The sequence below is a fragment of the Gymnoscopelus braueri genome (genome assembly GCF_963280865.1).
Source record: "Gymnoscopelus braueri genome assembly, chromosome: 13".
Lineage (NCBI taxonomy): Eukaryota > Metazoa > Chordata > Actinopteri > Myctophiformes > Myctophidae > Gymnoscopelus > Gymnoscopelus braueri.
In genome coordinates, this window is record NC_137615.1 from 51,563,563 (window position 1) to 51,635,651 (window position 72,089).

Below are 72,089 nucleotides of genomic sequence, written 5' to 3' on the forward strand. Positions count from 1 at the left end.
GTGTAAGAAAGTGACCATACGCACTGTTGATACTGATGTGGCAGTACTGGCTGTGGCTTCATTCATCAAGATAGGTCCTGATGAGCTGTGGGTTGCCTTTGGTGTTGGATCAAGCTTTCGGTACATAGCTGTTCATGAAATGGTTACTCTCCCAGTCTTTCACGCTTTCACCGGGTGTGACACTGTATCTGCGTTTGCTGGCAGAGGAAAGAAGACTGCCTGGGAAACTTGGAAGTCATTCCCAGAGGTGAATGAGGCTTTCAGTGAACTCCTACAGTTGCCAAGTGAGGTCAGTTTGAGAGCAATTTGTGGTGCTCATGTATGACCGAACTAGTGAGTGCATGGAAGTGAATGATGCCAGGAAACAGCTCTTCACAAAGAAGTCAAGAACACTAGAGAGCATTCCTCCAACCCAGGCAGCACTCAAGCAACACATCAAGCGCACTTGCTACCAGGCAAACTGTTGGAATCAGGCATTGGTACTGGAACCAGAGATGCCAGAGCCATCTGAATGGGGCTGGACAAAGGAAACAACTGGGTGGCAACCATTTTGGACCACTCTCTGTGAAGCATCCAAATCGTGCCATGAATTAATCCGCTGTCGCTGCACGAAAGGGTGTACTGGACGATGCAAGTGTGCCAAAGCTGCTCTCAAATGTATACTGCACTGTGCCTCTGTTGTGGAGACTGTTAAATTTTGATTATTACCATTATCATTATTTTTGGTCTTGTTTTTCTCTTTCCTGTACGTAAGATAATAAACAAGACAATAAAGAAGCCTTGAACCTTGATTATTGTCATTTACTATGAATTTAGTATTAAGATAGATAACCACCATAGGTTTAATCTGTTCATTTGTTTTGTATTATTCCCATTGTCACAAAACAGTTTCACTATATTGCAGTACCCAGTGTCAAAGCTTAAATATACTTATTACTATGTAATCTGACCTTGACCTTGATTTAATGTATGTTCTTGGGTTCTGGCAATCTCCAACATATCATCAAATTAATGGGCAACCCCAACTTAGTTGGAAATGCCTTAAATGTATTTTTTAAAAGTATTTAGACATTTAGACCCAGTAGACTGGTGGCCATCTTGGATTTGACCTCTGCCAAACAGCTCTACTATATTGTCTCCGCCATGAGAGTATGTTTTGCACCCTGTCCGTCTGTCCGTGTGTGTGTGTGTGTGTGTGTGTGTGTGTGTGTGTGTGTGTGTGCGTGCGTGTGCGCGTGCGTGCGTGTGTGTGTGTGACGGCCCTGCCCCCTCTGCCTTCACTGATTGCTAGCCGGCAGCCTGAGTGAGTAGGGCGGAGTGGAGCAGGCCGTTAGACCAACTGGGTGCAGCTGGGTGAGGTGGTTTGGGAGAGTATAGGGAGCTCTCCCACAACCTCTCTCCTCCCTGAAAGCAGGATCACTGCAACCTGGCCTGTGGGGCCTAACCCATTTTGTTTCAGTTCCTTCTTACACACTTTATACAACACTCGCACAGCACATTCCACACATCCATACACTGCATTACATTACTTATTACACTGACTTACTCACATCTCATACTTGTTTTGCTTTTGATTATCTACATTCTTTAATTAATTCAGAACAACAAATATAATTTAAACGTTGACCTTGTGTGGACTCCCTCTTTTTGCCATGTATTACCCTAGTGCATGACAGTGAGTGTGTGTGTGTGTGTGTGTGTGTGTGTGTGTGTGTGTGTGTGTGTGTGTGTGTGTGTGTGTGTGTGTGTGTGTGTGTGTGTGTGTGTGTGTGTGTGTGTGTGTGTGTGTGTGTGTGTGTGTGTGTGTGTGTGTGTGTGTGTGTGTGTGTGTGTGTGTCATTTTGTCTGTGGACAGCTAATCTCCAGCACCGCTGGCTTGATCGCAGCGAAACTGAGCACACACACTCCCTGGATACCAATTCAGAACCTCTGCCCCACATTTTTCACGTGGGTCTTTTAGCGCCACCAGGAGGCTGCTTTTTTTTTGCCAAACACATTTTTTGACAGTACTCCTACTTACAGATTTTGTCCAAACATCACACAAATCGGTACACAGTATATCTATAGTCATCAAACAAAACAGGTCTTTCCGATTTTTCATATTACATCCTGATTGGCAAAAAATGGCTTCCAAAGTTTGCAGGACTGCTCCGTTTTGAACAAAATGCCTCAAATCATGAACACAGCATGCAATTTCCGTGACATTTTGCACGCATATTCCCACTATGGCGAGGAAGAAATGCCACTTGATTTTTTAAAACAGGCCAATTCGGTTTTACCCATAACTGCACCGATCTGTGTAAAACTTTGTATGCGCACTACCTAGAGGTCATGGAAAAACCTTTGCCCTGCATTTTTCACATCTTCCTTTTATAGACTTATGTAAAACATTTTTGTCTCCGCCAGGCCGAAAGGCATGGCGAGAGAGTATGTTTTGCCCCCTGTCCGTCCGTCCGTGTGTCCGTCCGTCCTTCTGTCTGCGAGCAGCTATCTCCGCCACCGTTGGCCCGGTCGCTGTGAAACTGTGCACACACACTCCCTGGATGCCACAGCAGAACCTCTGCCCCACATTTTTCAGATCAGCCTGTCATAGAGGCCGACTTTTGCAAAACACATTTTTGGATATTACTTCTACAGATTTGGTCCAAGCAACACGCGAATCGGTACACAGTATCTCTAATGCCTAACATTGGCTTACAAAGTTTGCAGGATAGGTCGGTTTTGAACAAAATTCCTCAAATCATGAACGCAGTGTGCGATTTCCGTGAAATTTTGTATATACATTCCCACTAGGCCGAGGAAGAAATGTCCCCCTTTTCACATTGGCCTGTTATAGCGCCACAAGCAGGTCTAATTTAGCAAAACACATTCTTGGAACAAAATCATGAATGCAGTGTCCGATTGCTGTGAAAAGCCTAAGAATAAATGGAACCCTTTTCACATTGGCCTATTATAGCACCACCAGGAGGCCATAATAACCTACCTGACCTGGCAGAGACTTGTGCTCCGAGGAGCACTTTTTCTAGTTTTTATATTATTCCTTCTGATTTTATCCAAATTTCACGCAAATTGGTACACATGATCTCTATAGTCATGTGATTAAGACGGATCTGTTTGATTTGTCATATTACATCCTGATTGGCTAAGAATCACATGTAAGTTTGCAGTAGTAGATTGTTTTCAACAAAATGCTGCAAATCATGAACTCAGCGTCCGATTGTGGTCAAACTTTGCACGCACATTCACACTATGTTGAGGAACAAATGCCACCCTTTTAACATTGGCCTGTTATAGCGCCACCAGCAGGTCTAATTTAGCAAAACACATTTTTGGAACAAAATGCCTCAAATCATGAATGCAGTGTCCGATTGCTGTGCAAGGCCTAAGAAGAAATGGCGCCCTTTTCACATTGGCCTATTATACCGCCACCAGGAGGCCACAATAACCTACCTGACCTGGCGGAGACCTGTGCTCCGAGGAGCACTTTTTCTAGTTTCTATAATGTTTTCAGATACATACGTTTTGGTGTCCTGATTACGTTTAAAATGAGTAATACACCGTCTGGACGGGTGTATTTGGAGGAATGTGAGCTATGGGAATCAAACAGTTGAATGTAATCAAGATTAATTTATATTCGTAAGAGTCTATCTATGTCATCACGCAGTACGTTTACAGGAGGTAATTAAGATTGGCCTTTTAGTGACGTTTTATATACAAATACGTTTTTTGGCATCTGTTGTATACAAATATGCTCTAAAAGTGGGAAAAACGAATGTTTCACTTCACCACGTTTTTAAATTGTAATCTGATCACCTTCGTTCAACGCCCCTTCGTCTCCGAGCAGAGAGAGGAACTTGGACACCCTGTGTTCCTGGTCCATCTGCAGTGATCTCTCAATGAGCATGATCAGTTTCTTAATGCCAATCCAGACTATCTTTCCTTTTATATGGTGAGCGATGCGGGCCCTCTCCTTCTCTGTGAAGCTCCCCAGCAGCTCCAGGGCGTCGACCAGCTGCTCTCCAGTGTTGATGTTGGGGATGTGGATGGTGGTGCTGAAGACGTCCAACATCTTCATCTCCTGTAGAACGTCTTTCCTGCTGGTGGTACCGATGATCAGCAGCTTACGTCCCTTGGGCGGGGCTTTCTTTAGCAGCACCAGCAGAGCCTGGAGGACCAGGTTGGAGAAGCGAGGACCAATGGGGACATAGTCCAGGAGACGTTCAATATCGTCCACCACCACGCAGCTCAGCTGGGACTTGTAAGCATCGTCAAACACCTTCTTAATTGCCTGGCACTTGGAGATCTCGGAGTATCCAATCATCTTGTCTGGCGTGCAGAATTTTATAAAGGGGAACATAGAGTCCTCTGCTATCTTTGCTGCCAGGGCTGTCTTCCCACAGTGGGGAGGACCCTCCAGTAGTACAGCAACCAGAGGTGTGCGGTCACTGTTCTTGGTCTGTTGTACCAGCAGCTCTCCATCATCCAGGACATGGAACACTCGGTCGGCCCAGTGAATGATCCCATTCATGATGTAGCTGGCATAGTCCTCCTGGTTGGTACCAAAGGCTGGTTTGATGTCATTGTTGAGAGATGCCATGATGTCATCGCGGCTGACCTGCAACTTCTCCGCCCTCTCCATGTCTACTTCTACTGTAGATGTAGCTTTGATGTGGCGGTTCATGGCGGAGGACTGGGCAGCTCTGACCAGACCCTCCAGCTCGGCACCACTGTAGTTCTTGGTCTCGGCGGCCAGCTCCTTGATGTCGACGTCCGCAGCCAGCAGGCCGTAGCCCCTCATCTTGGATGTGTGTATGTTCAGGATCTGAACTCGACCCTTCTCATCAGGAAGACCGATCTCCATCTTGACCTCCAACCTGCCAGGCCTCATCAGGGCATCGTCGATGAGGTCAGGTCTGTTGGTCATACCGATGACCAGAATGTTGTTGAGCTGCTCCACTCCATCGATCTTGGACAGCAGCTGGTTGACCACGGCGTCGTGCACGCCCGTGCCGCTGGCATCTGTGCCTCGCTTCTTGCATATGGCGTCCAACTCGTCAAAGATGATGATGTGGAGTCCACTGTTAGCTCCCAGCCTCTCCTGCTCATCCTCGGCCTCTGCGAACAATTTCCTAATGTTGGCTTCAGACTCTCCCACGTACTTGTTGAGGATCTCTGGGCCGTTGACAATCTTTGGCTCGCGGGCATTGAGCATCTTTCCAATCTGTCGGGCCATCAGGGTCTTACCACAGCCTGGAGGTCCAAACAGCAATATACCCTTAACGTGTTTGCAACCCATCTGCTCCACAATGTCTGGAGGGAAGACCCGGGAGGCGAAGGCTCGGCGGAAGATATCAGAGAACTCTTTGTCCAGACCACCGATTCCCATCTTCTCAAAGTTCCAGTCTGGGTTGATGATTGTCTGCCGCTCCTCCTTGGTCTTTGCTTTGCCAAATAGTGTGAGGGAGGAGCTCTCTGCCTTCTCGAATATCACCTGGCTGTTCTCCACCATCAACCCGATGTCAATCTTCTGTTTCTTACCAGAAGCTGGTTCACCCCTCAGGATGCTGGCGTCCATGGCTTCAATGCCCTTTATCACCAGACCAAACTGCTTGTCACAGAAACTAAATACCAACTGCTGGGTGACGGAGAAGGCCTGATTGATGAACTGCTGGATGAACTTGGCGGCCATCTTGTCTGAGTCGTAGGGGGAGGTGCCGGTGATCCTTTTCTGCAGGAAATCGATCTTAATAGTCATGGCACCGATGCACTGCTTGGACTTGTCAAAGTTGTAGTTGGCCACTTCAACGTCCTGACCAATGGAGAGACCTGCCCATTTCCTCTGAGGCAGGCTGAAGGCGATGGTCCCAGGGACCACAGTGTTGTGGCTCCTCACTGTAAACACAAACTTAGTGTGGTCGGGGGTGGCCTTCACAGTTACATGCTGTCCAGCCTGCAGATACTTCTCGCTCACCACAGCGCAGTTAGTCAGTGCCAGCTCATCTGTCGCGCAGCGAACCGCTTTCATGGTAAATCTCCTGAAAAATACTATTAGGGGAAGGGCATTGGTTGATTAGTGTCAGGACCTGCCGCAGTGGTGATGGGGGAGATGCTGAACTATGATGGGTGTTGTCGGGCGGGGATGCTCTTGTCATGCCAGTGATGTCACGACGGGTTAGCCATATATGGACTTACAATTCAGCCATGCTAGGCCGATGCCCGTCGGGACACAAAGCGGCATGTCATGCATTTTCTTCATAAGGACCGAAAATAACAATGGTTCATTTGGTTCACAGATGTCACATTTTAGGTGGGTTTAGGCAAGTAAGACTTTTTTTTGTCACTTTAAATGAAATGTAAGACCAACTTATCAATGACGAAACAAGTACTCAACTCAATGACACCAATTACTCAGATTTCGGGTCAATTTTCACCATAAGGGTTGAAAACAATACAAATAGCCTGTGGCACACATTTTAAATTTGTGACATGCAAATACACACAATAATAATACAATACAACATTATCACAGTGTGGATAGGGATAGCTATTTTTTATCCATTTTGATTCTCTTATCAATCCTTCCTTATCGATCCCACTATTGATCCTTTTCTATTATTGGTAGTTGTTGTTTGGCAAATGTTAAACATATGATGATGGCCTATCATTAAACAGAAGCTCTTGCAGATAAAGCAATGTAGGCCTACTGTCACTTTAAAGGCCTAATTTATACTTTGTCGCATGATGGTGTTGCACTCCAGAAATAGCCTGGATCTACAAGCTCACAGCGTGTCGCGCCGCACCTCGTTGTGAGCTTGTAGATCTGCCATTGTCGTCGAATCGTCGGTGAGGGCAAGTCCTTCATTTACGCCACACACTACTGGTGAGTTGGTTCAGACACCACAGTAGCCTACCTCCGCTGAGATTGTCATCATGGATAAGACGATGATCGCTGCTTTTATGATGCTAATTAATGTTCCCCGACACCTACAACAAGTGACAACATTCCTGCCTGGCTCAGAAAAAAAAACGTGACGATGATGACGCACGTTTGTCGCCCGATCACTTCAATAGGGGATAACAGGCTGTCACACTCGGCTGCCGCGGCTTGCCCCACCCCAGATAGCCATCTTGCTTGGACCAAGGACCCAGCATTGGCCTTTGAAATTGAGTCTATATAGGTAGGAAGTGACAGTTCATATGAATGGCCTGTAGTTTCGCTGTTTTACCCCTGCTGGTGTCAGAAATATTTTTTCTCAATGCAAGTGGGTGGGTTGCATTAGCTATGACGCGATATGACGCAATATAGAAAGATGGCAGATTTGAAATTCTTCAACAATCGGCTTCATTTACGGTCTGTAGAAACCAATGGCGTGGCTTTGTCCATCCATTTTTACAGTCTATGCTTGGGACGAGGCGAGGGCTCATAACATCTCCCTTCACTCGGAAGTTCGCTAGTAGCCTACTAGTTGGAGCGTAGCTCACAGTGTTAGTGTTGTTTTCAAAACTGTTCCGCGGCTTCTCACCATCGACGAGGTGAGAATAAAGGGGCTAAAATAGATAACGGAATAACTTTTCACCGCATTCAGGTTAGCCTTTTCCAGGTTAACCAGCTAGCTGGCGCTATAAAAGGCAGATGTGAAAAATGCAGGGCAAAGGTTTTTCCTTGGCATCCAAGTAGTGTGCATATGTTTTACACAGATGGGTGCAGTTATAGGTAAAAACACGAATCGGCCTGTTATAGCGACACCATGAGGCTGATGAAAAAGTGGCATTTCTTCCTCGGCCTATTGGGAATGTACGTGCAAAATTCCACGGAAATTGCACGCAGTGTTCATAATTTGAGGAATTTTGTTCAAAACGGAGCACTCCTGCAAGGCAATCAGGATGGAATATTAAAAAATCTGAAAGACCAGTTTCGTTTAATGACTATATAGAGATACTGTGTACTGATGTGCGTGATGTTTGGACAAAATCTGTAGGAGTCCAAAAATGGGTTTAGCAAAAAGTGGCCTCCTGGTGGCGCTATAACAGGCCCATGTGAAAAATGTCGGGCAGAGGTTCTGCTCTGGCATCCAGGGAGTGTGTGTGCACAGTTTCGCTGCCATCAAGCCAATGGCGCCGTAGATTAGCTGTACACAGACAGAAGGCGTGACAGACACACACACGGAAACACAGACGGATAGGGTGCAAAACATAGCCTCGGCCAAGCCTTACGGCCTGGCTGAGACAACAAACAGCAAACAAATGTATTCGTTTAAACGGAAGCCTGCGGGGGCCTCTGGCAACTCCCGGGGCCCTATAAGCGGCCGTGTTGTTCGCGTATAAGGCGGGCCGGCATTGATTGTATTTAACACATTGGGTGCCAAAACCGGGAATCTCCGGTTTTTAATTTTTAGTGCTTATAGTCCATGAGCCAGAGCCCCAAAATTGAGCAATGATTATCGAAAGAGTGGGCAAAACCAAACCTATATTAAATTGTTCATAGGGTCAATACGAGTAAATGAATATATGATAACCTTTCCACAGGAGCAGCTTTTTCATAGTTATCACACATTTTGTTATTTTCCCCATACGTACATGACAGGTGAAAAAATTTCACAATTTAAAAAAGAGTTATCATACTGAAACTTCCCCAGTTGAAGACAATGATTTATCGTATTACAAGTTTTCTGAAATTGTATATTTAGATATGCAAATTAGGCATTTAGTCCATGAGCCAGAGCCCCAAAATTGAGCCAGATATTGAATATTCCCTTGTTAAAAACCTTTGACTCCAACATCTTAACAAAATGAAATAAGAATGTTGACTCTGGCTTTGTCCAATGTTCCAAAGTTGATTCTGGAAAGTTATGCAAATTCAGGCATATTTTCCTAATGCCCAATTTGCATATTTAAATATACAATTTCTGAAAACTTGTAATACGATAAATCATTGTCTTCATCTAAGTAATCAACTCAGGAAGTTTCATTATGATAACTCTTTTTAAAATTTTGTAATTTTTTCACCTGTCATGTACGTATGGGGAAAATAACAAAATGTGTGATAACCATGAAAAAGCTGCTCCTGTGGAGAGGTTATCATATATTTATTTACTCGTATTGACCCTATGAACAATTTAATATAGGTATGGTTTTGCCCACTCTTTCGATATTGTCTGGCTCATGGACTATTAGGTGCCAAAACCGGGAATAATCGTGAAATCAATGTTTTCGTTTTTTTCGTTTTTTTTCACAAGGGGAGGGCTAGCGCAACTTTGGAACCACCCGCGGTGCCTCTGAGAAGGAAGGGACAGATGGATCACCGTGCCAAAAAACCTGGCTCCCGTCCGCTCCCATTCTATCTCCTTGCAACAAAAAAAAGTGGGGAAAACAAGTTATTTTCTATGCACGATCACTCCGCCATGGCGACTCGCGTGAGAGATGTTATTGTTCCAGGCGTTAGCCAGGACCATCCACCATCGTGCACGCATCTATCGTTTATAATAGGCCACATCACTTGGCCAGGGGACTGTCATTTGGGAGTTGAAGATGCCTTAAGGTATACACTACGAGATAATCGGGCTAAAAAACAACCCTCACGAGTATCGGGGGGCGTGTCTACCCCAGCCTAGATCGGGGGCGAAACTCGGGCATAAACATCGTCTAGTGTGAGGGTTCAAAGATCCAATCTGAACCCTCCCGAGTTGCTCACAAGACGATCGGGGCCACTCCGATCACGTTCAAAATAGTTTGATATTTCGAGTGAAAACCCCTCCCCTCGGGTGAACCCCCCCTCCCCCCTTTTTTGACATCGTCAAAATCATTTTCAAAAATGTTTGATATTTATCTGGATCGCTACTGTATGGAACACCTGGCGCGGTTCGGACCGAGAGAAACCCGCAATGCCACACACACACACACACACACACACACACACACACACACACACACACACACACACACACACACACACATTGTTTATGTAGGATGGACAATCATGTGCAGCTGCGGTGGATCCATGTTTTATATTAAAATACATTATTTTGATAATGATTTTATGATTTTCATTTTAAAATATGGACTGACAATCCTATAGCTATAATGTCCATAGAGAATATATCCCCACCTGAAAGATGCTTATTAAACTTTATAACTTGCCTCTGGTACCATGCATGCTTCATCTTGCCGTCTAAAATGATATTCCTTGGCTTGCAAACAGCCAAAACGTGTGTAGCCGATGAAACACAACGGCTTTGCATTGATGACACCAGGTATAAGAAACTCATGAGCACACTGGCCAATACAAACTAATAGGCGAGTGCGCTCTGGTGCGCAATTTCCGAACGCACTGCTGCTGTCCAATGTGTCCAAATTCATCTTTAAATGCCCTGTTTTCAGCACTGTCACATATCTTTTACACATCTTTTATACTCTTTATACCAGGGGTCTTCAATGTTTTCAGGCCAAGGACCCCCTAGCTGAGAGAGAGACGAAGCATGGACCCCTCATATTGTATAAAATTGTGTTTCAGATTAAACTTTTTTTGTTTACTTGGTCTGCTCTTTTTTCCCCTCTACACCTATATATCTCTTTGCCAAAAATAGCCGATCTACACAACGCCTCGCAGCGCAAGGCGTTGTGAGCTTGTAGATCTGCTATTTTTGGCTAAAGTTCTCCTCAGAAAAGGGATGCCAGGGTTCAAGTGGTTAAGGTAAAAAAAAAAAAAAAGATAACACACAAAGATTTGGCGGACCCCCTGTAGTAACTCTGAGGACCCCCTAGGGGTCCCGGACCCCCTGTTGAAGACCCCTGCTTTATACTTTTGGATAGTGTCATTTCTCTTGTTAGCAGATTAATGTTTAGCGATCTCAAGCAGTCTGTCTCTCTCAAGTAGCAGCTGCAATCCATCCAGTAACGACCAATTTATGCTTCGACGTACAACGGTCAGTGCATGGTGGGAAAAGTACTCAGATATTTTACCTAAGTAAAAGTATCAATACTCGGTTACAAATAAAAGTCCGGAATTCAAAATTGAGTAAAAGCACAAAAGTATTAGTATCAAAATGTACTTAAAGTACCAAAAGTAAAAGTACTAATATTTGAAAATAGCAGATCTACAAGCTCACAATGTGTTGCGATGCGATGCATTGTGAGCTTGTAGATCGGCTATTTTCAAATAGCCTAGTATGTAGGCCTATAAAATAGGGCTAAAGTGGTTTTATAATATAATAATTGATAATAGCAAAAAAATGGCATTCGGCCATAGACGGCATTAAAACACTTCTTTATTGAAAGATATGGATTATTACATTACACTACTACCCCGTAGCGAGAGTTAACATTTGGGGCGTGGGAATAAGCACCTTTATTTTTAATTTGTACATGTTTGGAGTGTCTACGGGGTATAATGCTGAAAGTTTCTGTGTCCATGGGGGGTGAACCCTACAACTCTCGTAGATTGAAAACGTCATAATCATAAATACGTCTACGAGAGTTGTATTCTACAGCTAATGCGATATACAAGACCACAAGTAGCCTACCGTGAATGAGACACGTTGTGAGCTTGTAGATCTGCTCTGATGCGGTGCACTGTGTGTGTGTGTGTGTGTGTGTGTGTGTGTGTGTGTGTGTGTGTGTGCGTGCGTGTGCGTGTGCGTGTGTGTGTGTGTGTGTGTGTGTGTGTGTGCGCGCACGCTGCGCTGCTCAGGAGCGCAGCTGGCTGTCGGAGAAAATCACTGAATTGACATATGAAAATGTACGGATTGTAATGTGTAACTTTATTTAATATCAAAATAATATAGGCTACTGATATAATATCTTATATAACTATAATTATTAATAATTCATAATTTATATATTTTTTTATATATTTTTTCTATTTATTATTGCTGTTCGGGCAAGCCCGAGAATCTGGATAGAATCTTGTAATGTGAGATGCCCCCGATGTTTTTAATCGTGTAGTGTGTGCATGTTAAGATAATCTGATAAGAGAATCTTGAAAGATTATCTTGTAGTGTGTGATGATACCCGATTTAAAAATCGTTAATATAAGAGTATCTCGTAGTGTATGTCCACCTTTAGGCTTCATCCTTGTTTTCCATCACACCTCAACCACTTCAACTAGCTATCCCCGATAACCCCATCTGACACCCTAATCCTCCGCTCCATGCCATGTTTTCTCATGTCTCATGTCCCGCTGGAAGTCTGTTGCATCATGGGCCTCTTAAACCATTTAAACCCTGCATTAGGCCACGCACCCACATTAGATTTTCTATATCTGGGACCGCAATACGTACAATCCTAACTCTGAGAGTGCACCCATGTATATTTGTATACTCTACAGTCTCATGTAACTCTTCAAGGACCCCTTGAACCCCAGTTTGAGAACCACTGACTTAACTGACTAGTGTCTCCCACGCTTTTGACGTTAGGCAGGCCACAGCGAGAAGCTATGGCCGTATGGGGAAAGCAGCCTGTGAAAGGACATGACATCACTGGGGACATCAACTTTCACCACAGATGATTACAATTGAAACAAGAGACATTAACGTGTAGGGCATCAGTTTGTGGGCCAAGTCCTCTTATGCCCCGGCCCAGTACCCTGAATCACTGCCCTAGTTGTTCACCCATTATATGACTATCACAAATTATCTGAGCAGGAGTTTTGGAGATACATTGTTTAGGAGTAAAGTGTTGGACTGATGAACATGGTGGAGCGACTGACATTGCTATCTTTAAAGCCCCACCGCTAGTGGGGCTACGTATTGCATCGCAATAAATAAGCACATGAATTTGGTTGCACATATGGCGGTGTTATTAATAGGGCTGTGTATTTGCATGAATCTGGTGACACTGTAAGCAAGGCAATATATTGCAAAAAAAAAACATGCAGTAAAAAGTAAAAACTATACTTTTCAGTGACAATAAGTCAACATTCAACATTCAATCTGAGCTATCACATCTGTGTAATCTGAGATCAAAGGAAATAAACCGTCTCCTGAAAACCCGTAAAACAAATACAAATAAATCGCCTGCAATCGTCAGTACAGTATAGATATTGTAGATCCTGCTTTAATGCATTCTGTTGTATGGCAGCTTGTTTAATGTCTCTAAAGTAGTTACAAGAAAGTAGTTACAAGAAAATAGAAAATATATACTAGCCCTGGCCTTTAACACCATCAGTACTATTGTTCTGTGCAATTTGAACAAAGGAAAATTCATCTGCCTATATCAATGAAAGATAAACTGCTTGCAGGATTCATAAAGTAAACATTGAAATGTAACAAAAATGCAGATGGAGAACATTCTCTCTCTACTATGGAGAGCTGAGGCTGCTCATGTTCTTTCCACCAATAGAGCTTTACAGCGAGTTTCCGGAAATGAAGATCCTATCCTTTTCCTCCGAGGATTTCATTATCAGCTATAATGTCGTAAAAATCCAATGTAGACTTACACTACGCTCTTGGTTGTAAAATTATGCTATGCACCTGTAGAAGCTATACTTCTGCATGCAATCAATACAGTTTCAAGAAAACATAAATTACGTTGACGTCTCTGATTGGTGGAGCTTGCGTTACTATGGAAATATTAACTTGTGCTTTGGTGCTGCTCTTGTTTGATTTTTAGCAGGTTGTACTATGGTGCTGTTTCTGAAAAACACATGTCACAGGCCTGATCCTGCCAAGTAGTCAAGCCATTTCTGGCAATTCCAGTGCCTTCTGCAAGATTCATCTCGTCATCTTAAGCCGCTACGTTCATGTTGGATGCATTGTCTTTTACAATGACGGGATATTTTGCTTCCGACCCCCCATTCGATGTTCTCTCCTGTGTGACTCCTGTGTGACTCCTGTTGCTCTTGTTCGTAGCACATGTGAATACAGCTTCCACTCATCTGTAATGTGACGGGCTCTTATAGTGACGTGTGATTCAGTGGGCCTCGATGTCCAAACGTCACACGTGAAAGCAACTCTCCCAGGTGAGCTAAGAAACTCCAGCACCCTCATTTTGACCTCCGTGTACAACATGGACACAGTGATGTCAGTGAGGTGTTGTCGGGAGATACGGTGTAACAAGGCTCCATTTTGTTCACCCATATTATGGAAACCCAATCTCTACACAACACTGAAAGGAAGCAGATCTTTGCAAATGAAATACATGTAATGGCATGTAAAAAACAAATCTTAAAAATACTGTAAAAATCACACCCTGTGTGAAGTGGGCGGTGTCTTCCTAGCTAACCACAATACTGAATGGAGTCAACCAATCATGTACAAAAGATAAATACATTTATTGAAACACTCTTTATGATGGACAAAACCATAACTTGAAAAAAAAATGTATCGTTTTTTTCAAGTTATGGTTGCTTATATAGGTCTATGCACATGTGTCATGTGACACTGGCCAATCACAGTCCTGAATAGATTGTGATTGGCCAATCACAGCGCAGGATAATTGTACAAATTTCCAAACCTCACTTTTAGGGGCGGTTTCACTGCCCAAGATATTTGTACATTTTTCCAAATCTCACTTATAGGGGCGGTTTCACCATAAAACTAATTTATGTTTTTTTTCAAGTTATGGTTGCTTATATAGGTCTATGCACATGTGTCATGTGACACTGGCCAATCACAGTCCTGAATAGATTGTGATTGGCCAATCACAGCGCAGGATAATTGTACAAATTTCCAAACCTCACTTTTAGGGGCGGTTTCACTGCCCAAAAATACAGCTCTGTTAGTCAAATATTGCGATACTCAGGTGTATCAATATCTTCTTACACTGCTAGTTATTAATGGTATCAACAAGGAAAAGGGTTTCACTCAAAAGAGTGTCCTTGATCTTTTAATATTCTGTTGAAGAGAAAGGAAATAATACATTTTCCTTATAGAATAAATATTTGGTACGCATGTGCAAAAAGAGGGATTTTTATTAGATTTTATTTTTTTACTGTAAGTTGGAAAATATCAGGGTCAGCCTGATGTATCAGCCAGGGTTAGCCAGTGGCAGCCTCTGGCACAGGCCCCAAGTTACAAAGTAGCCTTGTTGTTTAGTCACTGTGTTAAGCCTTGCCCCTACTTCTGGATCTGCCCAGATGGGAGTTGTTTTGATTGATTGATTGATTGATTGATTGACATTTTTATTAGGCAAAAGAATGTAAAACAGCACAGTTACATTTATAATGCTTTTGTCTAAAAGGTCCGACCAAAAAAGTCCTTGCGGACTTGTTTCCGTTGGGGTCCTTGAATTAATTTCATAGACATATATAGTAGCAACCAAACAGTTCAAATCAACATAAGAAACAGAGAAAAAAATACCACTATGTACAAAAAAAGCATCATGAAAAATAAAATAAAAGTATATAGAAAAAAAAGGGGGAGGGGGGTCATCTGTCTACAGGGAAACTGGTACTACCTCCTCTTATGGCCTCCAGAAAGATGAGTTTTTAGGGCTGTTTTGAATGAGCCCAACGAACTGCATTTTTTGAGGGATGGGTGTTAGGCTATTTCATACCTCGGTGGCCGTGGTGTAGAAGGAGCATTTGCCCATGTTTGTTTTATGGGTGGGTGGTACCAGATTGTTGTTTACGCTCCCTCTAGTTTCATGACTGTGGGTGTCACTAACTTTTTGGAGGTATTTTGACAGATAAGCGGTATAGGGGGCATTTCGGGCAAATCTGCATTTACAATTTTGAAGACCAGTCCCATTTTTTGTTGTTTAACCCTGTCTTCCACCCTGAGCCAACCTGGCTGGTAAAGTGAGTGGGAGTGAGGTGGGTCATGGGCCCCAGTCCGAGAAGTAGTCGAATCAGTTTGTTTTGGGAGGTTTGAAGCTTAGTCTTCAGTGACACTGAGGTGTTGGAGTACCAAGAGGAGCTAGCATAGTCAAAAAGGGGCTGAATCAGGGCCCCTGAGAGGGTCCTGAGGGCCTGAGGGTTGACAAAAGGGGAAACTCTGCCCATAAATCTGGTTCTCTGGTTTACTCCTTTGACTACCTTTGTTGCCATGCTTTCTCCTGTGAGGTATTTGTCAAGAATACATCCCAAATAGGTAATCTCTTCTTTGCTAGAGATGATTGTGTCATCGACTTTGACCTTGAAGTCATTAACCTTCATCTTACTGAGGGAATGTTTGGTCCCAAAGAGAATGGATTCAGTTTTCCCAAGGTGTAGTGACAGTTTGTTATCGGTAAGCCAGGTACGGATTTTAGAAAGTTCGGAGCCGAGAGCTTCCTCAACTTGCATCTTGTCCTCACCCGAGATCAGGAGTGCCGAGTCATCAGCGAACAGGAACAGTTTGCAGTTACAGGCAGTATTCATGTCGTTAATGTATAGTAGGAACAGTAACGGCCCTAGAATGCTGCCTTGAGGAACCCTGCAGCTCACCGGGAGGGATGAGGACATGGTTCCGTTGATGTCAACCACTTGCTCTCTTCCCTCCAAGTAAGATCTCATCCAATTTAGTGATGTGCAATCAAAACCAATCGCCCTCAGCTTATCAAGTAGAATTGAGTGGTTTACAGTGTCAAACGCCTTTTGGAGGTCCAGCATGACCATGCCGCAGTATTTGCCCGAGTCTACCTCACGTTTGATGTAGTCGGTCAAATACAGTAGGCATGTGTCAGTGGAGTGGGATGTTCTGAAGCCCGATTGGAATTCAAACAACAGTTTACGCTCGCCGAGGTAGCTGTTGATTTGTTCTTGGATTGATCGCTCTATAACCTTTGAGATGGAACAAAGGATGGAAACAGGCCTATAGTTGCCAGGATCTAGTTTGCTTCCTTTTTTATATAGAGGGATTACTCTTGCCAACTTGAATTCTTGTGGGACGTGACACTGACTGATGGATAAGTTTGTAACGTGGGCTACCATGGGAGCAATGGAGACCGCTGCGTCTATCTGGTGGGGATGTTGTCAAGGCCGGTGGCCTTGTTTGGCTGTAGGGCGAGGGGTTTGTTCTGCACATCATCAATCATTACAGGTTTGTAACCCTAACCCTAACCCTAACCCTAACCAGTTGTGAGGTGATCCAAATTATGCATTGTGCTCCAAATGGTTTCTGAAATGGGATTCCAAACATCAAAGGCTGATATGTTTTCAGCAAAATACAAACCTACTCCACTCTGCACACATGTTCATAAATTATAAATGTAGTATTATGCCAGAACAGATGTTTTGTGCGTTTCTCAGGTAATTTACCTTTCCACCTGTGCCTGTCTGAGTGACCGGAATCGCTTTCCCTGCTTCTTCAGAACAGTACCTGCTACACACAAAACATTTGTTTCTATTCAACTCACTTGACAGCGGTGTTAATTTTGACAGCACATTTTGATTCAGTTTTAGTCATAGTCTTTTGAATAAAATTCCATGACTTGACTAAATATCATAAGATTTTAGTCGACTAAATCTACAGTTGATTTAGTTGAGTGAAATGTATTTTAGTGTCTATATATTGCATGTCGTTGCTGTCAGGTGGAAATCTTGTTTTACTTATACGTTTATTTGGATGGGATATAGCATATTAATGAACACCACACATACAATGCCGTGTAAAAACACCGGATTTAGCAAGAATACAAATTTCCATCCAGTCCCCAGAAAACAAGCAACATTACAAAAAAAAGTGCACATATAAATATTACTAAAAGGGTACAAACAGAAGAGAAAAAACAACCGTAAAAAGGCCCTAGTTTTGACCTAAAATACGAGATACTCAAGAAAACTAGAAAAAACTATATTTTAGCCTAATTAAAAATGTTTACATGTCTGATTGTCCATGAACCATCCTTTTAGTTGGACCTTAAAATATGTAAAGGATGGACACTCTCTTATGGGGTAAATTGTTCCAAATTGCGCTTCCTTGAACTGAAAAGGAATTCTGCACAAAGGCTGTGGGTCTATCCTCTCAATGAGTACACAATATTATATTGCCAAACCTTTCTCAAAATTCCCTTGGCACTCTCAATAACACTGATATAAAATGTTGCTTTGGCCTTCCCTAAAAAATGTATTACATGATTTCTAACATGTGTACATTTCTATCTATCTGTGGACTGGCCAGACTTTAGTGATTGCTTCAACAACTGGTCTCTACTCTTCATTAGGTTTCTACAGTTTTCATCTACCCAGGGCAAGGAAACTACTTTCCCATTCCTACGCTGTCCGCTTGTGGTGAAGGAATCCATGACCTCATTAACTTTAGTTAAAAACATATTGCAGTTTCAATGTCATTGCAAAGGGAGATACCCCTCGAGCAAAGTTTCCGAACCCCTGATTTAGCCTACTATAAGCACTTGCCCGTCCTTTCTTTATCCAATCAGGTGCGAGCTATGCTCCAGATCATGCGGCGGTTCGGCTGGTCCTGGGCAGGACTGCTGATCGTTGATGACGACTACGGCCACAACGCTGCCAGATCCTTACAGTGGGACCTGGCTCGCTCCGGTCTGGGTTGCCTGGCGTACGTGGAGGTTCTGCCCTGGGACCACGACCCAGCTGAGCTTCAGAGGATCGTCACTGTGATGAAGACCTCCACGGCTCGCGTGGTCGTCGGGTTTTTATACGAGAGCCGTATGGTCTATCTCATGGAGGAGGTTGGTGTGAGTGCTGGAAGACGTAGTCTGATTTCCTTTTATACTTAAGTAAAAGTAGCTATACCGCAATTTAGAAATGTTTTAAGTAAAAGTCCAGTGTTCAACATTATATTATATTATTATTTTTAAAGCATGGGCAGCATCAAAATATACTTAAAGTACCAAAAGAAAAAGTAATCATTATGCAGAACGTACCATTTCAGAGTTTTAAAAATGTGTCAACATATTTCAAAAATAGCCGATCTACAAGCTCACTACATGTCGCATAGCGACACATTGTGAGCTTGTAGATCGGCTATTTTCGAATGGACAAAGTAGTAGTGAGGACGTGCCTATCGGTATGCAGCTCGATGGAGCTGTGCCTGACAGAGTTGACAAAATGTTTTTTTCATTCCACAGCACAGTGAGTAGACAATTTATTTTTCAAAGTTGCTTAGATTTCTATTAATGCTAATAGAATTACACATTTTAAAACATATGTTTTATTTAGTTTGGATTTAGAAGGACTGACAGAGTTGACATGTTATGGTTGGGACACACCGGATAGTAATAGTATTTAGTGGATTTATAAAAAAATAGAAAGCTTACCAGTCTACCAGAGCTTTTGCAGCTTTCCCACTTGTTTTTAAACCAGGACGTGAAACAGGGGACCTTAGGATATAGCTAAACCTGTTCATGCCTGATACAATTATGTTTTTGTAGAAATCTGACAGAGTTGACAACAATCTTGTAAAAAAACGTTAAAAAAACAAACACATTTTAAACAAAGATGATATTAATAGTACATTCTTACACCTATGTTATCAATACACATGGTTAGTTTTTTTAATGCTTTTAACAAAAAAATTAAAATGCTCAAGAACATGATACACTATACATTTATATATACATATCAACAGGTGGTGAGACAGAATGTGACGGGTCTACAGCGGATAGCCAGTGAGGCTGGGGCAACAGTTCGTAATCTCCAGACTCCTCAATTCATGCCTTTCCTGGGAGGCACCCTGGGTATTGCAAGGACTTCCTGTTGAAAACCAACACATCCTGACAATGATCCTCACAACAGCCATGACAATACCTTGGTGAACTGCTACTTTTTAAAGTCATACTGTGTAACTTTTTTAATGAATCAAAAGTTGGTGTATTTTTTTGATTAATCAAAATAACCATTCCACATTAATGTGTTTTTTGATGCAGGCACCTAAAATGTGTATTGTTGTGTATTTTAAAGCCAACTATTTCTGAAAATGGTTCCAAAATAGCCCAGCACTAGGACCATGCAACATTCGTTTTGGAGTGGCACTTCTGTGGTTTTGTTTTTAACTGAATTCTGGGAATCAAGAATTCAGTTCTAACAAGACAATGGAGCTACCAGAAGTGTTGCCAGAAAGGCTACTAAAAATGGATGTTACAGAATATAACTTTAAGCTGTAATTTTAAACTCACGCCTGCTTTTAAATCACAAGTTATTTCATTTAAGACAGCTAGCAACACAATGCCTGAGTTCTCGCTTGGATCTGTGAGGTCGCACTGCGCTCCTCGTGTGAATAGACGCGTTTTAACGCGTCGCATGGAAAAAAAACTCGACACACTTGAACTCTTGTCGCTGGCGGGCGTGTGCGTGCCTGTTAGACTGCTCGCATCTCCCTACCTGCTCATTCACCTCTCATTGAAAGTGAATTAGAATTACAAGGCAAATCAATCGTTCCCCGGTGAAAATTCCTTCATGCTTAAGTCTTCATATTTCTTCAGGTGAGGCAGTTTTGGGAGAACAAATTTCAGTGTAAATTTTCACCCCTTCCATCAGAGTGGGCGGATGCTGGTGGAGGGGTGTGTACTGGACAAGAGGACATAGGAACAGCAGAAAGCATCTTTTTTTTTTTTTTCCTCCGCGTCATCAGTGCACACACCCTAGGTGGGGTTGGCGAAAGGGCCTTTCTGTGTGGAGTTTGCATGTTCTCCCCGTGTCTCCTAGGGTAGGTACCCTCACAAAAAACATGCAGTAATCCTGGGCACTATACTGCCTCCCCCTGGCCAGCTGGGGCGCCTGATGGAGGGGAAGGGAACTGGTTGGAATAACGTGTTCCTTCCACGCGCTACGTCCAACCAGGGAAACTCCCCCCTGTCAGGTGATAAGTAGGTCAGACGGCTCTCATGCATTGAAGGAGGCATGAGCTCGGCCCTGGCCTCCCTAGGTTGGCAGAGGGAAGGTAGTGCCCAGGATTACACGCTTAGGCATTGGCACTAGGGTGAAAAAATAGGGGTTAAAAAATAGTGGGATAAAAATTTAGTAAAAAAAAAAGCATCTTTTTGGACATGTCTAACCTCAGGGGAGAGTATAATGTGTACAAGACTGTGTATGCTCTGGCCCATGCCCTCCATGACATGTTGCAATGTGTGCCAGGAAGAGGGCCTTTCATTAGGCACAGCTGTGCCAGTTTGCAGACAATACAGCCATGGCAGGTGAACTATTTATTCACGGTTTTTCAGTTAATGTTTCTAGTTGGACTCAAATTTAGAATAGTAAGTTATATTTAAATATGGCTTTGGTAAAAAGCATGAAAAATGTACATAAAATAAAAGGGGTATTATAAATGTTCTCATAGTGATGTATAGTAATATAGCTTAGTAATACATGTTTATGAGAGTTTGGCGCAGCAGTAACACAAGTTACACAGAAGCCTTTGGGTATATACTTACTTTTCATGCTTCAATAATGTAATGCCACCCTTTTTACAACACCCAGATGCTTTAATGCACAGAAAGTAATTGTTGTGTCTCTTGCTCTTCATAATCACCACTTCTAGCTTGTGTATTACCTTGGAAAGATCAACTTAACTACAACATTTGGTGATGATGTATCATTTGATGAGAACGGTGATGCTTTACCAATCTATGATGTCATGCACTGGGCGTGGCTCCCTGATGGAAGCACAGAGGTTCACAATGTAGGTGTGGTCAAGAAGTCAGTGTGGGGCGATGAAGAACTCATCCTTGATGAAGACAGAATCTTCTTGAACTTTGAATCCACAAAGGTCACTTTGGCTTTCTAAAATAGCTAATGTCAAGCTCATGGTGTGAATGTAATTGAGTTTAGACTTAAATTGATCATTGTTGTTTTCACTGTAGCCACTTCGGTCAGTGTGCAGTGAGAGCTGTTCCCCTGGAACCCGTGTGGCCAGAAGGAAAGGGGAACCTGTCTGCTGCTTTGACTGCATTGCTTGTTCTGAGGGAGAGATCAGCAATGAGTCTGGTAAGTTTACATGTAGCTATGTAGCCTACAGTAGTTTATCTTTAGGATACTTATCTGTCCCTTTAATCTTGCCCTCTTTGTTAGACTCTACAGAGTGCACCAGTTGTCCAGAGAACTTCTGGTCCAGTCCCCAGCGTGACCACTGTGTCCCTAAGAGCAATGAGTTCCTCTCCTACCATGAGGCCCTGGGTATATCCTTGACAGCCATCTCATTGCTAGGCACACTTTTCTGTGCCACTGTTCTGGGAATCTTCATCTATCATCGAAGCACACCGATAGTACGTGCCAACAACTCAGAACTCAGCTTCCTTCGCTTGTTGTCACTCAAACTATGTTTCTTGTGCTCACTTCTGTTCATTGGCCGTCCCAGGCTCTGGACTTGTCAGATGAGGCATGCAGCATTTGGGATCAGCTTTGTGCTGAGTTTCTCGTGTATCCTAGTAAAGACTATGGTGGTGTTGGCTGTGTTCAAGTCCTCTAAGCCTGGGGCTGCAGACATTATGAAGTGGTTCGGTGCTATGCAGCAGAGAGCAATCGTTCTGGTTCTTACTCTCATCCAGGCAACAATCTGCACAGCCTGGCTTGTGTCTTCCTCACCAACTCCTCGTAAAAACACACAATACCACAATGATAAAATAGTCTATGAGTGTGATGTTGGATCGACAATTGGTTTTGCAGTGTTATTAGGATATATTGGCTTATTGGCACTCCTGAGCTTCCTGCTAGCATTCATGGCAAGGAATCTTCCAGACAACTTCAATGAAGCCAAGTTAATCACTTTCAGCATGTTGATCTTCTGTGCCGTGTGGATAGCCTTCATCCCAGCATATATCAGCTCTCCAGGCAAATATGCAGATGTAGTGGAGGTATTTGCTATTTTATCATCTAGTTTTGGCCTTTTGGTGGCACTATTTGGACCAAAGTGTTATATAATCATTTTGAGACCTGAGAGAAACACTAAGAAGTCTGTCATTGGTCGAGGTGCAACCACGATGTAGAAGCAGAAATGTTACAATACACTTTCTGTGTGTATTTTATAAGAAATGTATATGGATAGCTTCGACAGCTGACAACCTTACTACTAGATTAAGTTTTCAACTCAAATTAGTAATCCACTCAGAGCAAACATCCATCATAAAGACAAGTTGGTGAAACATACCCTCCCTTTAAAGCTATACTTTAAAAAAAAACTAAAGTTGAATTGTATATCTTTTGTGAGTGGCAAATGTTTCACAACACCCACTCCATGAATTTCACCCCCGAAAGCCTTTTATAAACATATTATTTTCTATTGAAACGGTGGTGGGGCGCCCTTCCCGCGAAAATTACGTCATCCGGCCGGAAACGGAAACGGAAATGCACCAGTTTCCTGTTTGGACAGGAACTAGCACGCTATTAACAAAAAGGAATCTCACGCTGTTTTTATGGTATTATAGGATTTGAAAATGGAAAAACAACAGCAAAAGAAAGCACAGCTCACGGTAACTAAAGCTCCACTGGCTAAGAGAAACGATCCGTAGAGAGTATAAAACAATTAAAAGAACGCTTTATGAAACACTTCTGCCTTCCGGTGAAAACAAATGGAATTCTGGGTAATGCAGGACTCAGCAATAGACCTGCAATGACGGTAGTGACCAGCAGAGGCTGCTAAAAATCATTTTTTTGGACCTACCTCGTACTGCTTTAAGTTAGGTGATTTTAGATCTACAGTATTTATAGATCAAATGTGAAAAGGGTGTTCCTCGCAAAACACAGATCTCCACGAGGCTGGGAGGCTTACCCAGGCACGTGTAAGTTGTGGAATGCGGCCGGCAGGTTAATGAATAAATCACCACCGATGCTACAGTTACACAGCATATCCAGGACTAATTGTGTTGGCCTACCAGGGCAATAGACGTATATTTAATGTATTTTTCCAAAGATGAAAATAAGCTGAAGTTGATAGGAACTGGGGGTAAAATGATGTTACACTGTAAAATAACTTTAAATCAGGCAGATGTTTTTTTATTGATTATAAAGGTTTAACACTTGAGGCTATATATGCTATGCTTGTCTATATTTGTGTCACAATCAAAGTTCATAAACCGTTCTAATGCACTGTTTGCATGTTTTATCATTATGTTTGTGTGATTAAATCATGTAATCCCTATTATACATTAGACAAAAGTCCCAGCTTCCGTTAGCATTCATTTCCCCTCGCCACTAATTTCATTGTTTTGGACTAAACACAACAACAACATATCACATGTCACTACAAGACAAGCCACAACGTGCACGATTAATTTACGGGTGGCGTAGGCTACTTTTCATTGCTCACTACACATTTGGCTCCTCGGAGCATAATTAATTGCGCCCAGCGCAAACTGACCACATTACGGGGACACCCTTTCGTTCCCTTTAGCGTGGGCACCGGCGAGCGAAACCGAAGCACCCCGAGCCAACACGACGCGGCCGCCATTGAAATCTCTCCAGCTCCACAACAACAACAGACGCGAGCCCTTCGCTTCTACCCCTGCTCTTGCTTACCTTTTTGTTTGCTCATGTCTCTATCCCACCACACTCACGCTAATATGTCCTTCCTTTTCGTGGCATGCACATCCCAAACAATACATTATTAGTTACCCGCGGCAGCGTCTACGCGCCTCTAACAGTCACCCGAACCTACTCGCCAGTCAGTCAGGATGCCAGGTTGGAGAAAAACAAGCGCCAGAAACAAGCAAGCAGGTTCATGAAAAAACAAAAGCCACAGGGAGCAAGACGGTGGATCTATATGGGGTCTGAAGGGGTCTGCGATGTTTCGCGCGGCTCCCAAGACTCCCAGGGGGTCCGCGAGGGGGTCCGCGGAGCCCCACGGGGGCCCCCATGTTTTTTTGTTTTTTTTAATTAGTTAATACATACAGAGAGAGGGACACGGAGGGACCAACAAGCACAAAGCCCCGCGCAGCGGATAGGGGGAAGGGGCGAGCAGCGCCCCGACCCTCTAGTATAATACATTTCTTATAGGCCTACTAACTGACTGAGCTGTTTCATTTAAATAGTACAGTCATTTACTGGTTGCAAATTAATTGTTTATTATCCATGCATTAGATTAGTTTAGATGAACATCGGATAACATTTATCATTAGTTTTGAAAGTTTTAAAATGCACACAAAATGCTCCTATAGCCCTAGTCAAAAAATCGATTAAAAAATAAATTATTCCTATGAGAATCCGGTAGGAGTTTTCCGATTTTCCAATAGAATCCTATAGGATTCTGAAAATTGCTAATAATTGACACCTCTATCATAATGTTGTTAAAATCCTATTGAAACATGTTCGCCCTACTGGAAATGTTATATGTGGGCTATGTAAAATAAACTGTTCTTTAAACCAGTGGTTTTCAAATTTTGTTAAGGACCCCCAAAATGTAGTTGACTGTTTGATTGATGTACTTTATTTAGTAAGACATGAGAACAACAGTACATGGAAGTACAAATTCACAATATTCATACAATACTACTAAACTGGAAGACTCATTAAGCACTGAGCTTGTTTAAGATGAGATCCCCACTGTGGGCACCCATATGAAAATATTTTGTGCCGGGGACCATCATACAAGATTTGTGTTTTAAATGTTAATGAAGATTTTTTTTTTGAAAATAGCCGATCTACAAGCTCACAACGCGTTGCGATGTGCTTGCAGATAAGCTATCTTCAAATAGCTGATAGGGTTAGAGTTGTTAAACTGATTCTAATGCTAATTCTATATAGGCTAAACTATAATTTTGCTAGGGACCCCTTGAAACCCCTTCAAGGACCACTGGGGGTCCCTACTTTGAGAACCAATGCTTTAAACCATTGCATGGTTGAAAGATGGACATCATCTAAAGTTTTCATACAATATAGGCCTACAATCATAGACATATTCAAATTCCAAATAAATTAGACACTGTGGACTACTTCCTGGTGTTTGCTTGTTTTTAATTGTTTATTTAATTATTTTATAATACTTATTCTTTTGATTAATAACAATGGTTCTGGGCAGAGCTCTTATTAGGACCTACGACCACTCCGAAAGGTGGTGAGGTATGCCAAACGTACCACTGCTCTAGTCTCTTCCGTCTCTGTGGGACATTTATGAGAGTATAGGAACTTGGGAGGGGCAAAACAATTATGAAGGACAAACAAGCAACATACTGTTTGTTATGATGCGTAACGGTAAACGCCTGAGATGCGTAACAGCCATGGGCTCTAGGCTTCAAAGACGTTTATTTTTTGGGGGGGCTGCTGCATGTCCACACTAAATGTGGACATGGCCATACAACAAAAAAGGAAAACATATAGGACAATAAGTGTTGTTACAACACTGTCTCTATGCTTGAGCACTTGAGTGAAATGCTGCTCATGCTATGTACACGTGTATATACTGTACGCGACACTTGCACATTTGATTGATCCTGTTACTTTGTACATCTGCACATGATCACTTTGCACATTTGGGTGAACAAGGCACCTGAGACAAAGACAGTGGTGGTGCAAGTGCAAGTATACAGTATACACTGTATACATTATATTATTTCCCTTGACAACCACAGGAGTCGAACTGGTTCTGTGCACACTTCATGGTGGGAGGGGCTGGCTCCGAGCCAGGCTTGTTCTGGGTGTGTCTTCGGGCGGGCCGGGCTGGTTGGTTATCAGGGTGGTTAGGTGTCCATGGCCCAAGGCTTTGATTGGAGTAGAAGTCCATGGGATACACCTCCTGCCAGCTCACCTGCTGCAGAGCCACAGCCGCCTCATATGGGGACAGGAGGGGCTTGGAGAAGGCTGTGCCCCAGTCGATCGACAGACGTGGACAAGCAATCTGAACCCACGCATCCACGTCTGGCATCAAGTCCAGCTTGCTGGGGAAAACCTCAGACAGCAACACTCGAGTGAAGGACCTGCCTGATGACTCGAGCTTGGACTCTAGGTGCTCCAAGACTTTGGGGCTGCCCTGCCGGCCCAGAGTACCCACGATCAGGCCCCATTTCTTGGCCAAGCGTGCCTTGGTGATGGCCTGGAACCTCAAGGCCCGCATGGCGTCATGATCATAATACTCCCTGGTGAACACCTTACTGTATGGGTCATATCTGTAAGCGGGTATGTCTGGGTTGGCAATCATGATTGATTCCAGGTGAAACCGTCCATCTCCCAGGTAAATAATGGCATCGACATGGCGTTCCAAGCGAGGGGAGGTGCAGCCCAGGATCTCTCCTGGTGACAGGGGGCGACATTGGGGCACCAGCACCTCATACTCTGCTTTCAGTGCTGTACTCACTGCCTGCAGCGCGGCCACAAACTGAATGGTGCTGACAAGTGCCAGAGAGCGTCTGGAAGGGAAGTTGAACTTGACCGTGTCCAGGAAGTGTGCGTTGTCCATCTGGATATCCACAAACACGTACAGCATCTTGATGCCTGCTGTGGAGTCTATGGGGATCAGACAGCTGTGGCCGTAGTGCACCATGAAGTCGGCTCCCAGGGCGCGGGCGGTGAAGTCGTCCACACAACAGGCACCATACGTCACATCCCCCATGACAATAGTGTCCGCTTCGGTGAATCTCTCAATGATGTCAGCGATGACACAGGCAAACATCTGCAGCCCCTCCGGAAGCTGCAGGGCCACTCTCTTAGCCTGGGTTTGTCTGAGCCGCCACACCGTCTTGTGGATCTCAAAGTTATAATTAGCAGGCAAGGCTCGGATGGCATCCAGTAACTCTGGGTCTTGCAAGATATCTTCTGGAATTTGATTGGCGACACGTCGTGGCCCTCTAACCGTGGTCTTTTTAGTAGAAGCAACTTGCGTTTCGCTCAGGGGCGCTGCCATGTCCTCTGAAGCGTGAGCTCAGAAAGTCAATGGGCCAATCAACAGCAGAGGACAGTTGAGGTAGTGGAGTGTTCACTGGCGCCAATATCTCCACCAGAAGTGTGGATATTCAATGATGTCAGTAATTAATGACATATCTATGACATATGACTCCATATTTGGGCAAGGTTTCAGCTTGATTTGATGACCACTTTCTGATAAAGAGTTATTATGGCTTATGACTGCATCTAATGCATTTTTTTTTAACATTCAGTCATTCATTCTCATTTCAGAGATTTTCAGAATGGGCGTGTCTGAACTAGCCAGGTAAACCCTCCCTCCGGAAATCTCATTTCCATTTGATTCCAGGAGTGAGTCTGGCATGAAGGCTTGTATGGGCGTTTCTATTTATTTATTTCATATAGGTCTGCAGGCCAGACTCACTCCTGAAATAAAATACAAATGAGATTTCTGGAGGGAGGGTTTACCAGGCTATGTCTGAACAGGCCATTTCAGAATGGCAATGCAAGTGACATCACTTGCATTGCCATTGCATTGATGCTGGCCAGACATAATTGCTCAGTAGCCCCCCCCTGCCCAAGAGGACGTTTTGGTATTGCAGCTGAAAGTGCTGTATAAGCCAGAGACAATTGACTTGGGATGAGTATATCTGAGTGATGATTTAGGCTCAAACCTTTTGAAAAAGGTTTGAGGGACATACACCATATGATATTAAATATCAAATATTTTTTTTAAATTCATGGTGTAGATCCTTTAAGTACAAAAAGATGTAGTACTGTATAATCATCATTTTAGCTTGAGCCATAAGTCTTTCACAAATAAATTACTACTAGGCCTAAATAGAAATAAAAGCATTTTCATTCATCAAAATAAACTAGTGTGATAACATAGTACATGTTGGCATCATTTTTTGTGTAGCGCTACCTGGGGGAAAATCCACCAGTCGCTGACTGATAATATTATGCAAGGGATAATATTACCTATGCTCCGCGTCGGTGCATAATCACCCTGAAGGGCTTTAATTTTCAATAATGACCACCTCCCCATACATTATCCCGCTTTTTACACGGCCACTTAATAAATAAATTGACCCAAAAGTAACAACAAAATGAAGTATTTCCTTGCTTACGGCAATGAAAGTATTGGTCTGAGCGGAGAAGTTCGCCTCAGAAAACAGACGACAGTAGTGTATTCCAAAAGTTAACTCGCCACAAAACACACTCGCCCCCATTCTATATACCACCGGATTTGCCTATAATACCGCCGGATTTGCCCGGGGGCGACTGTGTTCTCGGGTGAGTGTTTTGGTATTCTTGCGTTGTTGCGCCACGATAAACAAGGAAGTGTAGTGGATCAAATAGAATCACTTTTCGGTTATTGCAGTGTCTATTTCTCACTTCAAATGTTTTCAAAAACATTCTTGAGAGCAATGTTTAGTTGTAAATGACATTGTTTGTTTGTTTACATGGCTGTCATGTTGGATTACAGCATAAAATCAAGCAGCGCAGGTTGACATGAGCAGGTGCTCTGAGCCTTTGATTAGACAGCGGTCTGTTATTGAGCTCATCGGTCATAATACAGTGATAACACACCGCTGAATTCCGCGATTGACCAATCAGAATCAAGCGTTCAACCAAGCCGTGTAATAAAGAGTTGTAAAGATGTGTTTAGAGCACTGCAGAAGAATTTATGTTTTGTTTTTGAGGACTGCATTTTTTTTTTTTAATATGTAGGCTATTCCTTTACCATTTCTTTATTTTGGTTTTCAAATTTCAATGTTTAATTTAATGTTAAAGGTATCATGACATTCATTTTCACTTTTTTTATTTTCAATGTTTTATTTGGGGTTTTATGACCTCAATTACACCCAAAAAACCTGAACTTAAAACATTCAGTGGATTTTGTGGTCTGGGGTTTTCTGAATAATTAGGCTGAAAAGTAATCTGAGCTTGGCCCTTCGACAGTGAGGTCACTGTCGAATAATCCCGCCCACTCTCTTCCTCGCCCCTCCCCTCCCCTATCCTTTCCTTTGGGGGGGGCGGAGCAGAGGCGATGATTGACAGGCAAAATCCCTCACTAGCGACACCCGCAGGCAAAGATTTCTTTTTTCATTGCAGTTGAAAAGGCTTTAGAAATGTGAGAGAAAAACACCTGCCATTGATCACTGGAATGGAATTTTCACTTAAAACTTTTTGTACACTTTTGAAGGACCAGGACAAAGACTTTGAATGTGGTGTAAAAGTGAATGTCATTAAACCTTTAAGACAGTTATCTTTGAAGGAGAGATGCAAACAACCCTGTTTGACAGTCATTATGACTCATGAGACCAATTGTACCTAATTCGATGAAAATAATTTGGTTTCTGCAACAAAGTGTGGAATTTGTAGCATTTGTGGCATCCCCTTAGCCTGGTAAACCCTCCCTCCGGAAATCTCATTTCCATTTGATTTTCACTTCTGAAATCAAATGGAAATGAGATTTCCGGAGGGAGGGTTTACCAGGCTAGCATCCCCTATGGGTGGAAATGAAATAGCTTTTGGCTCTGTGTGATAAAAAATTTGGGTAGATCGCATAAGATTTGTGGCCATTTTTTGTAAAACCTTCCTGCAAACTTTGGAAGAAAATCTGAATGGAATATGAAACATCTTTTACAATGCATCTTAATCACATGACTTAAGAGATAAGATGTGCCCATTTGTGTGTTTTGTACAATCTGTAGTAGTAGCAAAAGGTGTATTTTTAAGAAAACGCAAAATGGTCGGAAATGGGCGTGGCCTCTATGAGGAGTTGTATCATGATCCAAGGAAACCCGGGGGGCAAATTTATTGTACAGCCTACAGTTTCAAGAGTTCCTTCTAGCCTCACCATGAGTTTGAAAATAAAAAAATAGGGTGGAGGTTTATGTTCATCCTTGGCCTACTGGGGGTGTACGTGAAAAGTTTCACTTACAAGCATAATCTCTGCCTCCCGGCCCTTTGGCCTGGCAGAGATTATAATAAACATATCTCTGCTGTCGGGCAGAAACCAGCTCACTCCAAAATGTTCATTTTTCAGGAAATGAAAAAACTAAATATATTTTTTTCAGGAAATGAAAAAAATAAATATATATTTTTCAGGAAATTAAAAAACTAAATATATTTTTTTCAGGAAATGAAAAAACTAAATATATTTTTTAAAACAAAGCAATACTGCAACATCAAAGTTGGTATTGTGACTTTATATATTGTCAGATACATGCGTGTGTCATTATATTACCACCACTTTAGCCAAATCCATCTCAAGTGGGGTTAGGAGGTTTTGTCCATTGTTGATAAGAACATCTGACAATGGATTTCCAAGCTCACAATGCATCACAACGCGTGAATTAATGCACTGATGCTTCCTGACACTGCTTATATAGGCCTACAATAATAAACAGGACTTTAAATATTACAATAACTTCTGCAAAGAGGGGTTGCAGTTTCAGTAAAACTAGCGAGAGAAATGCTGTATGAACTCATTTCTTGTCACATTGCTCTCCTCAGAAAACTACATAGATTTGAGAAATGGAAATAATTGTTTTCATTAGCGTCAGTGCTAAGTTTGATAAACAGGTACACTGCATTGTTACTTTGACAAACCAATGGAGTTAGCTGGTTTTGTCAGAATAACTTTTTAGTACTTTTCATTGGTTCAATATTTTTTTAACCCACACACGTAAAGCGTGTTCAATAGCGTTGATTTATAAAAGAAAAAAAATGAAATGGAGTTAGCTCGTTGTATACAACAAGGAAATAAAAATGGTACCATCATCTAAGGTGCTTGATGGGGTTGTATGCAAGGTTCTTACTCCCAAGTTATACACATCTGTCTTTGCCAGTGTCCTTGGCATCATTTAGCACACAAGCTGCCTCTAACCCCAGACAGGCAATTGGTGGTGGGAGTGGAGGCAAGGAAAGCGGTATTATAATGTTTCCTAATCATGTTTTTCTTTTTACTGGCTTATTTGTTCATATTGCCTGATTATCCGAGGAAAGTAACCGTTTAGCAATCTACCGCCAGTGGCTCTATGGCTACGAAGCCACTTGCCACTTGGTAGCATCTGAAACAGTCCGTGGTTGGGGTAGCTATAGGATCTTGATAAGCCTGTGATCTTTGCTAACTCAACATCCGTTGTATGGATGGAGGGACTCCTACTTCCACTGATGCATTCAGCTGTTCGCCTGACCCGCTGCATTGGTTTATGGTTGAGGTCAGTACAGTTCCCATACAGATACAGGGAGTCAAGCTAATATTGGTAGTCCATTGTATTGTCTTTGATTTGGTCTCAGTTGAGATTTCCTTTCAGGCTCAGTTGCACCATCACTACTCCCTATATAATTAATAAGTTGTGTTTAATAGAATTTTCTTTGGACTTCACATGACATACACTAAGTGAATAATATTGCAAATGGATGACTATAAAAGAGTGATTTTCATTATTGCTAGTGCGATAGCGATAGTGAAAGTGCGAACATTCAGAGCTGGTGTCCATCGGTGTGTGTATGTCACCAGGTGATGTCACCAGTGGAAGGTGCGCGCTCGTGATGATGAAAGCAGGCGTGTCTCTCCGTGGTTCAATGTGAAGAAGCTGTCAGGAGGTAAGTTATTCTTCTCCAACGCTTCCTTGAGATGGACAGGAGGATCCAAGTAGTACTCGTTTGAAAGGATGAATGTTCCCCAGTGAATGGCCACCGAGTGTTCAGCCTGAACATCTATGTGGATCTGAACAGCTTCTTCTGGATCCACATGCTGTGCACGCAATAAGTCCCTGGGCAGGTAAGCTCCTATAGGGATGGCGGCGAGGTTGAAGGGTCCAAAGCGTTGTCCGATCTCCAGGAAGGAGGAACAGTAACCAGTATCACCAGCGAAGAAGAACCGGTGAACTGGACCCAACACTGACCAGCTTCCCCACAGAGACATATTGCTGTCCAGTGCGGTGCGTTGGCTCCAATGCTGAGAAGGAGTGCAGACAAACGTGATGTCATCATGACCCGGTACAGAGTTCTCCTCCCACCAGTCAAGTTCAACGACGTCCTCACAGCCTGCCTTCACCAACCAAGCTTTCAGCCCCAGGGGTACGAACCAGCGTAGCTCCCCTCCAAAGCGAGAGTTCAGACTGGTGACTGATCCTGCATCCAGGTGGTCGTAATGAGAGTGACTGATTAGAACAGCATCTATCCTGGGGAGCTGTTGGACGGTGCAGGGTGGTCCGCGGTACCGTTTGGGGCCCAGGAACTGTAGTGGTGAGGCCCTCTGGCTGAACATGGGGTCAGTCAGAATATTCAACCCGTCCAGTTCCACCAGTACACAGGCGTGTCCCAGCCAGGTGACTTGGAGCCCTGGAGATGAGTACTCACTGCTATTCAGGACCGATGATGGACTTTGGACAAAATATGGAACCATCACCGGTAGCTCGGAGTCCAGAACCTCTTTACTCGTAGGCACGTTGTTCGTTAGGAACGTACCTATGTTGCTGAACAAAATTAACAGATCTACAAGCCAACATGGACATGTCCACGTTGGCCAGGGGTTTGTCCAGCGGCCATGGTTGTCCCGACACGACCTTGTCACTTCACCTGACAGCCTCTTATCGCCATCCACCTTCACTAGCTTGTCGTTTGATCCTTTTCTGTCTGAGGGTGCTGTCTGCTCCATGAGCTCAGTGCTTATAACCCAGGAAGTTTATTGTTTGAGTATGCCAGCAGAATGTTAAGTTGTCTTGTGATCCCTAGTCATATTGCTGTGCTGGAGGCCTGATTGTCTCTCACAATAGTCTACTCACTTAGATTATCTCTCATGGGCAGTCTGGTTTTAAGATGAGATACCTCAACGCTTGCGTCATCACGGTGTTGTCACTATGGTGTTCGCTGTGCCCAAAATTATGGAATTCCATGATGTCAGAGTTGCAAGTAGAGATGGGATGGAAACCCGGTTCTATTATGTATCCGATTCTGAAGTTAGAGACACAAACATCAATAAGGTTTGGGCTTATCCTGACTCGTGGAACGACCTACCAAAAGATATAAAGGAGCTTGACTCCCTACCCAAATTCAAACCTAGCCTAAAATAATTCCTTTTGTCAAAATGCAAGTGAACATATACAACTCATTGATCACCTTGTTAGTAGAATCCCCTGACCCCCGCCCCTACTTTCTCTGTAAATATACCTTGTGATTCTACGTAGCTTCATTCCATGATGTATTGTTGTATTGTATTGCATTGACTGTATTATATCTCTGCTGTTGGGCAGAAACCAGCTGTCCCAAATATTAACTTTTCAGGAAATTAAACAAAAAAAACATGTTTGCCAGACCCAAGGGGTCGGGCTTACATGAGGCTTTGTACTGTACCTGTTTCGTCCATACATGGGCATGGTCACTTTGTCCTCCGGCCCCAGCCAAAAAAAAGTCTGTCACTTTGTCCTCCGGCCCCAGCCAAAAAAAAATCTGTCCCCCAAAAAAGTCTGTCCATACATGGGCATAGAAGGGACACACGTCGTGCGAAGCCCGGCCATTCAGATTTCAACCCCTAGTGGTTGAAATCTCATCAAAGCTCATCAACCACTGTACTCTCCATTCTGGACTTCATTCTGGGTCTGGCAGAACCAGGTCTCCTGGTCTTGTTTTAGAACAACACACTACTGCCTCATCAAAGTTGGTACGGTGACTTTATGCATTGTCATATATATATTTTTTTTTTTCTCTTAATTTTTATCCCACGATTTTGTAACCCTATTTTTTACACCCAGTGCCAATTGTCTATGTAATCCTGGGCACTACCTTCCCTCTGCCAACCTAGGGAGGCCAGGGCCGAGCTCATGCCTCCTTCAATGCATGAGAGCCAACTGACCTTCTTGTCACCTGACAGGGGAGAGTTTCCCTGGTTGGACGTAGCGCGTGGAAGGAACACGTTATTCCAACCAGTTCCCTTCCCCTCCATCAGGCGCCCCGGCTGGCCAGGGGGAGGCAGTATAGTGACCAGGATTACTGCATGTTTTTGTGAGGGTACCTACCCTAGGAGACACGGAGAGAACATGCAAACTCCACACAGAAAGGCCCTTTTGCCAACCCCACCTAGGGTATGGGCACTGATGACGCGGAGGAGAGAACACACCCCCAGCGCCCACAGCGTCCCCTGCGGGAATCGAACCCAGGACCTTCTAGCTGTGAGGCGACAGCACTACCGACTGTGCCACCGTGCCCCCGCATTGTCAGATATTTGAATTGTGTCCTTATTATCATCACTTTAAGCAAATACAGCTCAAGTGGAGTTAGGAGGTTTTTGACCATGTGGAGACGGACCACAAACCCCCATCTGACAATATTTTGAGGCAGGGACCCCCATACAAGATTTACGTTGTGAAATGCAAAAAGAACGGGACCCCACTTTGAGAACCACTGTTTTTGGGCGTAGCAACATCATAGTGACATCACTGTGATGACGCAAGCATCAAGGCAACTCAGCTTAAATCCGGACCACCCAAGAGTGCGAGGGGAATTTTGAGAGATACCTACCTGCCTGTCACTGCCTTCTTGAATGCTACGAAGGCAGATATCACAAGACGGAAATTCTGCTAATATTCTGCTGGTAGTCACACAAACACACACTCCTTGGCTGTAAGCAATGAGCTCAGGGAGTGGACAGGACCCTGAGACAGAAAAGGATGACAAGATTAGCTGGTGGAGATGGCTATTAGGTGAAGAAGAGAGTGATGGAGAGGTTGACGACAGTACATCTCTCTCTACGAGTCACGGACTGTTGAAAGATGTGACAAGGTCGTGTCGGGACAAATATGGCCGCTGGACAAACCCCTGGCCAACATGGACATCACCTTCCTACAGCACTATGCTCCGCTTCCTACTGCTGGATAAGAACAACAGCAATGTACCAACGAGTGAAGAGGTTCTGGACTCTGAGCTACCGGTGATGGTTCCATATTTTGTCCAAAGTCCATCATCGGTCCTGAATAGCAGTGAGTACTCATCTCCAGGGCTCCAAGTCACCTGGCTGGGACACGCCTGTGTGCTGGTGGAACTGGACGGGTTGAATATTCTGACTGACCCCCTGTTCAGCCAGAGGGCCTCACCACTACAGTTCCTGGGCCCCAAACGGTACCGCAGACCACCCTGTACCATCGAACAGCTCCCCAGGATAGACGCTGTTCTAATCAGTCACTCTCATTACGACCACCTGGATGCGGGATCAGTCGCCAGTCTGAACTCTCGCTTTGGAGGAGAGCTACGCTGGTTCGTACCCCTGGGGCTGAAGGATTGGTTGGTGAAGGCAGGCTGTGAGGACGTCGTTGAACTTGATTGGTGGGAGGAGAACTGTGTACCGGGTCATGATGACATCACGTTTGTCTGCACCCCTGCTCAACACTGGAGCAAACGTAACATACTGGATGACAATATATCCCTGTGGGGGAGCTGGTCAGTGTTGGGTCCAGTTCACCGGTTCTTCTTCGCTGGTGATACTGGTTACTGTTCCTCCTTCCTGGAGATCGGACGACACTTTGGACCCTTCGACCTTGCTGCCATCCCTATAGGATCCTACCTGCCCAGGGACGTGTTGCGTGGACAACATGTGGATCCAGAAGAAGCCGTTCAGATCCACGAAGACGTTCAGGCTGAACACTCGGTGGCCATTCACTGGGGAACGCTTCATACCCTCTTCGCATGTGAGTACTATCTGGATCCTCCTCTCCGTCTCAAAGAGGCATTGGAGAAGAAGAAGTTATCTCCAGACAGCTTCTTCACATTGAACCACGGAGAGACACGCCTGCTTTCATCATCACGAGGGCGCACCTTCCACTGGTGACATCACACGTGCTAACTTGGGACAGAGAACAAGGTGGCTGAGATAGCCTGAGAGTGTATGGAGATCTCGGACTGCAAACCTCTAATTTGGTCCTGTTATAATGCTTTATTCAGTAAAAAGCCATTTACTTTATATTATTATAAAGGTTTATCTTTTTTGATAGGGAATGTAGTCAGCTGCTCTATTTCAATGGGACAAGCCGAGGTCTCCCTACAAACAATCTGGGTAGCTATTCAGGGGATCAAAGTTTAACTGGTGGAGACCATTTAAACTAGACTCTGCAATGTTCCATGATTTGTCTACAATGTCTGACCATGTTTGAGTTCTAATGAAGATACCGTTGATGATCTGACAAAACAGTTGAAAAGGAAAATGCTTACCTGAAGGATACACTTGATGTTGCTGAACAAAGTGAAGGAAGTTATCTGATCGCCTTCTTGAATCAGTTGATTCCATAACTTCTTGGAAAGGGCAACCGTCCTACTGCGCTTACTATCCAAAATGTCCATCCTTCTTCCAAGTTCAGCTTCAGAACCAGATCTGATGCACATGTTTCTACATTTCCAGGACAAAGTAAGGATTCTTTACCTGGCCAGGTAGAGGAAGGAGCTCGCCTATACTGTATGATTACCAGTATGGTAATTTCAGCCCTGGTTTGATCAACACACGCCGGAAGTTTGATACTGTCAAAAAGAAACGGCAGCTGCTATTAAATATTCTTTGTTGTATCCCTGTAAACTAAGAGTGATGGTGAAAGGGAAGCCAAAACTGTTCCACTGCCTCGAGGAAGCGGGGACATTTACCCTTTGTCTTAACTTAAGTTTCATTGATTGTTAAGTGCTTCTATGGATTACGTCGCATAATCTGAGCACTGATTATTATTTCGCCCAATTGACTGTGAAGTGCTTTGGTAGATAACATTGCGTAACTGGAACATTAATTGACTACTAAGAGCTTCTGTGGACAATGTTGTGTAACAGGATGGAACGTTGACTATTATTTTGGTTTCATGGTGCTAAGTGCTTTTGTGGTTTCTGTTGTAAAACTGGAGCTTTGACTTTTTCGGCATCTGCAAACAACTCTTTCGGCTAACTTCATATTGCTGTTAACTGTGTGTCATGTTTGCTGAAATCTGTTACTTTGATGATTTGAATTTCTACTAAAACTGCATATGCACCGTGGAATAAGGAACGTCTGCATTCTGATATAAAGAGATAACTTTTGTTGTTTTGGTAATTTGAACGTTTCTTTTTCTTTTCATGATGAATAATTGAATATACTTTCATGATCTATATGATATTCAGTTGTTGATATTAAATGTTCTTTATTGATTCGGATTAAGCAAGGTCCTGTCTTTGTGCCCATTTACAAGCTATGTTACAGTTTGAGCCTGTGGCCACTTATATTTTAGTGAAATTTTAGTTAACCTGCATGTCTGTGTCTGTACATGTGCGCACAGATCTGCTATTTGTCTTCATCCTGCTCTCACTCTCCCCTTGCACCCCCATCTCATTCACAGTTTAGTTCTTTGACCAGTTTTTAGTTTATATTTTTATTTTTCTAAAGGTATATTAGAAACATCTAAGGATCTAAAGGTTATTCACCTTAATATGTGGAGCCTTTAAAATAAAATGTACAACCTTAGAGCCTGTGTCATTCTTTACAAACCCAGTATTATTATCTCTGAAACATCTCTGAAATTACTGATGGAAATATTATTTTGTTCTGTATCAAGCTAGGGATCCTAGAGGAGGTGGGGTGGGTTGTGGATGTTGCTTCTTATCTTGTTTCTATACGTCTTTCTTCTGTAGAGCCAGTTAATTTTGAATGTATTTTCATTAGTTCATTATTTATATTTTTGGGCGGTGAAACCGCCCCTATATGTGAGGTTTGGACATCGACGTTCCATTGCACCCCCCCCAACCCTGCGCTGTGATTGGCCACCATTGTACCCCCCTAACCCTGCACCGTGATTGGCCAATCACAGTCTATTCAGGACTGTGATTGGCTAGTGAAACATGACAATTGTGCATAGCCCTATAAATAGGACTATGCACTTTAAAAAAACACATTTATGGTTTTTTTTAAGTTAGGGGTGTTGGTCCACAATATTACTTTTCTTTAAGTGAACTTCCATCACTGTGATGACCACTGTGACCACACCACCCACTTCACACTGGGTGTGATTTTATATTATTATTAGATATTTTGTGATAATAAACAGTTAACAATTGGCTAAATCTATGGGCCTCAATCTGCCCCGCGGCTGACTCTACAAAGTGTATTTTGTCAACTATAATTAATTATTTTGAAAAGCACAATGAAATTATTATTTTGGCCAAAGTCCTCAATGACAACTGGCTTGGTCATTCCTCCAAGGACTGTAACTTATTTGGTAGTGTAAAGTACCCTACTCAGTCAATTAATGAACCCACTAGAGTGGATTATCGGTCTGCATCTCTGGTGGACTGGATACTTGTCACAAATAAACTGTATTTACACTTTTCTCGTCTACACAAAATCTCTTCACCAGAAATAATCACTGTACAAGCTCACAACGCTTCACATTGCAACATATGAGCTTGTAGATCTGCTATTTTTGGTGAATGTTCCCCCAGAATAGGGATGCTGGTGTTCAAATGGTTAACAAAAAATCAATCAATCAATCAATCAATCAATCAATCAATCAATCAATCAATCAATCAATCAATCAATCAATCAATCAATCAATCAATCAATCAATCAATCGTTCAATCAATCAATTAATGTATATTACCAATAAACACATCAATCAGTCGGTATTTGTCCAGAATAATCTGCTTGAATTTTTGTAATATACAAATATACAAAAAATATATACAAATATACAAAAATATATAAATAATATACAAAAAAAATAATCATTATTATTATTGTCTCCGCCAGAGGTGGAGAGTATGTTTTCGTTCTGTCCCGCTGTGTGTCCCCCCCCAGCCAAGCTAACATTGGTCAAGCTTCACGTGACACGTGACAATATGTTGTCACCAATGCTTTTGATTGGCTAGCGAGACGCATGACGAAATAAAACAGTACCTTCCAGTACAAATTACCCGTCCGTGCGTGTGTGTGTCCCTCTGAGAACACCTAACATTGGTCAAGTTTCACGTGACATCACAATATGTAATATAAATATATAAATAGCATAGACAGGAACAGTACTATCCAGTACAAACAGAGATCACAGCTGAGGTCACACAATGCAACTAACTCCCATTACGCAAACTGAAGAAGCAGCAAATCATCGTCTGAAACCTGATGAAGAAGCAAAGGCGCAGAAGGCCAAAGCTAAGAGACAAAGAACACTAAACAGAGACAAAGAATCCCTAAATGACAAAAAACGAAGACGAGCCACAAATGCTGACAACATGACACAGCAAAGATTGCTACAATCTCTGGAAGAAAAAGTACAAGAGTCTGTAAAGAACATCGAAATGAAAAGAAGAACATTCCCAGAAAACTATGGTTAAAGATAGGGTAAGTGATTTCATTTGATTAAAATAGCACAGGTCTGCTGGCGGAGCACATTTTCTTGTTATTATTACTATTATTATTATTATTATTATTACCCTTATTATTATTATTATTATTATTATTATTATTATTATTATATAATAGTCTTTTTGTCTAAGACATACTGGTCCTTCTTGGCACTGATATCTCGGCAGAGGGACACCTCCTCTTTGTCGATTGATAGCCTGTTTAGCCTTGTTTAAGTCAAATATTGGGCTCAAAACGCACCACATTTGGAGATGATTGATGACATCATTGTGATATCATCAATATGTCATACAAGTCATACATGTTGAGTGTCAAGAGCATTGAGCAAGAGTGCATTCATTCCTACAACACGCCTTGCTACAAATGGAAGCGGGGCAAGGAGTAGTTCCATTCAATTGTATCCTTTATTCTTTATTACATATCTCCAAGCCAGATTAAGGAAGGTTCACAGTTAAATCACAATGTACATCAAACAGGTCATCATCCAGGGGTTCCGAAGTTACAAGGACGAAACCATTGTAGACCCGTTTAGTCCAAAGAATAATGTCATTGTTGGACGAAATGGGTCTGGAAAAAGTAATTTTTTCTACGCCATTCAGTTTGTGCTCAGTGATGATTTCAACAACCTTAGTACTGAGCGTCGACTGGCCTTGCTCCATGACGGAACTGGGCCTCGTGTCACTTTGGCCTTTGTGGAGATTATATTTGACAATTCTGACAACAGGCTGCCAATCGACAAAGAGGAGGTGTCCCTGCGCCGTGATATCAGTGCCAAGAAGGACCAGTATGTCTTAGACAAAAAGACGGTGACTAAGACTGATGTCATGAATCTGTTGGAAAGTGCTGGCTTCTCTCGTAGTAACCCGTACTACATTGTTAAACAGGGAAAGATCAACCAAATGGCCACAGCTCCTGACTCTCAGCGTTTGAAACTGTTGAGAGAGGTGGCAGGGACCAGGGTTTACGATGAACGCAAAGAGGAGAGCATTACCCTCATGCAGGAGACGGAGGGTAAACGAGAGAAGATCAGTGAGCTGCTTACGTATATCGAGGAGCGTCTGCATACCCTGGAGGATGAGAAGGAGGAGCTGGCTCAGTACCAGAAGTGGGACAAGATGAGGAGGGCCCTAGAGTACACCATCTACAACCAGGAGCTGAACGAGACCTGTGCCAAACTGGATGAGTTGTCTACAAAGAGAGAGACCTGTGGCGACAAATCCAGACAGCTGCGTGACGCTCAGCAGGATGCAAGGGACAAAGTGGAGGAGACGGAGTGCATCGTACGAGAGCAAAGATCTAAGATCTCGGTCATGCAGGAGGAGAGAGAGCAACTGTCAGCCGAACGCCAGGAGCAGATCAAACAGAGGACCAAGCTGGAGCTGAAGGCCAAGGATCTGCAGGATGAGCTGGCAGGTAACAATGAACAGAGGAAACGTCTGCTGAAGGAGCGTCAGAAGCTGCTGGAGAAGATTGAGGAGAAGCAGAAAGAGATGCAGGAGACGGAGCCCAAGTTCAATATGGTGAAGGAGAAAGAGGAGCGTGGCATTGCCAGACTGGCCCAGGCCACACATGAGAGAAGAGATCTGTATGCCAAGCAGGGTCGAGGCAGCCAGTTCACCTCCATGGAGGAGAGAGACAAGTGGATCAAGGAGGAACTGAAATCCCTGGACCAGGCCATCAATGACAAAAATAGACAGATCACTGCCATCCACAAAGATCTAGAAGACACGGAGACCAACAAGGAGAAGAACTTGGAGCAGTACAATAAAATCAATCAAGATCTCAACGAAGTCAAGACTTGCATTGAAGAGCTCAATAAAAATTGCTATGAAGTAAAGAACAGGAAAAATGAGTTGCAAAGTGAAAGACACTACCTGTGGCGTGAGGAGAACACAGAGCATCAGGTCCTGGCAGACAAACAGGAGGACCTGGAGAAGAAAAAGCAGCTCCTAAGAGCTTCCACTGGCAAGGCTTTTCTGAATGGTATTGACAGCATCAACAAGGTTCTGGAGTATTTCCACCAGGAGGGCATGAACCAGCATGTCATCAATGGCTACCACGGAATTGTCATGAACAATTTTGAGTGTGAGCCTGCTTTTTACACCTGCGTGGAGGTGACTGCTGGTACTAGGTTGTTTTACCATATTGTAGAGACTGACGAGGTGAGCACCAAGATCCTCATGGAGTTTAACAAGATGAATCTGCCTGGAGAGGTCACCTTCCTGCCCCTCAGCAAGCTGAATGTTAGGGACACGGCCTACCCAGAGACCAACGATGCCATTCCTATGATCAGCAAGCTACGCTACAGTGTAAACTTTGACAAGGCCTTCAAGCATGTGTTTGGGAAGACCCTGATCTGTCGCAGCATGGAGGTTTCCACACAGCTAGCCAGAGCCCTCGCTATGGATTGTATTACTCTGGAGGGTGACCAGGTGAGCCACCGTGGAGTTCTGACAGGAGGCTATTATGACACCAGGAAGTCCCGCCTGGAGCTACAGAAGGACATGAGGAAGACCGAAGAGGAGCTGGGCGAGCTGGAGGCCAAGCTGAACGAGAACCTTCAGAAAAACATTGAACGCATCAACAATGAGATTGACCAGCTGACGAACCAGGTGCTGCAGTTTAAGACACAGCTGAGGACGTTCAAAGCTTCCCGAGAGAGCATCTTGTCAGAGATGAAGATGCTCAAGGAGAAGAGGAAACAGTCTGAGAAGACCTTCATGCCTAAACAACATAGTCTACAGAGTCTGGAGTCCACTCTGCATGCCATGGAGTCCACCAGGGAGTCACTGAAGGCTGAGCTGGGGACAGACCTCCTGTCTCAGCTCAGTCTGGAGGACCAGAAGCGTGTTGATGACCTCAATGATGAAATTCATCAGATCCAGCAGGACTACAGTCAGCTTCTGAAAGAGAGGATTAAGTTGGAGGGCATCATGACCAGGGTGGAGACCTACCTCAATGAGAACCTACAGAAAAGCCTTGACCAAGTTGAACAGGAGTTGAACGAGCTGCGAGAGACTGAGGGAGGCACGGTGCTCACAGCCACCACCTCTGAGCTGGACGGCATCAACAAACGTGTCAAAGACGCTTTGGCAAGATCAGAAGATCTGGACGGTCTGATTGACAAAACGGAAGCTGAGATAAAGGACCACGCGAAGAGCATGGATCGCTGGAAGAACATCGAGAAGGAACAGAATGATGCCGTCAACCATGACACTAAGGAGCTGGAGAAGATGACCAACCGGCAGGACATGCTGCTCAAGAAGAAAGAGGAGTGCATGAAGAAGATCCGAGAGCTTGGCTCGCTGCCTCAGGAAGCCTTTGAAAAGTACCATACCCTTACACTTAAACAGTTGTTCCGTACGATGGAGCAGTGCAATACAGAGCTGAGGAAGTACAGCCATGTGAACAAGAAAGCCCTCGACCAGTTTGTCAAGTTCTCGGAGCACAAGGAAAAGCTGATTAAGCGCCAGGAAGAGCTGGCCCGCGGCTACAAGTCTATCACGGAGCTGATGAACGTCCTGGAGCTGCGCAAGTACGAGGCCATCCAGCTCACCTTCAAACAGGTGTCTAAGAACTTCAGTGAGGTGTTCCAGAAGCTGGTGCCAGGAGGCAAAGCTGCATTAGTCATGAAGAGGGACGACACAGAGGGAAGCCAGTCCCAGGATGAGAGTGAAAGTGGTGCTGATGGCGAGTGGGGCTCAGGCTCCCAGAACAGTGCTCCCTCAGTGGACCGGTTCACGGGAGTTGGCATCAAGGTGTCGTTCACAGGGGAGCAGGGTGAGATGAGGGAGATGCAGCAGCTCTCTGGTGGTCAGAAGTCTCTGGTGGCCTTGACTCTCATCTTCGCCATTCAGAAGTGTGACCCCGCCCCCTTCTACCTGTTTGACGAGATCGATCAGGCCCTCGACGCCCAGCACAGGAAGGCCGTCTCAGATATGATTATGGAACTGGCAGGCCGCGCCCAGTTTATCACCACCACCTTTAGGCCCGAGCTGTTGGAATCGGCCCATAAGTTCTATGGAGTCAAGTTCAGAAACAAGGTGAGTCACATCGATGTGATCTCAGCAGAGCAGGCCAAAGATTTTGTGGAGGATGACACCACCCATGGTTAAGAGGATTGTCCATGTCTGCAGCACACCTGTTCCATCCTCACTGCAAAGACGCTAAATCATCCATAAGTCACTTTTGTTGTTAATGGAGTATGGCTTACCAGTCTCCCTTTATACCAGGCAAAGTTATCTATTCTTGACTTGGTGCTGTTTGATGACAGAGAATGACAAATAAGTCAACATTGCATTTTTTGACATTTGGCTGCTTAATATCGAACACCGGCATGCATGTGCGTGACAATTTAATTGTGGCCGTTTGACCGGCTTTCTGGCCGAGTCCTGGTGTGCGTATGTACATGCGTGTGCGTGTGCGTCTAGGTGCATGCACGCGTATATACTGGGACGTTTTTTCTTTCTTTCTTTCCCCTTAAGGAGAAGAGCAGTAGAACAACAATGTATATCCACTCTACACCACTGGACTGATGTTTATTCTCTTAAAGTTTCTATACACACACACACACTGTTTATTCTATTAATGTTTGCACACAAGCACAACCTTTATTCTATCATAAATTGTGGCAACACCAGGTTACTGTATTTAAAATGCAAATTAGACGTTCCAATTATATTAAACATTAAATATCACAAATTGTATTAACCCATTTAGACCTGAGGCCGATTCTAAAAACGCCTTCTAAATCCTGACCTAAGTTTTCTGAAAAACTTCAAATATGTATTCAAAAATTACAACAAATGTCCAGAAGGAGCGAGTGCATTCTCCGGCAGCGGCAACAGCCGCGGAACGTCCGCGGAACTTCCGGTGGAGGAGCGGCAGCTCCCGGCAGTGACTGCCGGCGGTGGAGCGTCAGCTGCCGGCGGAGCAGCGGAACTGCCGCGGAAACTGCCGGTGGAGGAGCGGCAGTCAACTTCTTTTTCCGCCGATAAAGTATAGTTTTGGACCATGACGGAGCCGCGCCGAATCAGCAGACCTTGAGGCCAAGGAGTCGCGCCCGAGCGCCTCCAGGCGCGAGTGCCCGCGACGACCGGCCGATGGTCTGCTATTCGACTAAAAAGCTGACGCCACCGGCAGCTCCAGCCGCCGCCGCCGCCGCCGCCACCGGCAGCAGCCGCTGCCGGATAATGCACTCGCTGTCCCTCCAAATGTGTGTTGCTATATACTACATAGCAACAAGAACCCCAAAAGGGGTTTCCCGTCCTGAAAGGTATAGTTACAAATAGGGGTTCCCGCCCAAAATGGGTTAATCATTTTGAGCCCTAGAATGTAATGCATAAGTTGTGAGTGTGAGGGACAGTGTTTTTTTTAGGTTTCTCTATACTTGAGGGGGCATATATAGACATATATGGAGATCCTGTTGTCCAGAACCGCAGATCTGCCGATATGGGCATGCCCATTTATGGGCCTATACTGATGACATCAGGGATCTCCATAAAGGCCTATGGGCATAAAATACAGGTGTACTGATGGCATCAGGGATCTCCATACATGGACAAGAAAGGGACACAAGCAGACAGACAGATAAAGATTTCCATATATGGGCATTAAAGGAACATAAACAGCCAGGTTTGCATAAGCGGGTGGGGCATGTATTCCCAACTTGTATTGTTCCCGGGTAGGCAAAATAAAGTTAAATATTTCCTTTAACACAGGCAGGTGTGCACAAGAAATGTGCCATTGATTGTTCTTGCGGTCTGCAAGTTGATCCCAAGACGCACAGACGGGCAAAAACATGATCTCCCTCTTGCCTTCGGCCTGGCAGAAATAATAAGAAATCAAATCATGTGGATCTGACTTGGCTGCACGTCAATCTCATAGTGGTTATCAACCTTGTCTGGACCAGGGCCCACTTGAAAATCTTCAAGGAATTTGTGGCCCACCCATCTGACCACTTAAAACGACAGCTGTTTGTTTGTCTGCCATGTTAAGTGGTCAGATGGGTGGGCCGCATGCATTTTCAGAGCATGTGTTAATGATCAATCAATCGATTGTGTTCCATGGCCTTGGATCAAGGGAACTTAAGTAGTATACCTAAGTTCTTATTTACTGGTATCATATTTTAATATTAATGTTACTGTATGATTACAATCTTTGTGTTTTGCGAATTATGTGGAGGCCCACTTGCAATATCTTTCCGGCCCACCGAGAAACACTGTCATACTTCATGTGGCCAGCTTGTGACGTCAGTTATCGATGACATATATGACATCATATTTGGCCAAGGTTTCAGCCTGAGAAAGAAATTAGGGGCGGCAGTGGCTCAGGGGTGGAGTGGCCGGTAGAGCGGCCGGATGGGAACCACAAGGTTCCTAGTTCGATCCCGGGCTCCCCCAGAGTTAGTGTCGAAGTGTCCTTGAGCAAGATGCTGAACCCCTAATTGCTCCTGATGAGCAGGTTGGTGCCTTGCATGGTTTCCTCTGCCATGTGTGTGTGAATGGGTGAATGTAATGCACAATCTATGTAAAGCGATTTGGATAAAAGCGCTATATAAATGCACCATTTACCATTTATTTTTACCAAGTAGCTTGAGATTTAAATGACTTAACAATGCTGATAATAACGCCCTGCCCAACTGTTGCTATCTCTACGTTAGCAGCTCGCCAGTAAGTTTGCAGTTGTAAGTGCTATGCGGTCCTCTAACCTACGTTGCACCACCGATCTAAACAATATGCCCATATTTGGAGATGACTACATCTGTCAGTCCTTGTCCATTTTATGACCAAATATGGAGATCCCTGATGTTCAGTATATGCCCATATATGGAGCTGACTTTGATTTGTTTGCGCCTGATGCCATGACAACACATTGAGGTTAGACAACACACTCCATATTTTGGGCGTAGTTGACCCGTCCGGTCCTCCCATTGGCCAATTTTAATATAGGATAACTGTCTGATAACACTTACATCATTAGACAATTTAAGGTGTAACAGTGACGTTATATTAGCTTTGAGAACTATTCAGTATTGTGAAGAACCAAGTTTCAAGCAGACTTGGTGATAATTCAGTCCTCTATCCACGTGCCATGTCTATGGATTTACTACGACCCATCTCCAACGTGATTCACAGCACACATGACAAGAGTCTGATGGGCGAGGTGAATGCATCACCGCTCAAGCACTTTGTCACAGCCAAGAAGAAGATCAATGGTATCTTCCAACAGCTGGGTGCCTACACAAAGGAGAGTTCTTCCTTTCTAGACACCCTTATGAACAATGAGTTAGACCCAGTTACCACAGAAGAGCAGGTTCAGGAGGTACATAGCTACCTGTCCAAGGTGACTGGGATCGCAGAGGTTCTGGCCCGCAGACACATGAAAGTGGCTTTCTTTGGAAGGACAAGTAACGGGAAGAGTTCTGTGATCAACGCCATGCTATGTGACAAGGTGCTGCCGTCAGGCATTGGACACACCACCAACTGTTTCCTGCGGGTGGAGGGTACAGATGGCAACGAGGCCTTCCTGCTCACCGAGGGCTCAGAAGAGAGGAAGAACATCCAGACGGTGAACCATTTAGCCCACGCTCTTCACCAGGACAAGGATCTGGATGCGGGCAGCCTGGTGTGTGTCAGGTGGCCCAAAGACAAGTGTGCCCTGCTTAGGGACGACCTGGTCCTTGTGGATAGCCCAGGCATTGATGTCACCACTGAGCTGGACAGCTGGATTGACAAGTTCTGCCTGGATGCAGACGTGTTTGTTCTGGTGGCCAACGCTGAGTCGACCCTCATGCAGGCTGAGAAGTCATTTTTTCACAAAGTCAACGAGCGTCTCTCCAGCCCCAACATCTTCATCCTAAACAATCGCTGGGACGCCTCAGCCTCTGAGCCTGAATACATGGAGGATGTCCGCAGACAGCACATGGATCGCTGCAGCAGCTTCTTGGTGGATGAGCTGGGTGTGGTGGACAGAGCTAAGGCCAGCGACCGTATCTTCTTTGTATCCGCCAAAGAGGTCCTACAGGCCAGGATGCAGAAAGCCCAGGGAATGCCAAAAGAAGCCGGTGCCTTTTCAGAAGGGTTCCAGGCAAGAATGTTTGAGTTCCAGAACTTTGAGAGGCGCTTTGAGGAGTGCATCTCGCAGTCTGCGGTGAAGACCAAATTTGAACAGCACACGATGAGGGCCAGGCAGATCTCAGAAAACCTGCGCCTCATGATGGACTCTGTACACATAGCTTCTCAGGAGCAAAGGGTCCACTGCCTAGAGACCAAGGAGGACTGTCAGGATCGCTTGGAGTTTATAGAAAAACAGCTGGACCTGCTGACCACGGACTTTAAGACCAAGATCAAGAATATCACCGAAGAGGTGGAGAGTCAGGTGTCCAACAGCATGGCTGAGGAGATAAAGAGGCTATACATGCTGGTAGACGACTTCCATATGGACTTCCATCCCTCGCAGGTGGTGCTCAAGGTCTACAAGAATGAGCTTCACAGGCACATTGAGGAAGGCCTGGGCAGGAACATGTCAGGGAGGTGCTCCACATCCATCACCGGCGCACTGCAGACCACACAGACGGAGATGGTGGAGAGTTTGAAGCCTCTGCTTCCAGCTCAGGTCAGAGAGCGGATGGACAAGCTGGTTCCTCGGCAGTGCTTCAGCCTGAGTTACGACCTGGCCTGTGACAAGCTGTGCAGCGACTTCCAGGAAGACATCGGCTTCCGTTTCACCCTGGGATGGACCATGCTGGTCAACCGCTTCCTGGGACCCAGGAATGCCCGGCAGGCACTCATGGGCTACAATGACCAGGTTCCTCAACCCATGGCCCTGACACGGGTGAGCGCCAGCATGCTTCCCTTCCCTCAGAGCTCCCTGACCCAGGAGCGACTCCAAGTCTCCATGGTAACTGGCATTGCCTCGCTCAATTCCCGTACCTCTATGGGCATCATTGTCGTTGGGGGCGTGGTCTGGAAGGCGATGGGCTGGCGACTACTCGCCCTGTCAGTGAGTATGTACGGCCTGCTGTACGTTTATGAGAGGCTAATGTGGAACACCAAAGCCAAGGAAAGGGCCTTCAAGAGGCAGTTTGTGGAGTACGCCAGCGAGAAGCTGCAGCTCGTGGTCAGCTACACCGTCTCCAACTGCAGCCACCAGGTCCAACAGGAGCTTTCGGGCACCTTGGCCCAGCTGTGTCAACAGGTCGACGTGACTCGGCAGAACCTGAAAAACGAGATTAAAGGTGTGGACAGTAAGGTCGAGCTGCTGGACGCGCTTCAGAGCAAAGCCAAGCTGCTGAGAAACAAGGCGGGTTGGCTGGAGAGCGAGCTCAACTCATTCACACAGCAGTACCTCCAGCAGCGCCGCTAAAAACACAACGCTTCACAACGTCAGATCCGCAGGGATCACCAGGGGGTCCAAACAGACCCTTCCGGATCTGTAACTCCATTTTAATTTCAAGGACCCCTCAGTTTGATAAGCATAAGGCCACTGACCCCCATTTGGATACCATCTGAGACCCCAACCTGTGTTATTTTAACTCTGAGAGTGTGCAAATGGAACCGTTTGGTTCCATTTGTACACTGTCAGAGTTACAGACCCTTTAAGGGTTCATTTGGACCCTGGTGGTCCCGGAACCAATGTTGAGAAGCAGTGTGCTAAAAGACCCAATAGCGACGCTTTGGTTGGCAGAAGCCTTGAGAGCGACCTGAAAATACTTGCAAAAATTGCATATTTCGTGCAAAAATCTGGACAACCAGGCAATAAAATGTGAGCATTATTTTACTGGAGGGCAGTCAAACTTTTTTTTATCCAAAATGACTCTTCACATATTGTCTGACATAAATGTCAGAGCTTAAATCGACATGTAAATATGAAATAAATGCATAAACATGTAGATAAGATATATAAAGTTAGAGCTAGCAACTGCTAGCAATGCCAACCAAATCCTCAGTTTCCATCCAAACATTGCGAAATCGCGGTAAAATACGCTATTTCTATCCGATCGTTTTGAAAGGTATCACTAGTCTGTTGGCTTGTGTCTAATGTAAATCTCAAAGAAAGATGTATTTGTTAACACTGTTGTGAAAATGTATGTATGTTGGTCCTCCTTGGCACTAGTTCCAGCCGGTTCCAGCAGGTGGCAGTGGCGAACGCTTGGTCTCAGAGAGCATACAGAGCAAAGAGAGCCTTGTAAACAAAGGGAATGCAAATCTAATCCCGCTATGCATGATGGGATAGATAGCCCAGTATACTATCTCTGAATGAGAGCCATTCAAGTGGTGTTTTCTCTACTTAAGAGATTTAACTTGACTTCAATTCTATAAACTGTAGTTTCAAAACTATTCAATCCTATTAACCAATATATGATTATTTTGCTATGATTCCCTGCTTTCATATAACATGAAAAGATGAAAATGGAAAAAATGCTAGATGACTCAACCAAATTTGGTTACTATCGCTAGATTCCCAGCGTCACTCGCAAAATACTGCGGGAACCCAACTTAGTTACTTTATTATATATATTTATATTCCACAAATTTCAGATAGACAGACAGACGGACAATTTAGGTCTTTATTGACTAGCAATAGAAACAGGAAGAAGAAAGGAGATACTGTTATGGGTAGCAACAGCCAGGATACTAGTAGTAATGATAGTAATGTTAACGATGCAAAGGGAACAAACAAAAAAAGGGTCAGGTAGGAAAGGAGTATCAGCCACAAGGTTACTGCTGAGCAGAAAAAAGAAAAGAAAAACCTTGCCTGGCCCTACACGCAGATGGACCATAAAGTTAAATAATAATAATAATAATAACTAGAAAAAGTGCTCCTCGGAGCACAGGCCAATGTGAAAAGGGTGCCATTTCTTCTTAGGCCTTTCACAGCAATCGGACACAGCATTCATGATTTGAGGCATTTTGTTCCAAAAATGTGTTTTGCTTAATTAGACCTGCTGGTGGCGCTATAACAGGCCAATGTGAAAAGGGTGGCATTTCTTCTTCGGCCTAGTTGGAATGTGCGTGCAAAATTTCACGGAAATCGCACGCTGCGTTCATGATTTGAGGCATTTTGTTCAAAACAATGACCTATCCTGCAATCTTTGGAAGCCTGTTTTAGCGCCACCATGAGGCTGATTTGAAAATTTTCAAGTGGCATAGAGCACCGAAGTCCTGACGTCACTGCCAGTAGAGGACGCTGTTCCGCTGGTTCGTGGCTTTACTTTTTGTGTTGATATCCTCAGTGGGGAATCTTAGATCGCCTCATATAAGAACTGTGTTCCAAAAATAAACACACCACCCTGGCGATTTTACTCATATGGATATGAAGCATCGACTGAAGGTGTAAATGTACACATTTACCCAAAGAGTAACACAATATAAACACTAGAAACGAGTCAAACAACCCAAAGACTACATTTCCCATGAACGTGGCTGCTGTAAGGACAGTGATTTCAGACCCGGAAGTAGTAGTTCTTAAGACTTTTAAGGCAGAATTAATTCCCTTTTCGCCAGAAACAGGCTGTATCAAATATGAATGAATATCATAAACGATGTAGAGCCACCCCCCTGACAGAAACGCCAGGGTGGTGTGTTTATTTTTGGAACACAGTTCTTATATGACGTGATCCAAGATTCCCAAATGGGGATTTCAACACAAAAAATAAAGCCACGAACCAGTGGAACAGCGCCCTCTAAAGTGGCAGTGATGTCAGACTTCGGTGCTCTATTTCTTCCTCGGCCTACTGGGAATGTGCGTGACATTGCACGCTATGTTCATGATTTGAGGCATTTTGTTCAAAACGAACCAATCCTTCAAACTTTGGAAGCTAATCTAAGCCAATCAGGATGAAATTATGGAAAATCGGACTGATCCGTGTTGATCACATGACTATAGAGATATTGTGTACCGATTTGCGCGATGTTTGGACAAAATCTGTAGGAGTAATATGAAAAAAAATTGTCTTGCAAAAATCAGCCTCCTAACAGGCCGATCTGAAAAACTCAGGACAGAGGTTCAGCTTTGGCATCCAGGGAGTGTGTGTGCACAGTTTTGCAGCGACCGGGCCAATGGTGCCGGAGATTAGATGCTCACAGACGGACGGACGGACGGACGGACAGGGTGCAAAACATAGTCTCGGCCATGCCTTTCGGACTGGCGGAGAAAATTACGCATATCTCTCAAAGACCCCCTGAGGATGTCCAAATTATCTTTTGGAAAAACAATTGATTACGCAACTTTAGTTACATGACCAATTTATGGATAAATCAATAGAATGTTTGTAAATAAGCTGCTAAATAACCTGAGCTCTGTATGTCTACTTGCTACCACTGCCTGCTCTCTGCGCAGATCGTCTGAGGACTCTGTCTCGCTGCAAAGCATCAACGTGCTTCCCTCTGCCAGAAATGACAAAAGCCAACTTAATAATCTTAATAAAAAAAGGTAGATATTTGTATAGAAAGGCCTGACCAGGGACAGCTAGGGCTCGCAAATTAGCCTCGGCTAGAAACCCCACTTACAATGCAAAAGTTTCATGTTTTATAACTTGATACATAGTTTTTTGTATTGTCCATGTCAAATAAAAATAGATTACATACTACCTGTAACCACCTCGACCACCTTCATCTCCTCCTACAGGAACCCTATGGTGAGATCAGCATTCTCCATCGTATGGTGAGTCAAGTGTTCTGCTAGACCCATGTCCTCATGCGTGTGTTACGCTGCAACCCATAACTTGTGTGAATAAAACATTTGAACCAATCTGTATCATAATAAGGTCCACAACCGCCAGTAACTCACATAGCTTTCAGAGAGTGGGCAACACCAGAGCCAGTGTTGCCCACCTGTTTATACCCGATTAAAAACCCAGTGTTTTTAAATGGTTTTCATGTCAAGGACACTCAAATTAATATTTGGCTGCAGACCCCCATTTGAAAAGATTGTGCCACCCAGAAGATTGTGTGGTAAAACATTTTCAAATTTATGAATGTTCCCAAAAATAGCCGATCTACAAGCGACACATTGTGAGCTTGTGGCTCTGCTATTTTTGTAGAAGTAAACATGGTTAAAATGTTGATGTTATATGTACTGTTGGTGGACACCCAAGTTCAGTGGAGCCTCAAACTGGAATATTGCCCCTGCATATAAAACACCTTTTTATGAAAATGTTAGTCAAATGTCTTTGTATGCATGTTCCCCATCATTTCTTGTTTTGTTTATTGCCCGTTTGAAAACCAAGGACGAAAATGGAAATAAGTCTTGACTTTGTTTATCCTCGTTTAACACATGCATTTTTTATGTTAAATCAGTCAAATTTAAAAACCCTTTATTATAAACGGCATATGTAAAAACGAAAACATCATATTTACATTAAAACATTGAAAAAGTGTAAGTCACATCAAGACTCAACACATCAAGATTCTGCTCAAGTCCTCTAGTAGTTGTGACACGGCAGTCTTCAACACACAGTCTTCAGGAGGCCGGACACTGACGGTGTCTGTGCTTGTTAGAGAGGTGGTGTAACTCTGTAGGAAGCGGTTGTGATCGACCGTCTGCGCGAGCTCCTCCACCTCAGCCAGTCTGCTCCTCAGCTCAGCGACCTCCTGCTCCACACACACACACTTCCTCCGGTCTTCAGCACGACTCACTTCTCGTCCCCGCCAGCCTCTGATCAGCTCCATGGCCCCAGGTCGTCTTCTCACAAGGGCAGCCATCTTCTTCTCAATGGCAGCGGTGGACCCCACTGACTGGTGAAGCGTATTCAGGTATTCCTCCACCTCTTGGAGTCTCTGCTGGATGTTACTCTGACTGGTGACAAGCTCCCTCTGTCTCTCGGTCCGTTTTGCGGCGGCCGAGATCGTCTCGTGGCCCTGGTGTTCTTCCACGGCGCACAGACAGCAGACGCACTGCTGGTCGGTGCGGCAGAACACTTTCCTGGCGTCGTGGTGACGTGGGCAGATGTGCTCCTGAGACGCGGAGGCTTGGACCAGCTGGTGTGTGTTTTAAGGCAGGCAGCTGATGGTGAGACCGCAGATGGCCGTCACAATAGGACAGCAGACACTGGAGACAGGTTTTCACAGCCTTCAGTTTCATACTGGTGCATAGGTCACAGGCCACGCCTGCAGCTCCAGCAAGGCATTCAGGAGGATCAGCCTAGGCTTCTGTCTGCTTCAGTCTGTGCACAACCTGTGGAGTTAAAATAACACTTTAAAACATTTATTTTGCAGCTAGTCGGAGAACACAAACCAGTTGGTTTGGGAATCAGTTACAGAATCCGAAGAGTAAAAAAGAAGAGTATTCACATTCTAAGAATTCTTCCTTCACACTGGGAGGCCTGTAGCCTATTCAAAGTTTTACTTGATTAAAGTACAAAAGTATTGGCATCAAAATATACTCAAAGAGTACCAAAGTAAAAGTAATCTTTTTAGTTAATTTTCAAGAATGGCTTACGAGCCATTTTCGAACAGCCAAAGTTTAAAACGGGGTTAATAATAAATCTGCAAAGTAACTTAAGTTATAAATTGAAAACATACTAGTTACCTTCCACCACTGACAGTCTGTCAGTGACAGACAGTGATGGAAGAAGTACTCATATGTTTTACTTAAGTAAAAGTATCAATACTGCAATGTAGATCTGTTACAAGTAGAAGTCCCGTATTCATATACTTGGGTAAAAGTACAAAGGTATCGGCATCAAAATATGCCATTTTCAAATGGCTAAAATATGTATAGGGCTGAAGTAGTTAGTGTGTTTTGTAATAATAATCGAAATCTACAAAGTAACTAGTAACTAAGGAAAAACTAGAGTAAAAGTACAATATGTGTTTGCTTTGTTTTTATATGTAGTGGGGTAGAAGTAAAAGGGTTAGTTAATGGGGCCAACAGGCTAGGTCATAATAATGACATGGCACCCTACAGTCTCCCACACACACACACACACACACACACACACACACACACACACACACACACACACACACACACACACTGCAGTGAAATAAAGACCTGAGGCCCTATGCCTTAAATCAGTAGTTTTCACACTTTCAAGATTTTTTTTATTAAATGTTCAAGAATAGCAGATGTACAAGCTCGAGCTGTGAGCTTTAGTGCAGCAGGTTAATGACGTAATCGTTCACTTTGTGATGCAAGCATGAAATTTGGCACACATACTCTGTAACGGCCACTCTTATGGAAAAGGGTGCTGGCCACTCAAAAATCCAAGATGGTGACCATTTTTTTCAAGATGGCCACCACCTTAGCGGATCAGATAGTGATATAATATTTGAGGTTGTGATACAAGGATGAAATTTGACACACATACTCTCTAAGGGCCACTCTCATGGAAAATGTCGCTGGCCAATCAAAAATCCAAGATGGCGACCTTTTTTTTCAAGATGGCCACCACCTTAGCAGAGCAGATAGTGATATAATCTTTCAGGTTGTGATACAAGGATGAAATTTGGCACACATACTCTGTAAGGGCCACTCTTATGGAAAAAGGCACTGGTCACTCAAAAATCCAAGATGACGACCAATCTTTTTCAAGATGGCCACCTTAGCTGAGCAGATAATGATTTAATCTTTCGGGTTGTGATACAAGGATGAAATTTGGCACACATACTCTGTAAGGGCCACGCTTATAGAAAAAGGCACTGGACACTCAAAAATCCAAGATGGCGACCATTTGTTTTAAGATGGCCTTCTTCTTAGCAGAGCAGATAGTGATATAATCTTTTAGGTCATGATACAAACATGAAAATTGGCAGGAGCAGTCTCCAAAGGTCACTTGACAATAAAACAATAACAGACACATGAAATGTGAAGATGGTGACCATTTTCCAAGATGTTGTTTTTGCCCAAATAGTTTTACTCACATTTGCAACTGCACAGTGCTGTGCAGACAAACCCCAATTTGAAACATTTGCACCTTCCACTGCACCCTTTTTTGCAGCCACATTTGGTGAGTTCTTGACAACTCTCTGCAAGTGGTGAATTGGCTGTCCAGAAGACCTGCCATTCTTCACCAAACTTCTTCCATCCCCAGTCAGCTGGACTTTCTGATTCTGGCTGACGCTGGGTGGATTGACCCCACTAGAAGTTCGGGCCGCTGCGCGGCCCTCACATCTAGCGTGATGCGTCGTACACTTCGCATCGCAGATCCACCTTACAGCCACCTCACAGTGTGAGCGAGAGTATTGCGTGAAAGTAGGGCAAAGTCGTTTATAATTGTGGGACATGGCAACACTGTGGTGAAAAGTAAGGCAAATTCGCTTATAATCAGAGGACATGGCAACACTGAGTGTCCTGTGCTCCCCTCTGTCTCTGTCCCTGTGTGTTTGTCCCCCTGTCTGTCCAATAAGGTTCGGTCCCACATAAAATTGCCTAGTTGGGTTCCACCTAGGGCCCAGGTAGAACCCACCTAAAGCCCACATGGGCAACCCAGTTGGGACCCACCTCGGTCCCACATATAATTTCCTAGGTAGGACCCACCTATAGCCCACATGGGCAACCCAGTTAGGACCCACCTTGGTCCCACATAGAATTGCCTAGGTGGGACCCACCTAAGGCCCAGATAGAACCCACTTATATCCCACATGGGCATCCCAGTTGGGACCCAAGTGGATCCCGCTGACATTGCCGACATGGGGCCCATATGGTTTAGCCCACCTTGAAACCATATGGGACGCAATGGGCGTGCTGGCTGGGTAGGCTGGCGTGAAAGTGTATAATATTTAGAGAAATTGAAAGTTTCAAATAGGGAAGTAGTAGTAGAAGTAGTGAATTAGCAAACTGGAGATTTAGTGATTTAGACAGAATGTTTCCTTTAGCCTCATTGTGTGCTAATGCACGCAACTGTTAAGGCAGGTTTAATTTTTGTTGTCTCATAACATCCTTTGTCCGTAAACAACATAGGCGACCCGTCTGTGCCTTGACTTCACCCGGCCCCCCGCCCCTTTGCCTGCAGTGTGTGTGTCTCTCTCTCTCTCTCACACACACACACACACACACACACACACACACACACACACACACACACACACACACACACACACACACACACACACACACACACACAACACGGAGAAGTTCTACAGAGTTCGAATGAATTAATAAGATAATATACAAGTAAGACGCGCGAACGCTGGAAGCGAACGCAGCTCGAAAATATTGTGTATTTACGGACTTGTAATCCCTGTTATTTCACCGTGATGGAGAGAGAACATTGACAGTGTGTGTGTGTGTGTGTGTGTGTGTGTGTGTGTGTGTGTGTGTGTGTGTCAGAGCATTGTCCAAATTCCTGCACTCTGGCGCACTCGGGTGGCTGCTTACAGGCAGTGCACGCATGTGAGTCATGTCACCCAGGGGCAGGCAGGCAATGAGAGCGTGAGTCACATGGGTGCATGCAGCCAATGAGAGGTGAACACAGACACACAGAGACACAGAGACACAGAGACACAACCCGAGCACGGTTTCATAGTAAGCTCCACTTGCGCGGAGGCGCGCCTTCGGCGCGCCTCCTTCATATTTGCGTCGTACACTTCGCATCGCAGATCCACCTTACAGCCACCTCACAGTGTGAGCGAGAGTATTGCGTGAAAGTAGGGCAAAGTCGTTTATAATTGTGGGACATGGCAACACTGTGGTGAAAAGTAAGGCAAATTCGCTTATAATCAGAGGACATGGCAACACTGAGTGTCCTGTGCTCCCCTCTGTCTCTGTCCCTGTGTGTTTGTCCCCCTGTCTGTCCAATAAGGTTCGGTCCCACATAAAATTGCCTAGTTGGGTTCCACCTAGGGCCCAGGTAGAACCCACCTAAAGCCCACATGGGCAACCCAGTTGGGACCCACCTCGGTCCCACATATAATTTCCTAGGTAGGACCCACCTATAGCCCACATGGGCAACCCAGTTAGGACCCACCTTGGTCCCACATAGAATTGCCTAGGTGGGACCCACCTAAGGCCCAGATAGAACCCACTTATATCCCACATGGGCATCCCAGTTGGGACCCAAGTGGATCCCGCTGACATTGCCGACATGGGGCCCATATGGTTTAGCCCACCTTGAAACCATATGGGACGCAATGGGCGTGCTGGCTGGGTAGGCTGGCGTGAAAGTGTATAATATTTAGAGAAATTGAAAGTTTCAAATAGGGAAGTAGTAGTAGAAGTAGTGAATTAGCAAACTGGAGATTTAGTGATTTAGACAGAATGTTTCCTTTAGCCTCATTGTGTGCTAATGCACGCAACTGTTAAGGCAGGTTTAATTTTTGTTGTCTCATAACATCCTTTGTCCGTAAACAACATAGGCGACCCGTCTGTGCCTTGACTTCACCCGGCCCCCCGCCCCTTTGCCTGCAGTGTGTGTGTCTCTCTCTCTCTCTCACACACACACACACACACACACACACACACACACACACACACACACACACACACACACACACACACACACACACACACACACACACACACACACACACACACACACAACACGGAGAAGTTCTACAGAGTTCGAATGAATTAATAAGATAATATACAAGTAAGACGCGCGAACGCTGGAAGCGAACGCAGCTCGAAAATATTGTGTATTTACGGACTTGTAATCCCTGTTATTTCACCGTGATGGAGAGAGAACATTGACAGTGTGTGTGTGTGTGTGTGTGTGTATGTGTCAGAGCATTGTCCAAATTCCTGCACTCTGGCGCAGTCGGTGGCTGCTTACAGGCAGTGCACGCATGTGAGTCATGTCACCCAGGGGCAGGCAGGCAATGAGAGCGTGAGTCACATGGGTGCATGCAGCCAATGAGAGGTGAACACAGACACACAGAGACACAGAGACACAACCCGAGCACGGTTTCATAGTAAGCTCCACTTGCGCGGAGGCGCGCCTTCGGCGCGCCTCCTTCCGCTGCGTTCGCAAACAGCGTATCCACGCGCCTGGTGTAGCCGGTATCATTGATAATCACTTGGATCTAAACAAACGCGCTGTGCGCACCACGCATACGCTCGCTATGAAAAGTCTGGTGTAGATCGATCGGCCGTGTTGTGGCCCCCCCCCACCCCCCGAGTATTTTTTTCTCTCCGTGTCTGTGTCTCTCTCTTTTGTAAATCGAATGCTAAAATTGCCATTTGAATGTAGTTTAAAAAAAATGATATATATTTTTTAATGTAATTTTAATTGTATTATAGTATTATAATTTTTTTCCTGACCTACCAATGCGAAAACAAATGCTTTCATCATGTTTCCCCCTATAAACGTCACTTGAAAGTTACGTTTTAGAAACTTTAATAGTTATCACAACAGCGAACGCTGAAAATCAGCTGTGCAGCCTGTGCTTCTCCTGTCTGTCTGTCTGTGCAGTCATTGCGCACAGCTGTGTGTCGTTCCTTCATCATCTCTCTCTCCCCCTCCCTCCCTCTCTCCCTCCCTCCCTCACTGTCTCTCTCGAGCTCTCTCTCACCCCTCTCTCTCTCCCTCTCTCTCCCTGTCTGTGTCTCTGTCTTGCACGTCCCTCTTTCTCTCGCGCTCTCTCTCTCACCCCTCTCTCTCTCTCTCTGTCTCTCCCTCTCCGTGCTCACTATCTCGCAGATGATTGGCTGTTCAAAACGGAACACCCGGAAGTAAATTGCGAGATGAAATATAGAGCACTTTATGATTATTATAAAAGGAGACACATGTGAAGGTGGAAAATAAAATAGAAGTACTTCTATACTTTTACATGAGCGATTTTTGTAGCAAGTTGGGAGAGAAGTGGAGCAGTGCTTTGGCCGTGAGTAGTACCTAAGAGGTTGAGGTTCCAAAAGGGACACCTCTCCCTTTGTGTTGTGAGATATGCAGCCGGCCTGATACGCTGCACGTTTGGTGTGTTGAAGCAGAGCTGCTCTTGTTGGAGGAATGGCTTCATATGGCTTCTGCTTTCGGGCAAACATGTCAAGTCTAGCTTCATCCACACTGACAGCTGTGCTCGATCGATCGTACATCAGGACCACAAACTTCTCCAGGATCTTCAGGTCATCATCATTCAGTTTGGGAGGATATTGGCTTAGTTTGGTGAAGATGGGAGAAGCCTCTGAGCAAATGTCCCATGTTTGCCAGGCAGTCTTTTTGCCTTTATTGCGAAAGGCAGATACATTATCGCAACCAGTGAAGGCATGAAAGAACAGTATGCCTCTGGTCTTTACTGGTCCAATACAGTGGTACAGGTCATGTACACCAATCCACCTTAGGCTCTGACCATGCCCAAATGCAACCCACAGCTGCTGGAGACCAAGGTCCCGAAGTGAGGGAAACATGCTTAGTCCTATGACAAGTGAGTGGCCAGCGCCTTTTTCCGTAAGAGTGGCCCTTACAGAGTATGTGTGCCAACTTTTATCCTTGTATCACAACCTGAAAGATTATATCACTATCTGCTCCGCTAAGGTGGTGGCCACTTTGAAAAAAATGGTCACCATCTTGGATTTTTGATTGGCCAGCGGCATTTTCCATAAGAGTGGCCCTTAGAGAGTATGTGTGCCAAATTTCATCCATGTATCACAACCTGAAAGATTATATAACTCTCTGCTCTGCTATGGAGTGGCCAGTGCCTTTTTCCATAAGAGTGGCCCTTAGCGAGTATGTGTGCCAAATTTCATCCTTGTATCACAACCTGAAAGATTATATCACTATTTGCTCTGCTAAGGTGGCGGCCAGCTTGAAAAATATGGGCGCCATCTTGGATTTTTGAGTGGCCAGCGCACTTTTCCATAAGAGTGGCCCTTAGAGAGTATCTGTGCCAAATTTCATGCTTGCATCACAAAGTGAACAATTCCTTTGAAATCTGCCATTAATCTGCTGCACTAACAGACATTCTAGGGCTAACTTGGACTTGGACTTGGATGTATGTTACTGTATGCATACAAAAAAAAGTAAAAGCACTATAACAGTGGTTCTCAAAGTGGGGTCTGGGGAGTGGGGACCCCCAGCTAAATTACTGATAGTTAGGTAGGGTAAGCGATATTAGTTGGTTAAAACAAAACGTTTTGTTAAAATGTTATAGCACTATATTTTGATAGTAATCATGCTATAGAGTGTTCATAACAGGAGTCTCCCTGTCTCTCCAGTTCTTTAATAAACAGAAAATACATTTTCAGGTAGGTGACAAAATCTCAGCCAATCAGGTGAGAGTACCCATTTATTTAATATTTATAGTATTCCAGTTCCAATTGTGTCTGCCCATTTCTTTGTGTCATCACTTACAATGTCGCTTGTTTAATCTGTCTCCTGACTGAGTTCCCTATCCTGATTGGATACATTTGGTATCCCGACCTGAACATGAATTTTTTGTTTAATAAAGAGCTGGAGAGACATGGAGACTCCTGTTACTGAACAAACACTCTATAACAATGAGTACTATCAGAATATTGAGAGCCATTTAACACTTATTTTAACCAAAGAAAATCACTTACCCTACCTTTAAGAACCAAATGGACCCTTACAGGCCTGTAAAGGGTGTTTTTTTTAAATCATGGGGATCCAGTGGGGGGCATTCGTGGCCTAATGCATAACAAACTGGGTCCTTGAAATAAAATAAAAAGATTGAGAATGAGTAAGAAGTACCTTCGGCAGTAGCTGTGGCCGCAGGGAATAGTCACAGGGACTTTCAGCAAACCCAGGCAGATAGCACGGCAAAACTGTTGCTCGTCCAATTCAACTCGCTGTGCCATTTTTCTGCTATCTTGTCTTGAAAAATGCTACGTAAAAATGGCTTCTTCTTCTTTTTATTTTACAGGGTTGGCATCCAGTTTTTGGTGCATTACCGCCACCTTCTGGCCCATATCATGGCTCAGACAAACTTCTTTATACTGTATCTAATTCCCTCTCCCAACACTCACTCGCACGCACGCACGCACGCACGCACGCACGCACGCACGCACGCACGCACGCACACACACACACACACACACACACACACACACACACACACACACACACACACACACACACACACACACACACACACACACACACACACACACACACACACACACACACACACACACACACACACACTTACTCTATATCATCTATATCATACAGTCCTGTTTCCCTTAAGAACTCTAATAATACTCTATTATGTTTCCTACCTTCCATTCTTAATAGACCCTTTAGGGTAAATTCCTGCATCCCTAAATCCCTCATCTGATTTCTCATTATCTCCCTATCTGTCCCATACCCTCTACAATTCAAAAGTACATGCTCCACTGATTCCTCTTCCTGACAACCCTCACATAACCCAGACTGATGTTTTCCTATCATATCAATGTCCCATTTAGTGCGCTGTGCCCTTACCAATACTATCTCCTTTCTCCTCTTCCCACTACCCACCCTTTTAACTTTGACACTCTTTTGAACACTATATAAGTGTCTCCCTTTCACCTCACTATCCCATTTTCCTTGCCACATTCTATTAACTTTCTCCCATACTACACTCTTAACTTCCGCTTTACTAATACTAACCTTCAACTCTACTATCCCTTTCTCTAACGCCTTCTTAGCCAACCCATCCGCTGTCTCATTCCCCTTCACCCCTATATGTGCTGGAACCCACACAAATTTTACCGGACCTCCCTGCTGTATTATTCTTGTGACTGACTGAAGGACTTCATATAATAAACCTTGGCGGCTACTCGAGTAAAATCACCTCAAACTAGCTAGAACTGAAGCTGAATCTGTACATATAAGTACTTTCTTCAACCTAACTGTTTCCACCCACCTTAGTGCAACCAACCCCTAGACTGTCAGATGTCCTTCTGTTAATCCCAACTCCCTTTGATGGTACTGCCACCCCAAACCCTGTGTGATGCCCCACTCCCTTATATGGAGTGTTATAGGAGTGTCTGCTCTGCTCATGCTGTTTCTTCTATAGGTGAACAGGGTGGGGCAGTCTACCAATCTGCTAATGGCTCATTGGAGAGCACCTGGGACCGGTGCCTCCAGGAATCTATAAAAGCCAGCCCATGATCAGTGTATGATGAGATCCAGAGGAGAGAGGACTGCTGTCCTTTTCAGATCTACCCTGCTCCTCATGCTTCTGTTCTATTTGATTATTCTTTCCATCCACACACCCTGCACTACTCATCCACACTTACACCACTGATTTACTGACTCCACACCTCATTGGATCCTTACTGTTATCATGTTACTTTACTTTCAGTTATCTCTTAGTTGCCTGTTATGAGTTTATTAGTTAACACATTCCACACCAGAGTTTAATATCATAATGTAGGCCTACTCACCAGTGCCAGCGTTTTTTTTTTTTTTTTTTTCACGTCGCCACAGACCTCGCTAAATACCTTAAGATTGTGCGTTAAACTGTTAAAGGGTAGCTGTGTGAGTGGCCATGTTGCAGTAGTCGCGGTTTATGTTAAACAGCGTTCAGCGAGGAGAAAAAAAACTCAGAGATAATGGCGGATTAGGGGAAGATTTAGAGCGGCGGCGGGTGGGAACGAAAATCTCCGGATACGGGTGTGCTACAATGAAATGTGTCACTGCGAGGGAGGCCTACAATGAAATGGGAACCTGCGAGAGAAAAAAAAAAAAAAAAGAGACCACTTCGTGTAGAACTACGCGACTGGCACGCAATGTGTTAATAAATAGATCTTTGTTACACTTTTCGTTGGTCTCCCTCCCCTATTATTTGTCGTGGCAAGAGCCAGCCATGACACCTTGTCACTCCTGTCTCAGGTTGCTTTGCAGTTGCTTTTTACTTTAACCAGGTCTACCAGAATTCTCTCTCTCCTCTTTGTTTCCATCAAATGCCAATCTACCTCTGGCCACATCATTCACCATGGCGGCTATACACCGGATATACTACTGTTGGACTTAACTTCATGCCATCCACCCCAAATTCCTTTGCTATGTCATTCCCCATCCGACCAAAGCTATCCCTCTTACACCTCCCATAATCCCAGCATTCCTGCAATACTTCTTCAGTGGGGTGAGAAAATCCGAGGGACAGCGAGTGCATTTTCCGGCAGCGGCTGCTGCCGGTGGCGGCGGCGGCGGCTGGAGCTGCCGGTGGCGTCAGCTTTGGGAGTGTGCTGCGTTTGTGTAACGCAGTCCCCACCAATATTATTTACGATTCTGTGCCTATCGGTACATAACTCGGACGGCGCTTAGTCGAATAGCAGACCATCGGCCGGTCGTCGCGGGCACTCGCGCCTGGAGGCGCTCGGGCGCGACTCCTTGGCCTCAAGGTCTGCTGATTTGGCGCGCCTCCGTCATGGTCCAAAACTATACTTTATCGGCGGAAAAAATAAGTTGACTGCCGCTCCTCCACCGGCAGTTCCGCGACTGCCGCTCCTCCACCGGCAGTTTCCGCGGCAGTTCCGCTGCTCCGCCGCTTCACCGCCGGCAGTCACTGCCGGGAGCTGCCGCTCCTCCACCGGCAGTTACCGCGGAAGTTCCGCGGCTGTTGCCGCTGCCGGAGAATGCACTCGCTCCTTCTGGAAAATCCCTGTGTCCCTGTAAATTTGCCCAATAGTTCGTCATCAACTGATTCCTTAATTCCAATGGCATTTCCCCCATTTCTACCTGTAATGCAGACACTGGTGATGATTTTAACGCCCCACTGCATACCCTTAATGCCCGTGCCTGAATCACATCCAACTTCTTTAAAAGAGATATAGCCGCTGACCCATATACTATACTGCCATAATCTATTACATACCTAATCAAAGCTACATATAGTGTCTTCAGTGATGAGCAACTAGCTCCCCATTCCCTACCAGTCAAACATCTCATCACATGTATTATTTTTTTACACTTATCCTCTATCTTCCTAATATGGTCTGCCCATGTTAACCTTGTATCAAAAAACTCCCACATATTTAAATGTTCCTACCTTTTCTAATTCCTTCCCATACATCCTTAATTTCATACCTTCTTCAATTTTTTTCCTTGTGAAAAATACAGTTTGTGTTTTTTTCCACTGAAAATCTACACCCCCAATCAAACCCCCACTCTGTCACCTCATCAATTGCTTTCTGTACTTTCCTAATTGCGTGTGTCATATTCCTTCCTCTTTTCCACAAGGCCCCATCATCTGCAAACAGTGACCTTCCTATATATTCTGGCACCTCATTAAAATAAACAATAATGGACTAATGACACTTCCTTGAGGAGTTCCATTCCCCACCAGATATTTATCTGACAAATCAGACCCAATCCTTACCTGTATTTTCCTACCAAACAAAAACATATTTATCCAATTAAAAACCCTACCACCAACCCCCATCTTGAACAACTGAATGAACAATCCTTCCTTCCACATATCATAAGCTTTTTCAATATCAAAGAATACTACTACTACTGACTCTCTGTTTGCCTGTGTTTTTTTATCTAATTTTCTAGCCTTACAACTGCATCCATAATGTTTCTTCCCTTCCTGAAACCAATTTGGCAGCTTGCCAGCATGCCTCTCTTCTCCAACTCATATGTTAACCTTCTGTCACCATCCTCTCCATATTTTGCATACATTCGAAGTTAGCGCTATTGGCCTATAACTAGAAGGTTTACATGGGTCTTTACCCGGCTTCCTAATCGGGATCACCACTGCTTCCTTCCAGACACTTGGCAACCTTCCCTCCCCCCACACTCTATCCTACAATCCTAACAATTTAGACATTCCTCCCTCCCCTACATTTTTCAACATTACATAACTCACCTGATCTTCCCCCGGAGCTGTATTCTTGGCTCTTTTAATTGCTCTCACAAGCTCTGCCATTGTGAACCTATCATCTATACTCTCCCCTGTACCTTCCCTCCTATCTAACACACCTGGATACTGACTCATTGTCATTTCTCTTCTTCTTCTCCCTTCCACTGTCAAATTATCTTCACTATGCACCTTTGCAAATGCTTTTGCCAATAATTCAGCCTTATCTTTATCACATACTGCTGTTTTCTCCTCTAAAGTAATCACTTGGTAATCCCACTCCCTTCTATCTCCTCCTATCTTCCTTATCATTCCCCACACTTCTCCCACTGGTGTTGTTCTCCTTATGCTGCTGCAAAACAATCTCCAACTTGCCCTCTTTTTTTGTCTAACTACCCTCCTCACCATTGCCTGTGCCCTCTTATACTCTATCAGACTATGTGTATTATTATTTCTTTTAACTTGCTTAAATGCTTTGTTCCGGCTTTTACTGCCTTAGAACACTCTTCTGTCCACCATGGCACTAATTTCCTATTTCTCCTATTTGTACTCCTTGGTATAGCTTGACTTGCTGCTGTAATAATTGCTGACGTAACCTTGCAGTTTACTGTATCTACATCCCCACTCATATCAACTGACTCCACTATATCCTCACTTATCTTATATTCCCACTTTTCTTTACTATACACCCACTTCTGAATCCCACCACCAGCATTCACTTCCACTTCTCCTCCCACTGAACACAATACTAAGTAATGGTCACTCCCCAACATTTTGCCTGTCAATACCTCCCACTTGCTAATTCCTGCCAAACTAACTGATACTAATGTTAGATCTAATGCTGACTCATTTCCAGTTCTTACATCTACTCGTGTTCCCCTCCTATCATTCAAACATACCAAATCCCTATCCTCCATCAACTCTTCAATTACCCTACCATTTGTATCTGTGTGTGCCCCTCCCCACAATGTATTATGGGCATTAAAATCTGCGCAACATATTAACTTATGTCTGTCTATCCCCTTAATCCCAACTAACCTATCTATCTCTAACTTTTTAATTCATTTTGTAAAAAGTGAGTAATTAATTATGACAACCCCCCCCCTCCCACCACTACATACTCCTGTTCTATTCCTTTTTCTAGTATCCTATATGAAATATCTTGTTTTATAAACATTGCACACCCTCCACATGCCCTTCACATTCACTCCTATCTTTCCTTATAACTACATACCCATATACCACAGAATCTGATATTGGTTTCAAAAAGGTTTCTTGAATACATATCAGGCTTTTCTTCCAATTATCTTAGGTAATGCTTCAATTCCTGTCCATTTGCCACCATGATTCTAGCATTCCACTGGAGAATTACCACCATAATTATGATGTTTCCTTACTGGCTCCTGGTTCCTGACTACTTTGACTATTAAGATCCTTCTCTATTTCCTTCCATTTTAACCCTTCCATGCCGAAAAAATCTGCTGCCACCTTGACATGGAGGTTGTTTTTTATCAACCCACACTTTATCTCGGTCTGGCTGCTCTACGTCCGCCTCCCTTATCACTCTCCTATCATCCCCCCCTACTACCCTTCCTCCTACCGCTCCCTGAATCTTACTACCTTCCCTCTCTCTAACCACCTTCACTGCTGTAGGTTACTTTAACTTTCTGTACCTCTACTTCCTCTTTCATCGTAGCACACACTCCAAATGTGACACTATGCTCACCCCCACAACTACAACACTTTAGTTTTACTCTTTCTGCACACTCCTTTCCTTACAGAATTTCGCAATACGCCCAAATGTTTGACATTTGAAACACCTCAACGGCTTGGGTACATACGCCCTCACATAAAAACTCATGAAACCCAAATGTACTCTATCTGGTATTCTTTCACCTTCAAACTCCACCAACACCGTTTCACTTACTTCCTTTTCTGGTCCCTTCGTCATCCTCTTAATGACGAATTCCTCTGGCATCTAGGTTCTCCTTGATTTCCCTCTCCACAATATCCACATCAATTCCTGTCATTACTCCTTTACATCTTTTAATTCTCTGATTTCCAACTTGCACCACCTTCACCACTTTCTTCTCTCCAACCATTGTCATCTGTTTTGCCAGAGCCATCTGGATCTTCATCCTATAAGCAGATTACCATCTCTTAACACCCGTGCAAATTTTATCTCCCCGCATTTTCCTGTTAATTCTTTCGTAAGTTTAATCGGGTTCATTTTTCCCACTCCTCCTCCTCTTCAGCAAACCGTACTATCACATTGATAGATTCATTTCTCCCACTTCCCTTGTTCTCACTTGCCATCTATTCTGTGTCATTGCTGGTTGAGATGACTGTTCTAGGTCTCTTTACGTTACTTTCTCTTCTTCCCTGCAACTCTTGTTCCCTCCCTACCAATTCATCACTCCCTCTCCTCCTCTCCTTACTCTGTCCCCTTCTCCTGCCACCCTTCCCCTCCCCTTTCTACCTCCATCTGATTTACGGTTACCTTTTTTCATCCCTAACCACTAGATAGAAAATAAAATAAATAAATCAATAAATAAAATAAAAGAAGAAAAGGTCGTCGGTCGGTACCCTTTCACCACCTAAATCTACCTTATCCCACTATGTGATTTCCTTTCCTATACTTATATCTCATCTACCACAATCACACCAGTCAGGATCCCCAAATAATCTAAACAGTTTAACTATTCCGCTACAAACAATTCTATTCCACTGCGCCTGTCTCACTCTCCTCCTCTCGCGGTCACGGTGTCCGTCTCGGCCACCTGACTTTCTGTTTTGGTTTCTAAAAATGGCTTGAACCCTCAACTCATATAGATAAAGAGCCTAAACACTCATGCAGGTGTTTTCATTTACTCTGATTGGTGATTATACCTCTTCTCAGAGCTGTTTGTGTGGGCGTGCACAAACTATAGCTTTGATTGACAGCTCCAACTCCAAGTAAAGAAGGAGCCTTCCAATTGGTTTCATATTTATACATTGGAGTTACACACCCGCAAAGGGCCATTTGGAACCCTCAGGAACCATGAGGGTGTTTGGACCACAGCTACAACATCATGCCCACAATGTTTAACTTAAGGCCTGTTTTATAATTCGCCATACTACGGTGTCGTGGGAAAATAGCCAATCTACAGGATTGTTTACGCCCCGCAATGTGATGTGTTGTGAGCCTGTAGATCGGCTATTTTCGCAATTTCTGAACATGTTTAAAGACATTTTTACTTTTTGAAGATTTTCACCTATAATGACATGGCTTAAATATGGCCCGGTTGAAAGTAATGTAATGTAATGTAACCACTGCAATCTGCAGTGGTTGGAGGTGGACTCCCTGCTGACATTTAGATCCTGTGGTCAGGTAGGACACCTACTGGTTGACAAGAGGTACTGCATAAAACTCAAAGGAAAACTTGCATTCCCAGACATGCTCTCCATTATAGTTCAACAGTCAAAATGTCAGCACTTTCATGCGGGACCCAGGTTCCAATCCCAGGTAGGATATATGTAACTTAGCCACCAGGCTAAAAGAGTGAGGTTTGATTCTGCTGGCTTGACAGGCAGCGCTGGAACAGATGTCCTGACTCCTGGCCCTCCCAGCTGTGCACACATATGTATCTGAAGTGTTAGCAAACAAATGCCATGCTTGAAAACAGTGCTATCAAACACAATAACAAACATAGCAGCAGTCCCTCAAACTCAGTTACAGTAATAGTTAATAATACTATGGTGTTAATGTAGCAGTAAAACATTTTAAAAGTGTATTGGTTTGAATCTTGTGCATCTGAAGCAAATGTCACCTATTTCAAGCTACAACTCCTTAATACCAGAAGGGGTTATGTACTTTACCCTGATGAAAACCCACACCTTTACGTATGTTAATTGACCAAATCTGTGTGTCCATTGGTATCAGTAAACATATTTTAGTAAATAGATTAGATTTAAAGGTAGGGTAAGTGATATTTTTGGGTTAAAACAAAAAGTATTTTGTTAAAAGGTTAAAGCACTATATTCTGATAGTAATCATTGCTATAGAGTGTTTGTTCAGTAACAGGAGTCTCCCCGTCTCTCCAGCTCTTTAATAAACAGAAAATACATTTTCTGGTAGGTGTCAAAATCTCAGCCAATCAGGAGAAAGTACCCATTTTTAAGCTTCATTTTTTATAGTGTTCCAGTTCCAATTTTGCCTGCTCATTTCTTAGTGTCATCACTTCCAATTTCACTTGTTTAATCTATATCCTGATTGAGTTCTCTATCCTGATTGGATAAAATTGGAAATGAAACTGAAACTGAAACGAAAATGCATTTTCTGTTTTATAAAGAGCTGGAGAGACAAGGAGACTCCTTTTACTGAACAAACACTCTATAGCAATGAGAGTTGCATTTTTACAAAATGAATTAAAAAGTTAGAGATAGATAGGTTAGTTGGGATTAAGGGGATAGACAGACATAAGTTAATATGTTGCGCAGATTTTAATGCCCATAATACATTGTGGGGAGGGGCACACACAGATACAAATGGTAGGGTAATTGAAGAGTTGATGGAGGATAGGGATGAGTAATCAGAATATAGAGCTATTTAACACTTATTTTAACCAAAGAAAATCACTTACCCTACCTTTAAGAGCAAAATAATTTTCAGTATTGTATTTTACACGAAGCAGTGATTTATTTCCTGATAGATGAAAGTTGAAATACATTTTCTCTTCAATGAAAGCTGATATTGTTGTAAATGAATAAATTATTTGTTTAGATCAGAGCCTGACCCAGTGACCCATGTGGGATTTGTGAGACCAATTGAGATTTAAAACTAAAAGAGAGAAACTTCACCAGCAACATGTCGTCTTTGACTGAATAGCAAACTGTTGAGCAACACGGGGGCTCCACAGGGGACTGTGTTGGCTCCCTTCCTGTTCACACTGTACACGTCAGACTTTAAGTACAACTCTGAGTCCTGTTTCATTCAGAAATATTCTGATGACACAGCCATTGTGGCGTGTGTCAAGGATGGGCAGGAGGAGGAATACAGGGACCTGACAAAGGCCTTCGGGGAATGGAGTGAAAGGAACTGCCTCCTACTAAACACCACCAAGACTAAGGAGATGGTGGTGGATTACCGGAGGAACAAGCCCGCTCTTCTTCAGCCTGTCAACGTCCAAGGGACAGCTATTGAGCAGGTACAGTCCTACAAGTATCTGGGAGTTCACCTGGATGAGAACCTGGACTGGGCTCTGAACACCAACTGTCTATAAAAAGTCACAGAGCAGGCTCTTTTTCTTGAGGAGGCTTAGGTCTTTTGACGTGTGCAGCAGAATGCTGCATATGTTCTACCAGTCAGCAGTGGCAAGTGTCCTGTTCTATGCTGCAGGCTAGCTGCTGGGAGGCAGTGTGATGGACAAGGATGCTAAGCGGCTGAACAAACTGGTGAAGAAGGCGGGCTCAGTACTGGGTGAGAGGCCGGACTCACTGGAGGCTGTTGTGGAGAGATGTATACACAAGAAGAGGAGGGCCATGATGGACAATGTGGGTCATCCTCTCCACAACATCCTGGCAGGTCAAAAAAGCGGTCGTAAGGACCTGTTCCGTTCATTGCCCTGCAAGAACGATCGTTTTAAGAACACTTTTGTTCCAACAGCAATCAGGCTCTTCAACTCCATGACCAGCCGCTAGGCCTATGAACTGGACTAATGGACTAATGGTCTTAGTTTTTAGTTATTTATGGGTCTATGTGCAATGACAATGACAAAGGATGATTGTTATTCCCAGTGACACCTTTTAAATGCTTTTTTTATGCTTATTTCATAATATATATTTTATATTTGTCTTCTCTCAGTTTTAACCTGTGCCCCCCCCTTTTTGTGATGTGTTTTTAACTAACCTTGCCTGTATGAGCTATGGGATATCTGAATTTCCCCTCTGGGATCAATAAAGTATCTATCTATCTATCTATCAGCCTGATGATATACTGTATCGGTCAGGCTCTAGTTTAGATACATTTTCTTCTGTACTTATTTACTTTATACAACATATAGAAATACATACATAATAAAATACATTTTTCATTTCTAAAATATAAATCTCACCGTGGGGGGCACACAGACATAACCACTTTAACCACTGGTTGATGGCAATTATAAAGTTAACTGCACTCCATGGGCAGCCAGTCTTAATGCCTGTCTTAAGTTGTATAGGTTGAGTCAGCTGTTTCCCGCAAATCACTTGGATGAAGGACTCATGTCTTTCACTATGTCAATGCTTTCACAATGCTTTCACTATGTACACCTGAGGTAGTTTTATTTTATATAGGTGACCTGATCCTGACATTATCAGGTCACTCACACACACACACACACACACA

General features: G+C 44.0%; 6 protein-coding genes across 6 annotated transcripts; 3 read left to right on the forward strand and 3 right to left on the reverse strand.

Annotated features, from left to right (window-relative positions):
- Positions 1-3,793: 3,793 nt before the first annotated feature.
- Positions 3,794-6,025, reverse strand: LOC308098200 (vesicle-fusing ATPase-like; the record flags this gene model as incomplete). The annotated part of the gene is made up of 1 exon (XM_080446457.1): positions 3,794-6,025. The coding sequence occupies one exon, from the start codon at positions 6,023-6,025 to the stop codon at positions 3,794-3,796; it is 2,232 nt and encodes a 743-aa protein (XP_080302583.1).
- Positions 6,026-26,369: 20,344 nt separating this feature from the next.
- On the reverse strand, positions 26,370-27,659 carry LOC308099677 (2-(3-amino-3-carboxypropyl)histidine synthase subunit 1-like; the record flags this gene model as incomplete). The annotated part of the gene is made up of 1 exon (XM_080448412.1): positions 26,370-27,659. One exon carries the CDS (start codon positions 27,657-27,659, stop codon positions 26,370-26,372), a length of 1,290 nt encoding a protein of 429 aa, XP_080304538.1.
- A 4,539-nt stretch (positions 27,660-32,198) lies between these two features.
- On the reverse strand, positions 32,199-33,335 carry LOC308099678 (N-acyl-phosphatidylethanolamine-hydrolyzing phospholipase D-like; the record flags this gene model as incomplete). The annotated part of the gene is made up of 1 exon (XM_080448413.1): positions 32,199-33,335. The coding sequence occupies one exon, from the start codon at positions 33,333-33,335 to the stop codon at positions 32,199-32,201; it is 1,137 nt and encodes a 378-aa protein (XP_080304539.1).
- A 1,968-nt stretch (positions 33,336-35,303) lies between these two features.
- LOC308099679 (N-acyl-phosphatidylethanolamine-hydrolyzing phospholipase D-like) lies at positions 35,304-36,497 on the forward strand (the record flags this gene model as incomplete). Its single annotated transcript, XM_080448414.1, has 1 exon — positions 35,304-36,497. One exon carries the CDS (start codon positions 35,304-35,306, stop codon positions 36,495-36,497), a length of 1,194 nt encoding a protein of 397 aa, XP_080304540.1.
- A 3,998-nt stretch (positions 36,498-40,495) lies between these two features.
- Positions 40,496-44,149, forward strand: LOC308098194 (structural maintenance of chromosomes protein 3-like; the record flags this gene model as incomplete). Its single annotated transcript, XM_080446451.1, has 1 exon — positions 40,496-44,149. One exon carries the CDS (start codon positions 40,496-40,498, stop codon positions 44,147-44,149), a length of 3,654 nt encoding a protein of 1,217 aa, XP_080302577.1.
- A 3,034-nt stretch (positions 44,150-47,183) lies between these two features.
- LOC308098202 (mitofusin-2-like) lies at positions 47,184-49,400 on the forward strand (the record flags this gene model as incomplete). The annotated part of the gene is made up of 1 exon (XM_080446460.1): positions 47,184-49,400. Exon 1 carries the CDS (start codon positions 47,190-47,192, stop codon positions 49,398-49,400), a length of 2,211 nt encoding a protein of 736 aa, XP_080302586.1. The 5' UTR covers positions 47,184-47,189.
- Between the last annotated feature and the right edge of the window lie 22,689 nt (positions 49,401-72,089).